The sequence below is a fragment of the Lolium rigidum genome, chromosome 6 (assembly GCF_022539505.1).
Source record: "Lolium rigidum isolate FL_2022 chromosome 6, APGP_CSIRO_Lrig_0.1, whole genome shotgun sequence".
Taxonomy (NCBI): domain Eukaryota; kingdom Viridiplantae; phylum Streptophyta; class Magnoliopsida; order Poales; family Poaceae; genus Lolium; species Lolium rigidum.
The window spans coordinates 199246219-199318307 of record NC_061513.1 but is presented as its reverse complement, the minus strand read 5'-3'; the positions used below and the strand labels follow the sequence as shown (position 1 = coordinate 199318307).

General features: G+C 45.5%; 1 protein-coding gene across 2 annotated transcripts; it reads left to right on the top strand.

Annotated features, from left to right (window-relative positions):
* Positions 1-14252: 14252 nt before the first annotated feature.
* On the top strand, positions 14253-66141 carry LOC124659185 (piezo-type mechanosensitive ion channel homolog). Of its 2 annotated transcripts, XM_047197120.1 has the most exons (21): positions 14253-14486; positions 24579-24659; positions 32174-32333; positions 32486-32631; positions 33005-33161; positions 33279-33465; positions 36090-36205; positions 37554-37638; positions 38544-38759; positions 38836-39013; positions 42317-42445; positions 42644-42817; positions 47142-47378; positions 47940-49484; positions 49589-52131; positions 52231-52626; positions 53399-53557; positions 63402-63917; positions 64003-64144; positions 64316-64460; positions 65740-66141. In XM_047197120.1, the coding sequence occupies exons 1-21, from the start codon at positions 14426-14428 to the stop codon at positions 65873-65875; spliced, it is 7509 nt and encodes a 2502-aa protein (XP_047053076.1). In that variant the 5' UTR covers positions 14253-14425; the 3' UTR covers positions 65876-66141. The 2 variants fall into 2 exon arrangements, with proteins under 2 accessions (XP_047053076.1, XP_047053077.1); XM_047197121.1 differs by lacking the exons at positions 64003-64144; positions 64316-64460; positions 65740-66141 and having other exon boundaries at positions 63402-63637; positions 63740-63855.
* The last annotated feature ends 5948 nt before the right edge of the window (positions 66142-72089 follow it).

Genomic DNA, 72089 nt, shown 5'->3' with positions numbered 1-72089 from the left:
CTTGCTCCTTCACCAAAAAGGGCAAGGGTTGAAAAGATTGTTGAACCTGCCCCTCAATTAGGCAGCTCGTCGACTCTGCTCTTTGATGATGTAAGCTTGTCGACATCTATATTTTCTTTATTTTTATCTTTTCGCATCTTCACTCTCTTTTTCATGCCGATGTTTCAACTCTGCTCTTTTGATGTTTGAACAGCCAATGATCAAAGAGCTTCTTCGCATCGGGTCCCAATTTATTGGGTACCGTGAATATGCCGCCAGAGCCGAAGGTAACGACTTTTGTACTTGCTATTTTTCCTTGACTTTTTATTCCTGTTGCTTGTCGCTATTTTTTGATCTTTCTTCTATCTTTTTTCCATATCTCGACAGAGAAACTTACAGAGGCCAACGAACGTGCCAACGCACTTGCTCAAAAACTTGAGCAAAGTGAGGCGGCTCGCAAGAAAGCCGAACTTGCTGCTAGCGAAGCCAAGACCGAGGCTGATGAAGCCAAGGCGAAGGTCGCCGGTGTCGAGGAACCGCAAAAAGGCTTAAAGATGCCGAATCTGCTTTAGACGAGCAAAAAGCCGCACAAGCCGCTCGTGAAGAAGGAATTCTCAAGCGTCCGAAAACCCAAAGCCGCCGCACTTTCAGTAATTTTGCCGATCCTTTCTATTTTTATCGAATCGTTGTTTCTTGTCTTTTCACTTATGTTTTGTTTTCTTGTCAGCCCAAACGAACCAGGGTTTTGATCCGACGAATCCCGCCAATGACCCCGTCCTTGATGCACTTTCCTATCCGGAACTTCATGGGTCCGAGATTCGTGAAGGTGTGTCGAATGCGAGCGCAAGATTGTCGGCGTTGTTCCCATACTTCTTCCCGAAGAAAGAGGAGCCTGCGACTTTCCTCAACCTCGCCAAGATGTTCAATACATCGGAGGACCTTGGACTGAAAGTGCGCCAAGAAAATATGAAGGTTGCTGTTGAAAACACTGTCGCGTTGGTTGCTGACAGTGGACAGGCTATTGACTGGATGAAAGTTGGCGACACCGAGCAGATTGAGCAATCAAGATGGCGATCGCTGATGAAGGCAGCCAAGCCCAACACGAAGAAGATCTTGGCCTATCTTGGGATTAAACCAGCTGTCGACTCCTAGTTCGTCAAGGCCGGAGGTCTAGTTGCATGCCTCTCGTTTTTCTTTTTGCTTCTTTTGCTCTTGTCGCCAAAGTAGTCATTTGGCGACACGTATTTCCTTAGCTCCACCGTAATGCCCTTGTAATTATTCCCAAGAGATTAATGAAGAACTCTATCTTTGCCTGTTATTTGATGTTGTCCTGTTTAAATTTCAGTTGATATTTGATAACTATACTCCAACTTCCACTCCTTCCAATGTTTCGCCTTCTTCCCGCGCGAAGAGAACTGTTACTGATACTGCACCTGTCGATGATACCTTGTCGCAAGAATTGGATGAGCTTCGACAACAACTTCAGTATGCGAAGAAGCAAACACTTGTGATGATGGAGCAATCTCGTAAGTCATCTGAAGCCGAAAAAGTTGCCCTTCAGCAAGCTCGCGAGGCCGTGGCTGCTAAAGAGATTGCTGCTTCCGAGGCTGAAAAGGCGGTCACTCGAGAAAATTTCATGCTCGAATTAATGAATGAAGCCAGTGCAGTATATGTCGGGTATGTTTGTCTCATCCCGTAATATCTTTCATCTTCATGCTATTGTCTCTTAGAGGTTTTCCCTTCGTTGTTTTGATAGGTGCCTTTATTGATGCCGTCGCCGAGGAAGAGAGGGTAAACGCTAGGACAAACCTCCTTGTTAATCTTTCCTTGGACCATGGTTCTTTGTTTTGGGCTACTCCAGAGAGGACCCGCCAAATTACCGCATTTCAAGATCGCACCTCTCAAACCCGTGATTTCCTTCACTTCGTACCAAAACCTTATCCATGGTTTACAATTCCATGTTTCCTCGGAATGTCCAACCAAAAACTCTTCCCGAATTGATGGAAAGGTTCAAGGATGCTCGCAGTATCCACGACTTTGTCAAAGCACAACCGGTAGCCGGTGCCGCATTTGCTCTTATCATGCTCCAGATCCGCCACTCGAAGCTTGACCTTACCTGTGTTGTCGAGAAGGTTCACCAAAAGGTAAAACGTCGGAGAGTTGGTGTTGACAGGATTAACACGAAGGTTACGCCCGTAGCCGAAGAAATGATTGAGGACCCGCTTCGGATGGATGCCGACTTTTTTGCCGATGGCCATTATGCCGATTTTCTTGGTGCTGCTCCCGAGGAGAACGCAGTTACTCTTGATGACATACCGAATCAAGACTAGTTATTTTCTTCTTGTAGATATTTCTTCTTTGTAATCCATGACTATATTGTAAAGCAACCATTATATTTCTATGTCTGTCTAGCCCCCGAGTGTTTCGGTGACTCTTTACTATATTTGTATATTTGCGAGGTTGTGAACCAAGGCATTTATATATTTGAGGCAAATATGAGCCCCCGAGCTTTTATTGAGTACTATTTTGTATTTTTATTGACTCACGAGGTATTTGAATACCAAGGTAAGGTTTTTCTTTTGTCGATGAACTATATTGGAATTCGTCTGAGCAATGACTTTGGTCATGTTGATAAAGAAGAAAGGTGATATAGCCACTATCTTTATTATATTGCAGCACCGCGAGCCCGCCTCATTAAAAACCTTCTCCGGCCCCACTCGGTGCCCCGAAAAAGGAAAAGAGTGCGTCTGAAAACTCGCGGGCGTTTCAAGACATTGAAGTTTTACAAGGACTATATTTCGACTCTAGGCGTAGAACCGCCTAAGTTGCGCCACGTTCCAGGGGTTTGGCTCCTCCACCCCCGTCTTCTTGTCCTTTATCCCGTATGCTCCTCCTCCGATTACTTCCGTGACGATGTAAGGGCCAAGCCATGGTGACTCGAGTTTTTCATGACTTTTTTGCGTGAGCCGAAGAACTAGGTCGCCCACCTGAAAAGATCTTGGCCGCAAACGTCGACTGTGGTAATTCTTCAAGTCCTGTTGATATTTGGTTACCCGAGATAGTACTTCATCTCGAGCTTCATCAAGTGCGTCGACACCATCTTCTAGCGCTTGTCTCGACGTCTCTTCGTCATACTCCGCGACGCGTGGGGAGTTGTGCTCTATCTCTATTGGCAATACTGCTTCTGCTCCATGAACCAGAAAAACGGAGTTTCCTGTGTCGCTGTATTTGGTGTTGTTCGGATGCTCCACAACACACTTGGTAGTTCTTCAGGCCAGGTATGTCGAGCTTTTTCTAGTGGTCCTAACAAGCGCTTCTTGATGCCATTGCAGATGATGCCATTGGCTTTCTCGACTTGCCCATTGGTTTGAGGATGTGCAACTGACGCAAAGTTCAGCTTGATACCCACCTCTTCGCAATAGTCTTTGAATTCATTGGATGTGAAGTTGCTGCCGTTGTCTGTGACGATGCTGTGGGGCACTCCAAATCTGAAGACGAGGCCTTTTATGAATTTTACTGCAGATGCTCCGTCTGGTGAATTTGTCGGCTTCGCTTCTATCCACTTTGTAAATTTGTCGACAGCTACTAGCATATACTCTTTTCCTCCCGGCCATGATTTGTGTAACTTGCCCACCATATCGAGTCCCCATTGTGCAAAGGGCCACGACAAAGGTATTGGTGCTAGCTCGCTGCCGGAGAGTGAGGTTTTGCGGCAAACCTTTGACACGCGTCGCAAGTTCGTACTATGTCCTTAGCGTCCTCAATTGCTGTTAACCAGTAGAATCCTGCCCGAAAAACCTTGGCTGCGATAGCTCGACTACTTGCGTGGTGGCCACATATTCCTTCGTGCACATCCTTCAGAATTATTCTTCCTTCTTCAGGTGTGACGCACCTTTGCAAGATGCCTGAAATACTTCGCTTATATAATTCTCCCTTAACCACTGTGAAAGCTTTGGAGCGTCGAATTACTCGCCTTGCCTCGACTGGATCGTCGGGTATTTCTTTCCTGAGGATGTATGATATGTATGGCTGCATCCACGGTATCTGTATTACCATGACCATGTCTTGCTCTTCTTCTTCTTCCTCTTGCTTCTCCTTGGTAGCCCCCGAGGGTTTCTTCTCCTTCTTTTTTGATTTTGTCGACTCAGTGGATCTCTCTGTTATCTCTTCCCAAAATACACCTGGTGGGACTGCAAGGCATTGCGACCCGATGTTTGCAAGAACGTCGGCTTCGTCGTTGCTCAATCTACTAATATGATTTACTTCGCATCCATCGAATAACTTCTCGAGCTCATTGTACACCTCCTTGTATGCCATCATGCTATCATTGACCGCGTCACATTGGTTCATAACTTGCTGAGCTACCAACTGTGAATCGCCAAAGATTTTTAATCGAGTTGCTCCGCAGGCTTTCGCCATCTTCATCCCGTGTATGAGAGCCTCATATTCCGCTTCATTGTTAGATGCGTTAGGGAACGTCATCCGAAGGATGTACTTCAACTTGTCGCCTTCAGGTGATATGAGTACTACTCCTGCGCCAGCCCCTTCTAGTCTCTTGGACCCATCAAAGTTCATAGTCCAGGTTCTCGATAAACTGAGGTCCCGTATTTTGCAACTCCATCCACTCGCGATGAAGTCCGGCAGTATTTGCGACTTTATTGCTTTTCTTTTTCGTACGTGATGTCCCGAGGGGAAAGTTCTATTCCCCAAAGGGAGACACGACCCGTAGCTTCCGGGTTGTTCAAGATATTTGACAAGGGAGCTTCGTTGACCACTGTGATCGGGTGTGCCGAAAAATAGTGGCGTAATTTTCGTGCTGTCGTGAACACTCCATATGCTAGCTTTTGGTACTGAGGGGACCGTTGTTTTGAGGGCGACAAGACTTCGCTCACGAAGTATACTGGCCGCTGCACTCCATGGATTTTCCCTTCTTCTTCTCTTTCGACAACTAACACCGTGCTAACCACTTGGGGTGTGGCTGCAATATACAACAGGAGAGGTTCCTTTTCCTTTGGAGCCACCAGGATTGGTGGTGTCGAGATTTTTCGCTTCGGATCCTCGAAAGCTCTATCGGCCTCTTCGTTCCACTCGGAATTTATCTCCTTGTTTTATCAGCGCATAAAATGGTAACGCTTTTTCTCCTAACCTCGGCGACGAATCCGCTCAAAGCCGCGACTCGCCCAGTTAGTCGCCGTATTTCTTTCAACTTCGTTGGCTTCCTCATTGTTACTATGGCTTGTATTTTGTCGGGATTTGCTTCAATCCCTCTTGCTGAAACTAGAAACCCCGTAAGTTCTCCCGTCGGGACGCCAAAAGAACACTTCGTCGGGTTCAGCTTGAGGCAGAATTTGTCGAGGTTGTCAAAAGTTTCTTTGAGATCCTCGATCAGCGTTGCCCCCTTTTTTGACGTTATGACGACATCATCAATGTATACTTGCACGTTTTTCCCGATCTGTGTTGCTAAACACTTCTGCATCATCCTCTCGATATGTTGCTCCCGCATTTTTTAGACCAAAGGGCATTGTCTTGTAGCAAAACACGCCGTAAGGTGTAATAAACGCTGTTTTGGCTTCATCATCTTCTTTTAATCTGATCTCGGTTATAACCAGAGTATGCATCCAAAAAGGAAAGACGTTCACAACCTGCCGTGGAGTCGATGATTTGATCGATCCTTGGGAGGGGAAAGTGATCCTTAGGGCAATGTTTGTTGAGACACGTAAAGTCGACGCACATGCGAAGGACTCGTCGTGTTTTTCTTCGGCACCATCACCGGGTTAGCTACCCATGTGGCTTCGTAGATATCTCTCTCGATAAAACCAGCTTCCTCTAGTCGATTTATTTCTGATAGCATGGCTTTGCGGTTTGGTTCCGAAAACGCCGCAAAGGTTGTCCGATTGGTTTCGCTGTTGGATCCAAATTTAGGTGGTGCTCGGCAAGTTCCCCGGGTACTCCCGGCATGTCACCTGGACACCATGCGAAGATTTTCCAGCTTCTCACGGAGGAACTCGACGAGCGCGCTTTCCTATGCGATATCCATGTTGTTTGCAATGGATGTCGTCTTTTTTGGATCCGTCGGGTGAATCTGCACCTCCTTAGAATTTTTCTCTCGTGTTGAAAGTTGATTCTTTGTTTGGCCTTCCAACGTCCGGCGCACGTCGTAATCAGTCATGCTTTTCGACGCCAAGTATTCAGCTTGCATCCCGAAGGTTTCGATAACCGATGGAAATCCTTGTCGCACTTATCGCCTAAGGCGAAACTCCCTTTGACCGTGATTGGTCCCTTGGGTCCAGTGCAATCTCCATAACAGGTATGTATAGTGTGGTACTGCCATAAATCTAGCATATGCTCGGTCGTCCCAACAAGGCGTGGTATCGCGATGGAAAATCCACGACTTCAAACTCCAGCTTTCGATTCTATAATTTTCTCGGTTCCAAACCGAACGTCGAGGTTGATCTTTCCCAATGGGTAACTTGGTTTTTCCGGTGTGATGCCGTGGAACCTTGTGTCCGTTGGCTTCAGGTTTGCTAAGGATATGTTCATCTTCCTCAATGTATCCGCATACATAAGGTTTAAGCCGCTGCCACCATCTATGAATACTCGAGAAACGTCAAATCCTCGCGATAACCGCCGTGCAATAAGTGCTGACCGCCCGGTCGAGGAACTTGCTGCGGATGATCTCGCTATTGTGAAGCCGATATCTTGTCCTCGACCAATTAAGGTACTCAACTCGTTGGTGGAGGCATTTTCTCTCGCCATAAACACCTGTCGTGAGATTACTTTTTGAGCTCTATTGGACGGCCTTCCCTTCGAATCATCGACACTCGCTCCGTTGGAGTTAGGATCAACATAGGGTGGTGGTGCAAGTGCTGCCGCTATTCCGAGCCGGTGTCGATTGTCCTCTCGTAATCGCGGGAGGTGGCGGTAGATGAACTTCGCTCCTAGGCTCCCGAGGGTTTCTCTCGTGCTGCTCGAGCGTGAGCATTTTCTCGCGTATCCGAACATTGCTCGAAAATTTCGACAGTCTTTCTGCAGTGCCCCGACTCGTCTTTTCCCGTTGCTGTCGAGGAAGAAGTGCATCCGGCACGGTCCGTTCAAGCATTTCCTCGGGGACACGAAAGGTCTTGGAAACCTCGGCCCACTATTTTGTCTATTGCGGGAGTCGTCTCTCGTTGTCGCTTCTCTCGCTCATTACTTCTCCGATAATCATCTCTATTATTTCCTCCTCGCGCTGGCTCGGAATCCAGCCGAAATTTGCCCCTGGAGCGTCGTAGTTCCGGTACCGCCGAGGAAATCGTCGCCTCGATTGATAATTTCGACCACGGTCTTCCTCTGGCGACCTGTGTCGTTTATTGTGGACAGCGTCTTCTCCGTCTGCCCATCTATTTGCTATCTCCATCAACGCGGATACTGTTTTTCGATTGGTCCTTCCCAAGTCCTCGACAAAATCTCCACGCCTAATTCCTGCGACAAACGCATCTATTGCTCTCTCGTCAGATATATTTTTTGCCGAGTTTTTTATGATGTTCCACCTTTGGATATATTTTCTCATTGACTCATCTGGCTATGAAGGCAGTGTAGATCACCGATATGTTGGTATGAAGCCGGAGCAAGCAAAGAGTTCAACCCTGATTATGTCAAGGAAAAGCAACAAATAATTGACATTATCAGAGATAGGTTGAAAATAGCCCAAAGTCGGCAAAAGAGTTACGCCGATCAGAAGAGGAGAACTTGGGAGCCACGAGTTGGAGACATGGTATATCTTAAGGTAAGCCCGATGAAAGGACTTCAGAGATTCGGAGTAAAAGGAAAGTTGAGCCCTAGATACATCGGACCTTTCAAGATATTGAGTCAGAACCGAGGTTTAGCCTTTGAATTGGATCTACCGGGAAGGCTAGCACAAGTTCACAATGTATTCCATGTGTCTCAACTCAGGAAATGCTTAAAGACCCCAGATGAGCCAATATCACATGCTGAGCTAGAGTTACAACCAGATTTGACTTACATCGAGAAGCCAGCCAAGATTCTCGAGGAGAGCTGGAAACAACTCGAAATAAAGCTATCAAGTACCGCAAGATTCAATGGAAGCATCATCCCGAGAGGGAAGCCACCTGGGAAAAGGAAGAAGACTCGAGGAAAACATACCCCGAACTCGTTCGGGTATTACAACCACAACTTCGGGACGAAGTTTTCTTTAAGGGGAAAGGCTGTAATGTCCCAGGTTTAGAGACGATCGAGGGGTAGATTTTAGAAAGGGATGTGCATTGCATAGTAAATTCCGGGGAAATTTCACGCTTTTAAACAAAAAACCGCATCGAAGGGGACAAGTTTCTCTCTCGACACCTTACGGGGTTAGGGTTTCGAGAGTGCGACAAACTTGCAACTCACCTAACTAAATTAGGGTTTTGAGAAGAGAGGAGAGTATTGCATTACAACTTAAGTTGCATGATTGAATTCAAACACAAGAACTTTTGAATTTCAAATTTAAACATCATATGAATATCTCATAATTCAAAATTGAGGTAATTCATTAAACAAATATGAATAATCAAGAATATAAACATTACATTTATTTAGTAAAGCTCATTAGGGAAACTTTGAGCTTTATTAATAATCACACAAGATACATTGTCTTTACAATATCCAGAATTGAAATATAAAATATTACAACACATTACAAGAATTGAATAAATAGAAAAATAGAAAATGAAAATTACAAAGATATTGTAAATGGCTAAACTAGATAAGAAAATCTTCATGATTTTCTTGGACATCACTTGATTGAACTTCTTGATCATTTCCTTAAACCCGCATAGTAAGACAACAAATACAAGTAAATAGGGATTATGCCAAGTGGTAAAAACCACTTGGCAAGGTTAGCAAATATGATCAAATTGAGAGGATAACTCAAACACTGCCGGGGTGTCAAGCCAAAGGACCAAGTCCCAACCTGTGAAGCACACAGGCAACTCACAGGGATAGCTGCATGTCTCACAACACACACAGACCAGGGGAGAGTCACCTAAGTGACATGGTTGTGCTGTCGACCATAGATGCAAAGGCAGGTCATATAAATACTTTTCACAGCCAAAACCCTAGTCACTTGTTCAGTCATCGACAAGCAGCAGTGGTAAGTTCACCAAGAACACCAAGAACACTTAGAACAGGAAGAATAACAAGTCACCAGAAACCATCCAGGGACAGTTTCACCAAGAACTGTCAGCTGTGAGCAAGTACCAGATGGAGTAAAGCATCACAAGCTTGCAAGGAGGAGCAGGGCAAGTAAACCAAGCATCACAGAAGCAATCCTCTACACCAACACTTAATTCTAGGAGCTGGAGTGAGGTATACCACACAAGAGCCTGAGCAAGATCATATCTTGCTCATACTTAAGCATGCTTGCATCACAAGAGCACGTAAGGGTAGAAAACCCCGGGTGTATCATCATTTGGTTACTAAACCAATTGGTGCCAGCAAGTACAACCAAGGCTAAAAGGAAAATAAACCAGGGAACACTGGTTGTGACAACATAGTGTCAAAACCAGAGAAATCCAGCATGGATTTACTCCTTGCAGCCATTCGGAATCACAAAGCACCTATTGACCTAGCTAAACCATCAGATTGACAGGCAACATGTGCCTATCCTAATTATCAACATCAAGGCTACTGGAAATTCACTAAGTAACTAGCCAGTGAGCATCTATCCATCACGGAAAGCCACCAAATAGGGGAGCCATCCCGGGCAGCACATGAATACTGCCAGGATCACCTCAACCACTTAACCAATTCCAACAAAGAAGCCATGCACGAGATATCATTACCCGTAAGGGTTCAAATGAAGCTAGGGTCCCCAATATATGATTGGCATCCCTCTAGCTTAACTAAATTCATTCATATGATCATCATCTGCAGAGCAGTTCACATCATTTATCTACTTAATGAATCAAAGCTACACGTATAAATGAAACGAGAAGTAAGCTATGCACCAGGCCATGCGAGATGATCCAATGGATCATTGCGGATAGTAGCAGGGGCTTGAGCAAACACCAAGGAGTACAAACACAAGCCACCGTGTTACACCGACATCGGGAGAGCATCGGCTAGACACAAGAATGAAACAACGAGCCATTCACCAAGCAACTGATGATCATAAGATCATCAGGACTTGACCAAGCACGCTAGAACCAAGCCTAACATCAACACTTTAACCATATAAATTAAATGGCCACAGAACAGGAACAATGGCATAGCAGACAATCAAATATATGACAAATAATTGTATGCAGTAACACATCATCAAGAGAGGGTATTGTCTAGACCAAAAGCATGCTCAAGGGAGCATGACCATGAATTATAGCACACTGAAGAGCACCCAGGTGCACTGGTTCTTGCAAACTTGCAAGAGTTGCACACTGCAATCAAGCCAGAGCAGTATATATGAACACATTTGATGTCAGGTAAGCATAGAAACAAGAACAGAGGCACAGGGAAGAAATCTAGCAAGTAAAGCAAGCTTTCACAGGCACATAGCTTAGCAATCTTGCGCAGTAGCACACGCATAAGCGCAGCAGCATAGCATAGCAGGAGCAGGCAAACATGGCGCTGCAGAAGAACACAACAGCTCTTGCGCAGGCAAGCACAGCACAGCAGCAGGTCTAGAGGAGGAAGAAAGTCAGGCACAGGAGGGGAGCAGGAAAGGAGGCGCATTTACCCGGAGTCGAGGAGAACAGCGCAGCCATGGCGGCCACGGCGGCCACGGCGGCACACGCCGGAGCGCGGCGGCGCCAGGCCAAGCCAGGCCATGGCAGCACCACAGCACCACGGCCAGGCACAGCAACACCGCAGCATCAGGGGCGCCGGCAGGCGGCGCATCGCCATGAATCCTTGCGGCCAGGGTTGCAGGCGAGTTGGGGCCGCATGGTGGCGTGGATGAAATCCAGATCGACGCGGACCACCGTGTCCGCCGTCGAAAGGCGGATCAGATCCACCTGATCTCGCCGGTGGCGGCGGCCTGAGTTGGCCGGAGAAATTCCGAGAAGGGGGCGGCGACGAGGAAATCGCCAGAGAGGCGAAGGGGATTAGGGTTAGGTCGAGCGGCGCGGGAAGAGGGAGTGAGCAAGCGACCGCTCGGGTCGGTTGGACCCGAGCTGGTCTAGCCCAACCACTGGGCTCCACTGACAGGTGGGCCCAGGGCCAATATAGACAGTTCACAATTTCATTTAAAACAAGAAAACTTGGAAATTTAATAGAAAATTGATAAGAGCTCTAAAAAAATAATTAAAAATATGAAAATCAATCAGCATAAAATTCTCTATCTAAATAAAATATCAAAGAGAATTTTTGAAGATAATTAAGAATAAGTCTTAATTTGAGGATTTAAATAATGATTTAAATCACACATATTATTTTCAACAATAAAAATAAGTCCATTAATGCAATTGGACTTTAAAAACACCTTGACAATATTTCAAGGTTGTATTTATCATAAATAGAGTATCTCCAAATCTATCTTAGTATTAACCTCTCATAAAATAACAACGACATCGGAAGGGGGGAACAAACCCTAAAACTGGAATCATGCATAATTGCTTCTTTAACCATTGCCCTTATCGGACAATGATGCTATTTTTCGAGACGAGAGGACAAGGGTCAGTCCACACCTTCCAACCGCAAAACTTTGCGGTGTTCGAGCAAGTTCATCACTTGCTCATGTCATTTGAGTATTTCTATCAAATTACTTGCAAAGTATTATGGTTATCACTATTGCATAAAAACCAAAACCACTACTTTCATAACTATGAATATGACTATGTGGTGGGCAATGGAACCATGGATTGTGTTGATATGGTGGAGGTTCCATTGCACGGGTTTATATCCATCTAGGATTAAACAACAAATGTCGCCAGTGATTCTTGTGCCGTAATACCCGTGTTAACCATAAGATCCGGAGTGGGACGGAGTAGTCAAAAGTGTTTCCACCTCTCGTTCATCAACGGATGCGCTTTACCGTAGACACTTGTATCCGTCGGGGCAAGCGGTTGGCTGGGGAGGCCTTAAGTCCCCACGGCATAGTTCGTAGACACTTGTCGCTCGAAGTGCAAGCGGTTGGTCGGGGAAGCCTTAAGTCCCCACGGTATTGCGGTCTATGATGGGTTGCGGCTACCGGCGAAGGAGTTTGGTTCGATCCCAAACCGTCGTCGTGGTCGGGGTCCACCCGTGAGTGGGAATAATGGGACCGGCGAGGACCCAGGGTCGGGGCATGCAACAAAGGGTGGGTGTTCGAGGTAGCGGAGGAACATGATTGGCTAGACCTTATACCGGGCCTCACACCGAAGGAAGTGTGGACGGGAAAGCTGCCCGGTTGGCACCAAGGTTAAGATCTCTTATGGGTAAAGCAACACACCTCTGCGAGTGTAAAGAACCGTGACCTGTCACTCCCTGTTCGGGATAAGGAACTGCGAACGCGGCCGGAAAGGAGCTCCATGAAGTTCTAGTAAACCGGTGAAGGCCGACGGACATAGCTCTTTGGAATAAAAGCAATCTCTTGAAGAAATGTTTACCAAAACTTGCATTGGTATTAGACTTTCCGGTCTAATATCGTAGCTAGTGCATTAAACACCTCTTATCTATAATGAACTTGTTGAGTACGCTCGTACTCATACCACTCTTAAATCCCATGCTTAGATTGTCCGAATCGTCCGGAGGAGGACTACGACAACAATGAAGGAGCCGAGATCATCGGCTACGAGGAACCGGACCTCTCGGGAGGAGTTGAAGGCGTAGACTACCTCATCGTCTACGGATCCGGAGAGGCTTCCGGAGGAGAACAAGCCTAGGGATATTCGCTAGTAGTAGTAACCGAGCAGCCTGAACTCTTAGTATTTAGCTGCTCGATGAAATAAATGTTTAGTTTAATGAAACTCTGGTATTGTAAGTTAAGTTGGGTTCACCTCGAACCCGGGAGTATTCCTCTTAGGACCCAAGAGGAGCTCCAAGACGACATGTGTATGTTAATTGTAATAATATGTGAATGAGTTATGGACCCTGCTATGTTCTGTTGTACTACTCTGAGGGATGTAATATTTGCGGAATGGTACTTCGTGAATGTTATATCAACGACTGGCATACTACAACATGCAGTGGTATGCAGGGTCACCACAGCGGGGCTAGATCCGAGCAAACAAAGAGGGGAAACGGGATCGGGAAGCTGCTGGCTCGAAGGGGAAGGAGGAGACGGTGCGCCTCCTACCCTAGCCGGGACTGGGGAAGGAGCTTCGGACGAAACGGGATCGTGGCCTTGCGTCTTGGCCACGATGGGAAATTGCGTTGTGGACTTTTCTGGCTTGGCTTGGGGGTTGTGACTTCTCTTTTCTTTTTTTTTTCCTCAGAAAAAGACTTCTCTTTTCTTTTTATAAGATATATATCTTTCCATCCGTGACACTGACACCAGCAAGAGCATTCAATAAATATTAACATGTTAGAGTAACATGGAATAATTTCCTATTACAAACAGCAACATCATATGTGTTTATAATCACGGACAGAATTCCAAAAATTTCTGAATTTAAATGCTTAAATATTTGTTACCCTGCTTGTGCATGTGAGCATTGTTCCCCGTTCTTGCATGCCATGAGGAGGACGTATTCGTATTGGAAACACCGAAGCACGATTTTCTAAATTTCTTGATCTCGATGATTGACGAAATAATTTAACGTCAATGAAAAACTACATATTTGATTACCTAAATGTCCAAGTCTTTAGTGCCTTTCCCTACCTTTGATTACTACACGGAAATTTTGTTTTCCATCAAATTTGAATTGTGTATTTCAAGTGCAAATTTGAATAGATTTCTATGACATCAATAATAACAACAACTCAATTTAGGTGTCTTTCTGACAATTATTTTTTCTCCCATGGCAACGCATGGACCATGTTTCCCCAACAAACACTATAACAACATCTTTTAGTAAATCAACAAGATGCTGCCTAAAATTTTAATTGAAAATAAATCCGTCGCAGCGCGCGGACATATTTCCTAGTATAAACTTTTCTTTTTGAAACTTAATTATGAATAAAAATTAAAAAATATAAAATAATACTTACAAATTATTATAAACTCTAGGATTTCCTTCACGCGAAGCCCCGCCTGGCCCGACCTGACAGATGGCCAGGTATATCTCTGAGTCGTGCGTTTGTTTTGTGTTAAAAAGAAAAAGAAAAAAACGTCCAATTTAAAACCGACGAGAGGGAGAGTAAAAAGAAGGGAGAGGGAGAGAAGAAAAAAAACCCACACCTAGTAAGATCTCCTCGCTACCCTAATCGTCCTAAATCCTATTCTCTTTCCCCGCGCGCAAGACAGTTCGATCCGATTTGTTTCGCCTCTGAGATGCTGCCGGTGTCGGAATAGTCGAAGCGAAAGGGGAGGAGCTGCTGCCGCCGCCGTCTCGCGATGGCGTGTCGAGCGGGTGGGTGCGCCGGCCGCTGCCTGCTGCCGCCGCTGCTCCTGACAGGTGCGGTTCATCCTCCGATCCGTACCCTTTTGAAATGCGGATTAGCATCCAAATGCTGCCGCGTGTTGCTCTTTAGTTGGGTTTTCGCGGATCCTTTAGGTTGCGCTCGCGGGCAAGTGATCATAAGTCGTTTGCTGCAGCATGGTTCTAACCGTGATGAATTTTATTACATCTACGTATCGTATACCTGGTTGTTTTTTTGAAGGTTTTTAACCACAATTTGTTCGTGTAAAATACTACAATTCCCACTTCATAATGATAATCATATGCCTTTCAATTGGACAATTGGGAGAATGTTAGGGGCTGTTTGGATTGCGCCCAATCTAGCCCTACCAAAATATTGGCATGACCAAATACAGGGCATAGTACCTGGCAAAAATTTGGCAAACCCATTGGCTTCCATTTGGTTTCAAGCCAAATGACTAGCCAAATATTTGGCACGTTTGATTGGCTGTTGTTTGGTTTGGTTCCAGATCTTATAACTTGCATGCCAACAAACAAGAGAACATATATTTATAAAGTACAGGATACAGATATGAAAATAGAGGAATTAACTAACAGCTGCAATCTTCACAATGACACGGTTCAGTACATCAAATTGCCCATATATTTTTTCGTAAATCAGATGAATCCAAGCGACATCCTCATTGTCATCATTACCATCATCAACATTGACAGTGGTTTGGTCAATTGCAAGTGAGCCATCAGCTTGGGATTGGTCGGTGAACAATTCTTCCAATTGATGGAAGAACCTAATGGGTCTAGTAAGATAGTTGATTGCAGTTTTCTGTCACACAAGGTTAGGCAGCACAGGGGTGAGATATTGTGTAATAAGCACAAAACATGAGAAGTTGCACATATAAAGAATCTTTTTTCAGGCCATGACATAAACGCTTACAATGAGATGTTGCTTTTCTTACTCGGAAAGTGTAAATTTGCAAGTGCTAGCCTCAAAGCCATTGCCACTATTGTCCATGGCCAGTCGCACCCAGCTCCACTTCTCCTTGCGCGAATGATAATGTCGATCCACTTGGTTTTGAGTGGCTCCAAGAAAAAACTTGCCATTTAGAGCATCGGCACACTGCAAGTGGTGTTGTTTCTTGAACTTGAAAGTTGCTGGTTTGTCCCGATGAAGATCAATATACCAGTCCAGCATAAACTTGTGGCTTCATCAGTCCAGGTTATGTAATTATCATGAGAGTTGTAGTCCTTCTCACTCTTGACAACGAGCTTATTCTTCCCCACGATCTGAAGATTGGTACTACAAACTTAATCTGAGATTTTAAAGGTATGAAAGGCCTCTGAATAAGAATCTTAAAGCGACTCTTTAGAGCCGCAACTGCTCGTTTAACTGTGGTCCTAATTGATGAATGCCTGTGGTTGAATGGGGTAGTAGACTCACGTGATCCAGCAAACCCATTTAGGTGGTAGTGCGCAGCATGATAAGGAGGCAATATTCCTGGTCTTGCAGCATACCCAGCATCAGCCAAGAAAAATTTCCCTACAGCCATGTTACATTAATGGTGAGCTAAGGTCAAATTGACACGAGAGTGACAAACAGGTATGTTATGTTGTATATGTACCTTCAGGTATTTTTAGACCTGCTGGATGTGTGAGGGCATCTTTTAGCACAAGGGAATCATGGGCAGAGCCCTCCCATCCTGCTAGAACATACGTGAACCGGAGGTCGAAGTCGACAACTGCTAGCACATTTTGGGAGGGGTATGACTTTCGGCCCCTAAATTTATCCACCATGTGGTCAGGAACACAAGCTTTAACATGAGTGCCATCTAGTGCCCCTATACATCCCTACGAATACGAAAAAGAGTAGTGTATGTCAAGCTTGGGAAACGTCAATCTTGTATAATAAATACTAAAGTCTAGTCTAAGAGTTACCTCAAAGTATGGGTAGAATCTGTCCGGGCTGCTAGTGATTTTTGTGTGTGTGTATCCATTGATCTAATATAAATTAGATCATGTGCTAACTCCCCGATTGTACGCAGGATGATATTGAAATATCTGCTCACTGTTTCACTAGATTGCCAAAACCAGAATCCAACGGATGAATTTGTGTGATGTTGACCCACCATGTATAGGAACATCGCAACTAAACATGAAATATGTCAATTAACAACTCCTTCTGCCTTAGCCTATTGCATAGCTTGTAAAACTACAGCTCTAGACATCCTCAGTTGCTTGATGCATGGTGCAGCTGATGTGTTAATAAGCCTAATTAGCACATTAGTCCTGTAGAGGTCTCTATCAACTAGTGGACCATACTTTTGACCTCTACCTCTATTTTTGTACCATCTCTGTTTCTATACCACAGAGGCAAGAGAAGGACAATGACAGAGTCCTCCGCCTCAACATGTTGTAAGCATAATATCTTTGCTGGTCCATGTCCATCTGTGTCAAATAAGTACACTGATATAAATGAACTATCTGGACACATTATTAAAAATCCCTACTTGCTGGGAGATCCATGTTACAAAATCAGAACAGCTTACCTCTAATAATAGGGATTGAGAACTTACAAAAAAACACCAAAATGGATCAGATCTAGCAGGACAAAGAAATAAGTATCAATCAAGTTCATATAACTAATGTGATGGGATACACATCCGATGTTTTCTTACCGGAGACAAATAACAAGGATTTGATAAGCAATAGATCAGATCTAGCAAGTAGCACTTACGTGCAGCATATCTCCAACTAAACGGCCCAAGATTGAAGTAAATCGGCCATAGAAAAAAGAGGATTGGGGCGGGGTTCGATGGGATCTGAGCACTGACCTTCTTGGCGTGCGTTGATTGGGAGAATGGGTCAGGAGGTGGAGCAACGCCGGCGGCTGCCGGAGCAGCTCGTATTGACGCGGGAACCCGGCGTCTAGGAGATAGCTGCGGCCTACAGATCGTGCCCTCCTCTGGTTTTTGGGGGCGCGCGCAGGTGAGAGAAGGGGAAAGTGAAGGGGATAGGTGGAAAAGAAGGGCGAACCCTTTTATACCTCGGCGGCCTGCTTGCGCCAGATTTGGCTGCCAATCTTTTGGCGGTTGATTTCCGCGCTGCGGTTTCGGCTGCGATTTGGCGAAAAGTAGATGTTGGCGCGCCCAAGCTAGGCGGGGCGAGCCAAAATTGGTAGTGAACCAAACTGTAGCCCAATAGGTGGGGCACGACCAATATTTTGGTAAGGCTATAATTGGTACCCATCCAAACACACCCTTACCGACAAAGCAAAAGTTAGTAAAATTCCAATCTAGTCCATTCTCGAGGTCCTTTTACACTTACTACTTATATAATATGAAACAAACTACTGCTTGTAACGGAAAACAAAGTTTATTGCCACACTCTCGGTTTGCAGAATTAGTAGTTAGAACTTTTTTTTCGAGAAAATGCAAAGGACTCCTTTGCGTTTCATTTCATTGGATAGATAGAAGTTGTTACTTGCCTCCTAAGAGGTTCACATGTGTTATTACTTATTACATGAATTTTGAATTAGTGCACATCCCAAGTGGTGGGCAAAACATCCCTGAGCCCCTTGGCGCCTGCCGTAGCCCACGACCTCGCCTCGTCCTTGATGTTGGCGCATAGCGCGCGGACGGATGGTGAGGCGCCGTCGAAGACGTAGGCGTTGCGATGCTTCCAGATCATCCAGGGCACAAGCAACGCCACGAAGTTTAATCCTTTCTGCATTGACTTGGGGGTGCCTTGCTTGGCCGCGAGCCACCAATCGAACAGGCGCTCCTTGTTGTGTGGTGCGTTGCAGGTCATGCACAGCCAGGCCAGGATCTTGTGCCATGTTTCCCGGGAGAAGGGGTAGGTGATGAACAAGTGCTAGATGGTTCCGTCCGTTGATTGCAGAGGAGACATCTCAGGTGATGCTGCAACTCGCGTCTGGCAAGCCTCGCCGCCGTCCATCACCTATCCATATTGGCAAGCAAGTGGAAGAACTTGACCTTGTTGGGGGCCCAACTCTTCCAAACGAGCTTCCAAGAGTCGCAGGTGGTGGATCCCTGGAAGGAAAGCCAGGCAGGCCGATTTGGCTGTGTACTTGCCGAGGCATGCCATTTCCAGAGCAGCTTATCCTCGTTCAGGCTTAGCTGCATGTGCTCAACCGCCCACCATAGTTGAATGTACTGCCCCACCTCGTGGACGCCAAGGGTGCCGTGGATGTCCCTGGCCCAGGTGGTCGGCGAGGCCCTCGGCCACCGTTCTGATCTTGCGCCGCCGCTTGGGAATGCAGCCGTAGAGTTGCTGCGCAAGCTCGCGGACGGATTGGCCGTTGATCCAGCGGTCCTCCTAGAATCTAGCGGTGTGCCCATTGCCAATGGCCATGGAGGTGGAGGCGAAGGATAGGGCTTTCTCCTCGGCGCTGAACTGGAGGTCAAGGTCGCTCCAGGCCTTGTTGCTGTCGGTTCTGCTAAACCATTGCCACCGCAAGCTTAGCGCGAGGCCTGTGCGCTCGAGGTCCTGGATTCCAAGGCCACCAAGCGAGGTTGGCCGGCAAACACGCTTCCAGTTCATGTGGCAGCTGCCACCGTTGGCGGCGGCTCGTCCTTCCCAGAAGAACCCTTTCTCGATCTTCTCCATCTTCTTTAGGATCGTCTTTGGCGGCGCGAGAACGAGCAGTTGGTGTAGCAGGATCGCCCCTAGGACGGATTTGACCAGGGCAAGCCGGCCAGGTTTCTGCATAAGCCTCGATTTCCAACTTGTAGTCTCCCTGCCATCTTATCGACAAGGGGTTGCAGCTAAGCCGCGGTGGGTCTCCTGATCTTGAGAGGGATGCCCAAGTAGGAAACAGGGAAGGCCATCACCTGGCAGCCCAGATGCTGGATGGCCGCGGCCACATCGCCCTCGTTGTCGCAGCGTATCATGGTGGCCAAGCTTTTGGCGTAGTTGACGGCGAGCCCAGCCCGAACAGCTCGAGAATCCCCTTGACGGCTGTGGTGTCCTCGATCGAGGGGTGGCAGAACAAAATTACGTCGTCCACGTAAAGCGATGCGGAGGGGATCGTGCGTCTCGGGTGCAGCTGGTGCAGGATGCCGGCGTCGATGGCGCACTTGATCAATCTGCCGAGCACATCCACCGCAAGCATGAACAGCTACGGGGATAGCGGGTCGCCTTGACGCAGGCCTCGACGGTGCCAAATTGGCGGTCCAGGGTCGCCGTTCCGCGTCACCCCTGTGCTCGCAGAGGAGATGAGGATGGCAAGCCAACCCAGGAACCGCTCGGAGAAGCCATAGTGCCGCAACACCTCGAAGAGGAAGGGCCAGGATAGTGAGTCGAAGGCGCGCGTGATGTCGAGCTTGAGCATGATCCGCGAGGCTCCCAACTGGTGCAATTGTCGGGCAAATTGTCTGAGTTGTTGTGTAGGCTCCGACCGGCGATGAAGGCATTCTACACGGGGCTGACGAGGTTGTTGAGCTTTAGGCCCAGGCGCAGCGACAACAGCTTGGCGAAGACCTTGGCCACTAGGTGAATGGGGCTGATAGGCCGGTAGTCATTCAGGCCGGCCGCATCGGCACGCTTGGGGAGCAAGGTTAGGAGGGCTTGATTGAGCTTCTCGAATCCTCTGCCTCCTAGCTCGTATAGCTGTTGGAAAACAACAACGAGATCGTCCTTAACTATGCTCCAGCAAGCGCGGATGAACTCCGCGGTGAATCCATTGGGCCCCGGTGCCTTGTGGGTAGGAAGGCGTTTGATCGTGCTCCAGATCTCGTCGGCGCCTAAAGGTAAGTCCAGGTCGCCAAAGGTCGGAGCTGGGCTCGACGAGGTTGGTGAGGTCCTACCATGGTCGCGGGGCACGTCCATTCCAAGGAGGTTGTAGAAGTGCTGGAAGGCCGCATCCGCCATGTCGCGGTGATCGGTTAGCACACGGTTGTCGACCACCAGGTTGTGCACGCGATTTTTCTGACGCCGGTAGGTGCATTGCCGGTGGAAGAAAGAGGTGTTAGCGTCGCCATCTCTGGGCGCCGCGATGCGAGCACGATGCCGGGCGATCGTTCGCTCCAGAGAGGCGAGCCCCTGGTAGGACACCTCGATTTGCTTACGCAACCAACACTCGTCATTGGATAGGAGTCGGTCCTATTGTGCCTTGTCGAAACGGAGAAGGTCTCGTGATAATGCCAGTTTGTGGCGTGATAATGCCAGTTTGTGGCGCACGTTCCCGATAGTCTTTGCGCTCCAGCTCGTTAGCGCACGCGCCGTAGCCTGCAGGCGCAAACGGAGCCGCACGAAGGGGTCCTCGTCGTGGACGGAGTTCCAGGCCCGCTCGACAATGTCGTGGAAACCATCCTGCCGCGTCCAGTATTCCTCGAGACGACGGAAGCCAGGCACCGCAGATGGCACTCGCCGTAGATCTCCCAGTCAGTGGTGCAAAGCACGCGGTCAAGGTGGACTAGGGTGGGTGGGTTCTGCTCGTTGGACCAGGTGTAGCGGCGTCCGTTGAGGTGCACTTCCTTGAGCGCAAGGTCATTAATGGTGCGGCAGAACCTGCCCATCATCCTCCTGTTGAGGAGGTTGTTCTTGTCCTCATCCTTGTAAATGGGATTGAAATCGCCGCAGATCATCCAGGTCCGTCGCACTCGTCGTGGACATCACACAACTCTTGGAGGAACAGCTGTACACGGTGATCCACCAGGGTGTCGAAGCGCCGGGTGTGTTGACCTTGGCGGTTAGTGTATTGATGGAGAGCAAGGGGTCGGAGATCACGTCCCTGCCTTTCCAGGCCAAGAGGATGCCGCCGCGCGTGCCCTCCGTGGAGGAATAGATCCACTCCATCTTCGTCTCTTGGAAGCAAACGATCGATGCTCCAGAGGTAGCAATCATCGTATGTATAGCGTTCCGCCGAGCGCGCGCATTCAAGCCTCTCATGTTCCAGATAATGATCTTAAGACCGTAATCCATGGAAAGGGGTTTGACAGAGGTGCGAGAGCAAGGCTAAACCCCTACAGGGCTGCCATATAGCTGTGCTGGCAGGGAGTGGTCGAACAGCGCCACGATCGCTGCGAGGACAGGGCGCAGGATCGGGGCTGCGAACACATCCTCGTACGCCTTCATCTCGGCTGCAGTGATGGTTTGATTGGCGCCGATGATCTGCATGGTGCGCAAGTGCGGGTGCGCCTCTCGGCCGTGGGTGGCGCACCGTCCTTGGAGAGCGTCATCGCCGATCGTCCGCGTGTAGGGTTGAAGTTGAGGGGTGGGAAGAACGGTGGAGAGATGTTTCATCGCGGCGGCCAGGAAGTCGCCCATCGTCCAGTTGCCATGTCCAGTTGCCATGTGCTTGCCCCGACAAGAGATCAGCTTCGGTCGGCGGCTCCTGATCTTCCTGCGAGTCGGGGACCTCGCTTTGCATGGACTCAGGGTGGTCCAGATTCCGAGGCGACAGCAGTCCCATCTAGCAGATGGCGAAGGAGGGGGTCACATTCGCGCCAGGCTCGGCACCGTTGGCGTGGGGAGTGGGCAAGCTTTCCTCCAGTGGGGGCGTGCCAGCTGCATCCAAGACCTGGTCGTCGGTTCGTAGGGAGGGCCCGATCGGGGGTGGGGGGGCTGCAGCTTTGATCCTCCATATCTTGGCCGGTAGAGACTTTAGCGAACCTCGTCTTTTTCCCTTTTTCGGACGACGCCGGTTGTTTGAACGCCGGCGCCCCCCTCCCCCCCAAGGGTCAATCGTACAGGCGGAGGCGTGTCCTGCCGGCGGCGCATCCACGACCGCGTGACGGCGCATCCACGACCGCGTGACGGCGCATCCACGACCGCGTGACGGCGCATCCACGACCGCGCGACGGCGGGAGGTAGGCGACTCGGTGTCAGACGCGATGCCGTCGGTTTGGCCATGGCGTGGCGCTAGCCAGGCATCGGCATTCGCGACCATGCCATCGGCCCCGTCCATGCCATTGGCCTGTCCATCGGGGAGGTCGCCAGTGCGCCGTCGCTTGCGGCTCCTGCGATGCGGCCTGCGGCGCCCAGGGCTGGCGTTGTCGCCATCGTTGCCCCTGGGGGCGCCTCCGCCACGGCTTGCGTCGTGGCCATCGCCATACATAGCGTCGACGTCGATGGCGGCGCGCATTATCCTGACAGAGATGGGGTAGGTCAGCGTGCGCACGGTCGGGGACGAGGCCGCACCTTTGGGCAGGGATGAGTTCGATGATCTCTAGGGTGGAGGAGCACTTGATCTCGTGCGGGTCGTGGGAGCGGCCGGAGGGGTGGAAGGTGGCGAGGTCGTCGCGTGTACGGGTGGCGGGGTAGAGCTTTTCGATCCAGCAGTTGGCCCCGAGGATGTGCTCCGCCATGGAGAGGTGCCACGCTTGGGGTGGCATGCCGTCGATCTCAAGGTGAACGTGGTACTCGAAATGGCCGGAGCCTGCGTGAGCGAGCTTGCACCATGGGTGGACCGAGAGGCAAAATCCGGGCCCGTTGATGAAGTGGTCGCCGGCCATGCGGTCCAGAGCTTCCTTGGAGTGGAAGATGATGAGGAAATCCTCCAGGTGGTGGAGTTGTACCGTGAACTCGCCGTCGCGCAGCTCGAACGAGTCGTACATGACGTTCTCTACCTCCTTCGCCGGGACCGCCGGCCTGGTGCCACTGATGGAGGCGACCATGGCGCGGCGTAGGACCTCCTCGGCTCTCTCCATCTCCACCGTTCGCGACAGGATGACGCACGATAGCATGGCATCCGCGGCTGCCGCGGCGCATGTGGTGTGCGCGACGGGACAAAACGCGGAGGAAGATCACGCGCGGGGCGCGGAGCCGTCCTTGGCGCGACTGCGACCGTCGGCATGGCACGCGTAGCAGGCACCTGGCCATCGGCGTCGCGGGGGTTCTCGCACTACCATGATTCGTGGCTAGGGAGCAAGCACTTGCGGCAGCGCACCTTGTTGGTGCAGTCGCGGATGACGTGGCCGGGGTTCAGGCAGCGGAGGCAGCGGAAGCAGAGGCCAGCTGTCTCCTCTGGCGAGGGGCTGCGACGCGCCCTTGGCGGCGGCGGTGGGGTGGCGTGGCGCTCCCGGCGCTTCCTATCCTTGCGGCGGGGCAGCTGGAATCCCTCGCTGTCAACGGTGCGTTGGACCTGGTGGATCTCCGAGCGTGGGCCGACGCGTTCCTTGGCCGGGATGCGAGCGGCGACGGTGGCGGTGGCCGGCGGCGGGGGTGGTGGTGGCGTGTGCGCGATGTCGCTGTAGGAGCGCCCGCTGGAAGACTCATCGTCGCAACCAGACCACCGGCGTTCGCTCGACGAGCGGTGGCCGCCCGGCGGAGGAGTAGGAGGCGGAGGGGGACATCGTGAGGGCTGGGCGCGGGGGGTGGGGAGAGAACGGCGGCGGGAGGTGGCTAGGCTAGGGGAGAACGGAGCGGAGCGGAGGGCTCATCCATCTATGGTTTGAAAATCATACTATGGTTTCAGTAGTTAGAATTTTTCATGACTGAGAAACAACAGGCTGGCTTATGTATTGCTAGGTAGTGAGGGGTGGCTCCAAACCATCATATAGGCTTTGTTTTGGTTTTACACACCTGCTTCTCGATGTTTGGATGTAATAACTACTTGAATCAATTTTCGAGCATTGACAGGGATTTCTTGCTAGAATAACCGGTTATCTTTATCGAACAAAGTTCTAAGGGTGTGTTTGTTTTTCGCTCAAGATCGCCCTACCAAAATTTGGTTAGCGCAAATTTTAGTTGAGCCTTTCCTTGCCCAGAAGTTGGCCAACATTGGCTAAGAAAATACACTAGAGTCGGTAGTGGAGTATTGGCATGCCAAAAAGTTGGCAACTATCCATTCAAGAACCAACGTTTTGTTCATGACCAAAAAATTGGTAGGGTACATTTTTGTCACAGTCCAAACGTACCCTAAGTACCATGATACCTTGGACCTACGTACCCTCATATATATAACTCTTAACCCGACTGCTTGACTCACACATGGATCTGTATGGGCCTATGAGGACACTAAGCTACTCTTATCTCAGGCACTAACTCATACTACAAAACACATTGGCATAACAATCACATGTTGTCTTTCTCAAAGCTCTAAAATCTGAATTAGCATTAAACATGTTTCATGTTGATCTAATAGTTCAGTATGTACCCTTTTTTTTGCAGCTTCTCTACTTGACTGGAGCTTGATTTCTCTTCTTAATATGATTATCTTCTTTGCTGTCCGCTTTGTTGATCCAAGGAGAGGTATGTCAGCTCTTTTTGTGCATTAGCAAGTATTGTCACTACTTGTCTTTAAAGCTAAACTACACTTTGTTTGGATCCATATGCTGTTTGAAGAAGTATGCTAATCACAAAAGTTGGTAATCCGTTCCTTATAATTGTGACCTCTTGTTGAATCAAGTTACTCTAGAATTGTGCTGTTGAAGACTTAATGGTCATTTGTTAACTTCACCATTAGTGTCTTTCTATGCTTTTAATTTGCTGTGAATAGCTAGTATTGTGGTTTATTGGTGTTCATAATAAAAAATTCATTTGCAAAGGGTGTAATTTTAAGCATTTTATTAATTTTTTTTCTTGGCATGAGACTTTCCTTTTGAGTGAATGTTGGCACTTTATTGATATGCAACATCAATACACAGAGTCTCCTTGATACAGTCCTGAGCAGAATGAAATACACAAATACTATTAGAATTAACACAAGACTTGGCTAACACATGTGCTGCAACATTCATCGCTCGCCTAACATGACGAAACTCCACCGAAGAGAAGCCACTTGCTGCATGTTTGATACGTGCCACCACCGAGCCAACATATGATCGGTCGACGGTGAAGGACTTGACTCGCTGAACCGGCGAAAGGCAATCTGAAGCAAAGATCACAGCTTTGTACCCTAATCGCGTGCAAGGGAGACTGCACAGCGGAAGGTCATAGGTTCAGCTAGTTCAGGTGTTTGGAGTTTGGACTTCCAAAATTGGCTCGCTGGAGGCAGCCAAGCGTACACCATTGTTTGTACCCGAGCCACAACACCAAACCCCCATCTTGAAATGCTCTGAAAAGATTGCTGCATCAGAGTTAATAAGCACCTTTGCATCTTTTTTCTTGAAGGGGATCTTCACCATGGTTTTGAAGGCGTCGCTTAGGCGACGCTTAGGCGTCAGAGCGCCTGGGAACGGCAAGGCGTCGTGCCCGCCTTATAATCTTGACTAAGGCGTCTGATTTGGACATCTGAGGCGTTCCAGGTCGCTTAGGAGGGTTAGGCGTCGCTCTGGTTGAGTTTGGACGCCATGGACGTGGCTGGGCAGGTCGAGCGGGAAACAGAAATTGGGCGGGATGGGAGGGAAAGAGAGCGGAAGGCACCAGTGCAAGAAATCGATTGAGAAAGCGAGAGGAGCTCTCTCCTCTCACGCGGGAAACTGAGTGTCGGAGGGGGAAACAGAAATTGGGCGGGATGGGAGTGAAATTGGGGGTTGGATGGGAGCGAATGAGAGGGGAAAGAGAGAGGGGAGCGCACCACTGCCAGGAATCGATTGAGAAAGAGACAACGGAGCTTTCTCCTTCGCTGGTCTGCCCCTCTCCGGCCACTGGCGCAGCCTTTTCCCAAGGTTGACTAAGGCGTCGCCTCGCTTTGCCCTTTGAGCGCCTTGCAGCCCCCCCGGATCGCCTCCTGACACCAACATCTTCAGTTAACCAACGGTCAAGATCGCCCGGTGAAGGATCCAACGGTTGTCGAGCGTCCGAGTTTAAACTGCGTTAATTCCCGCGTTAAGCGTGTTTATGAATTGTAATAGCTGTACTTTGAAAACTAAGCGTGGTCCTGCTCTATGGTATAAAGAGCAGGAGAGGGAGGAAGGGTGGCACGCTATGAATACACCCTAAATTTCGTACCTGTTGTCTCCTCCCTTCCCATGGTTGTGCCGCCGGAGCGCTAGCTTCCTTCTCCTTCCCCTTAACGCGTCAGTGAGCTCGAGGATCAGCAGACGGCTCTCGGACCACGGGCTAGCAGCGGCGAAGCTCTCCCTCCCACCCTCAAACACCGCACCGGCGGCGTCCTCCTCCTCCTGTATCCGTGGCGGACAGGCCCAGATCCAGGGCTTCCTCCCGATCTCGCAACTCGTCGCGTGAGAGAAGCAACGATGACGCACCTGTCATCGGATCGGCCTCTACAACAGATGCCGAGCTCGCCGCGCTACGTGCACAAAATCGTCAAGAGCGTGACGCGCGATCTGTGGGACGGCGCCTCCGTAGCTAGCAAGCGGAATCAACCGGCTCCATCAACATGCTCACAAACCAGATGGGGAACATGGTGGTGCTGATGGAGAGGATGCAGACCAGCATCGACCAGCTCACGCAGCCAGAAGGTATGATTCAACCCGATACAGGCCAAGCTCCCACCTTTCTGACTCCTCCATCACGAGCAAGCTCCCACCTTTCACCCATCCCAGAGGTCTCCACGCCTCAAACCACACCGCCGACACCAAATCCTCCCCCTTTCCCACCCAACTTAGGACGCCTAACACCAGCCCAACCGCCTCTTCCGCCTAGCATGAACGATGCTTGACAGAAGGCCGTGGTCACCGAAACTGAGCCTTTGGCGTCCACCAGTACTGCATTGTCGTCGCGCTTAACCGTGGTGCAGCGCACAAATCCTACAACCCACCCACACCACTACCTACCATAGAACCAACACCCAAGCTCCACACAAAACCATACACCACCACTAAACCCCACCACCACCCACAGCCCCCAGACCAACAACTTTAACCAATCCCAACAGCCAACTTACCATCAGCCACCACACCAAGCCCAGAACTTTCCACAAAATCGTTTTTCTTCACAACAGGGTATAAATGGATCACATACCTTTCAGCAGCACAACAATAGTGACTTGCATTTGAGAACATCCCATGTGGAGCTGCCCATATTCACATGAGACTCAATAGTGAGTTGCATTTGAGAACACCCCATGTGGAGCTGCCCATATTCACATGAGACTCACCTCATGCATGGTTATTGGAGTGTGAAGATGTCTTCAACATGGTGGAAATTCCTCTGACAAGTCGAGTAAAATGGGGGTTGGCACATATCAGGGGACAGGCTAAAACGTGGATCAGTAGCGCTGGCTTGCCGCTGCAAACATTGTCCTGGCAGGAACTCAACCAAGCGTTTTCCTGACGCAATAGCTAATGACCCTATGGACCAGCTTCAGTTGCTTAAGCAGAATACATTGATCAGTATGAGCAGTGGATGACACAAATGAAAAGAGAGCGAAGTTACTTACCGCAGGATTTCTTTGTGGACAGATTCACAAGTGGAGTATCAAACCAGACATTGCTGTCAGCTTATTGGTATGCAAGAAAATATGAACAAGCATACTTAGATGTGAAGGAAACAACTCATGTTGCTCCTCGAGTATATCCACAACAACAAAACCAGCGACCTCAGCTGCCAAGAGACAGCCGCAACAGGCCACCAAATAACAACAGAGGCCCAGATTATGTTGGTACTGCAATGAAAATTTCTTTCTTGGACATAGATGCCCACAGATGCAGAGAACCTTGAATATGATAGAATTGCAGGGATATGATGAAGAAGAGGAACACCAGGGACGCCTATTGATTGACCCACCACCACCAGCCATACAAGTACTGGTGCTTCCTGAGCCAGCTTAGTGGCAATGTGCATTTCTGCAGCAGCTTATAGTGGAAGTCCTAGTGATTCTACAATTTCCCTCCTCAATTTCAGTAAAGCACATGCTGTTGCCTTAGCTGATACAGGCATGTTGCCTTAGCTAATACAAGCAGTACACCTACATTCATGGATCTAGCTTTTGCTCAGAAGCACAAGATTCCTTTAACAACAACTGAAGAAAGAACAGTCAAAGTGGCAGGTGGTGGCATTCTAGCTTCTGGTTTTATAGCATACAATTGCCCATTCACTGTCCAAGGCACCAAGTTTGTGACAAACTTTTGAATCCTGGAGTTACACGGAGCTGATATAATACTAGGAGTAAATTGGTTTAAACAGCACAATCCAATCACATTTGATTTTGTTGGGAGAGAACTTACTATTGGTGTTCATGGGAAATTATTGGCATTCAAAGATCATCTCCTCCCTGCAGATAAACTGCTCATTTCTTCTGACCAATGCAGTAAACTGCTTGGGGCAACATGATACTTGTTGTGCTATACACAAATGGAGGAAGTTCATGAGGACAACAACACTGATGTACGGAATTGCTCCTACAATTCAAGGATATATTTGAAACACCAAAAGGGTTACCACCTCCTCGTGAATAGGATCACCACATTCCCTTGCTGCCTGGAAAGAAACCACCCAATATCAGACCATATAGAATGTCTCACAGTCAAAAAATTTGCTGTGGAACAAATTGTTCAGGAAATGTTGAAAAATAAGGAAATTTGACTGAGTACCAGCCCTTATTCAACTCCTATTTTGCTGGTCAAGAAGGATAAATCTTGGAGATTATGTACTGATTTCAGGGGTCTCAATGAACAAACAATCAAGAACAAATTTCCAATCCCTGTCATTGAAGATCTTTTGGATGAATTAAATGGAGCACAGCTATTCTCCAAATTTGACCTTAGATCTGGATATCATCAAATCAGAATGCATGAGGCTGACATTCAGAAAACTGTCTTTTCCACTCACTTGGATATTATGAGTACTTAGTCATGCCATTTGGATTGTGCAATGCACCTGCCACATCCAGCAGCTGGTGAATACTACTTTCTCCCCATACCTCAGAAAATCTGTATTGGTTTTCTTTGATGATGTACTGGTATATAGCAAGAACAAAGAAGAGCATATCCAGCATCTATAGATTGTCCTACAAGTATTCAGGGAACACAAACTCAAGGCAAAGCTAGCAAAATGTAATTTTGAGCATCCTCAAGTGGAATACCTAGGGCACATAGTTTCTAGTAATGGGGTTGCCACCGATCCATCAAAAATCCAAGACATTATCAACTGGAAAACTCCCAAGACAAAGACAATTAAACAGTTGAGAGGATTTTTGGGCTTGGCTGGTTAATATAGGCGTTTCATTCCACATTATGCCTTGATCTGCCAACCTCTGCATAATACAGCTATGTCATTATATGAGAAGGAAGCTCTAGCTATACTAGAAGCCATGAGGAAATGGAGACATTATTTCCTAGGCAATAAACTATTGATTAAAACTGACCAATGCAGCCTCAAGTATCTAGCAAGCCAAAGACTATTGGAAGGAGTTCAACACAAGCTCATGCTGAAACTCTTTAAATTTGATTATTCTATCCAGGAAATACCAACCAGTGGATATAGAGGAGGAACAAGAAAACTGTCAAGCACTAGCTGTAGCAATTCCATCGTGGACCAATGACATCATAACTTCTTATATTGGTGATGAGGCTTGCACCAAATTGCTCCAGGAGGTAACAATTGACTCCAACAGCCATGCACATTATTCAGTACAATCTGGCATTCTCAGATACAAGGGAAGACTATATATTGGTGCCTCTACCGACCTCCCTCAGATAGAAAGTCTTTGATTCATTCCACTCTTCAGTATTTGGGGGACATTCTAGCACAAGGGTTACATATCACAAGCTCAAGCATATTTTTTATTGGCCCAAGATGAAACAATATGTCACTGATCAAATTGCAGCTTGTCCAGTATGTCAGATATCAAAAACTGAGAAACTATAGTACCCAGGACTCCGGGAACCTCTCAACATTCCCAAGAGAAAATGGTTTGAAATTAGTATGGACTTTGTTGAAGGGCTGCCTCCCTCTAAAGGAAAAAATGTGATCCTAGTGGTGGTTGACAGGCTCACTAATATGCCCACTTCCACTCTCTCATCCATACACTGTCCAATGTTCATCAACAATATTATCAAACTTCATGGCCCACCAACAGTCATCACCACAGTCAGGGACAATATCTTCCTCAGCAAACTTTGGAAGGAAATTTTTTCTGCCTTGAAAATCTCATTGCATTTCTCCACAGCCTATCACCCTGAGTCTGATGGCCAGACAGAAAGAGTTAACCAGTGTATGGAGCAATACCTGAGGTGCATGGCATTCCAACAACCAAAGAAATGGAGTGAATATCTGCCTGCTGCTGAATTCTGGTACAACTGCCATCAAGATGTCACCATTTGAGGCACTGTATGAGTATGCTCCTCCTCTCCTAACTGAATTACCACCAACTTCTACATTGTCCTCTGCAGCCCAGGAAACATTGCATGACAAGGAAAAGATGATCCAAACCTTGCAACACAACCTAGCAAGAGCACATAAAACAATGAAGAAATATGCTGACCAGAAGAGGACTCCAAGATCATTCCAGCTGGGAGATATGGTGTATCTCAAAAATCAAAATGATACCTCAGAGGGAACCTGCTTTGGGACAGGGAAATCCTCTGAAACTGGCATCCAAATGGTATGGACCGTTCAAGATAATTCAAACAGTTGGCAAGCGTGCTTGCAAGTTACACTTGCCAGAGGGCGCATCTCAAGAAGCACATTGCTCCTAAAGCAGTACCGTCAGCCCATCTACCACTGGTAACTCCATCAGGTATGATAAAATTTGCACCTGTGTCCATCCTGCAACGTCGACAAGTTCAAAGAAATGCAGGGGACTACGATGTCGCTGTGCCCCAATGGTTAATATAGTGTGAAGGCATGACAGAAGCAGAAGCAACCTGAGAAGATGCTGAATTCATCGCCAAGACGTTCCCAGCATTCAAGCCCTGAGGCCTTGTCTCGGGGGGGGGGTTTGCATTGTCAGGATCGCCTCCTGACACCAGGTGACAAGCCACAACATCTTCAGTTAACCAACGGTCAAGATCGCCTGGTGAAGGATCCAACGGCTGTCGAGCGTCTGGGTTTAAATAGCTGTACTTTGAAAACTAAGCGTGGTCCTGCTCTATGGTATAAAGAGCAGGAGAGGGAGGAAGGGTGGCACGCTATGAATAAACCCTAAATTTCCCATGGCTGCGCCGCCGGAGCACTAGCTTCCTTCTCCTTCCCCTTAACGCGTCAGTGAGCTCGGGGATCCTGATACCCCTGCCCCAATGCCTTAAACCACCTTAACGCCTTGAAAACCATGATCTTCCCATCTTCACTATTTGGAGTCATTCTGTTGGCCCCTTTGCTTCTTGTCCCGTTCTTTTTCTTGGGAATGTGTGGCCTATTTCCGCATGGTTTGATTGTGGAAGTCGTCAAAACACCGTCGCCCTGCATTCTTGGAGTTTGCTGTGATGCTCCTCTCTATCACTCTTGACTTGACAGTTTCTTTAAGATTGATGCTATGATGGTACTATATGTTTTTGCACCTTTGGGCTTTGCAATACAACAAGATTTGCTCATAATTTCTCGTTCTCTCTATGCCATGCCATACAAATGTTGCATGTCTGTGCTGGTGGCTTGGCGCAATTTAGTCTATGCACTAGAAAAAACTGCTTATGTTAGGCCATTTGCCTAGTTTTTTCCTGTATGCCATTATGGCTACTTACTGAAATGCAAATATAATGTGAATATTTGGAAAAGCTTGAAATGTTAGATACAATTATGATTAACAGCTCTACTACTGAATTCCAAAATGATACCAAGTCTGGTTGCAGTTTTCACATGAGAATTTGGTCCTCCTATTTGTATTCCTTATTAAGATCTACCCGTACATTGTTTATTTCTGCACTGATGTTGTACCCATACATTGTTTATTTATGCACTGATGTTCTATCCTTATCTGGTAGGTTTTCACACTTGGAGGCTGTACCTGTTATACTGGTGTACAATTATTTACTCAGCACTTGCCACTTTAGGGCAAGTTACATTTCATATAATATGGGGAATTGAGGGAAATGAATGGATTGTGGCACATTCTTGGTGGGCGAAGCTGGTTGGTTTTGCAAGGTATTTAAATGAATGCATTTGTTCGTGTTGATTTTTGTTGTGTGGATATTCATTTATATGCTATATCCATGAGTACAACTGTCTGTATATGCCTCCTCTGCAGGCAATACCTGAAAAATATAGATTGCAATTAATCATGACAGTTGATGCAGGGACCAGCCTTGGGAATCACCATCTGTTATCTATTTTCTTATCGTGCAGCTATCTGCTGCTGTCATTGCTTTGGTAGAAATCTTTGGAAGCAGGATCCATCAAGATTCATGTTGGCTGAATTTCTCCTTTGGGATTGAGCAAATAGGTCAGCATATGGTGTACTGTACATCAATTTAGACTATGCCTGAAGAAGTAATAGTAATATTCTTAGACTGTTGTAGGAGATTTTGAACTTTTTTGTGTAGTACATTCATTCGTACCAGATGCCACTAGGAAATGATGGTCCTTGATTTGTTATTTTAATAATATGTTCTGCTTGCAACGTTTTAGTCCATATATGCCTCTTTGGGATGGAAACAACCGATCTGTTTATCTTACCATATGTCTGTACAGAAGAATTGTAGAAACGCCGATCTGTTTATCTTACCATATGTCTGTACAGAAGAATTGTAGAAATGTCAGTTCAGTACTTAAATTGTACAGTACTATCTAATAGGTATATGCATTTTCTTGTGCAGGTTACCACTTGCGGGTTGCGTGCTGTTTGTTGCTGCCTGCTGTCCAATTAGTTGTCAGTATTAGTCACCCTTCTTGGATTTCATTACCATTCTTTATATTTAGCTGCATTGGTCTTGTCGATTGGTCCTTAACAAGCAACTTTCTTGGTCTTTTCCGGTAAGCTATATCTTTAGATTTTCTTCTTTCCTGTAAACAAGTAGTATATTATTATAGTGACAACAATGCATATATTTGTTGATAATTGTTAAATTGTGTTTGCAACATATTCTGTAGATGGTGGAGGTTACTTGAAATATATTCGGTGTTCAGCATTCTTTTGCTTTATATCTACCAACTGCGTGTCAAGTTCCCCTATGTTGTGGTAGCATTTGCTGACTTTATTGGTCTATTCAAAGTATCGTCAAAATCAGAATGGCCCGAGCTATGTTCTGGAATTTCTCTCCTGGTTTATTACGTTATGGTAAGCAGCCAAGAATCTCAAATGTATATGCTGATCACACACAAATATTTTGCATCCATATGGTAAAAATGATATTTTGTTGGTAGTGATGCTGATTATCTTTGTTCCTATTTGCTCATTCTTGATGTTTGAACCTTACTTGCTTAGCATCCCTCATTCCATGCGCAGAATTCTAGAGAATGGAACTGTAGAAATTCTCGGAGAAGCTGTCAAATAACAAACTTGTGCTGTTGTTGCACTATTAAGTTCATTCGTGCTTTATGGAGAAATATGTGTGCAATTAGTTTTAATAATTTCTCATCCACACATCCAGGAGTCTACGGAGTGAAAAAAATACTCCCTCCGTCCCAAAATGTAAGGGCCTAAGGATTAGTCAAAAGTCAACGTTTTTAAAGTTTGACCAAGTTTATACACAAAAGTATGAACATTTACAATACCGAATCAATATCAATATATTCACCGTAAAGTATAATTTTTTAACGTGTTCATTCAATATTTTAGATGTAAATATTTTTTCCTAAATATTTGGTCAAAGTTAGTAACATTTGACTTTTGTCTAATTCTTAGACGCCTTACATTTTGGGACGGAGGGAGTATGTAACTCTGGAGTAAGAGGACTAGTGATTTACATACGGGAGAGCTTAAAGGAAGAATGGGAATACCATCTTTTGTAAATCATTGTAGACACATGTTTGGTTTGATTAGAAATGAAGTGTTGTTTCATACGATTGATGGCACAGGTTAGTGAAGACTCTACCATCAGATTGAAGTGGCAACTTCACAGGGTATGAGTGAACTACAGCCTATCTAATGTAAGATCACCCACAAAACAGCCGCACAAAAGAATACAACACCACACACAACATGCAAAAGCTTGGATCTTCATCCACCGAAACATTCGTTGATCGAGGTAGAGCGGAAGTGGAGGAGGAAGACGTCACACCATCGGAGGAAGGCTTTCATCACCATCGATCGTAGAAAGACTGCTTCAGAGTGCATCCCATCTATGGTCAAGAGGGCCCCTACACTCTCGCCCAAGCACGCCGCCGCGGGGAAGCCTGCCACTCCGAAATCCACAATGTCGCCGCCCAAGTACCACACCCACGTGACCAAAGGCTACCAAGGCAACGCCTTCATGAAGGGAGCGACGCCAAGGCGCTGCCCCGCTCGATAGACCGGACATGAGTTTTCACCTGGAGCCAATGGTGGAGGGGCTTGATTCACAATGACGCCTCCAAGGAGGGAAGCGGCGCTCAAGAGCGTCGACATCACTAGCACCGACCACTTAGGCCAAGGCTTTCGCCCGAGTTGAGACCACCATCCATGTAATCCCCAGCCACATCTCGCACAACAGAGAGGTGACACCGAAGCAGATCGGGGTAGCCAATGCCAAGATCGGAGGGAGCACGAGGACTCCAACACCACGAATGCCTCCCACGCAGCCCATCCTGCTGCCCGCACATCCGAGATTGCCGATCAGCACCCACACGGTGGCACCCGCTGCCAGGAGCTGCCGTGTCCACCATAAGGAGCCGCCGCTCAAGAATCCAGGAGCCAACCAAACCCACCCCCCTCTAGAGAACGAGCCGCACGCGTGCACTCGGCTACTCCACTGGACGCACCTCTGGCACCTGCATCCCCGCCACCAACTCTCCAGATCTCACCCAGTCCAGATAGGCCTACACCTAGAAGGCAACTCAGAGGGCAAGGTCCATGGCAGCTGACTGACCCCCGGTCAGATCTGGCCGCGGACTGACCCAGTCGGATCCCGCGGCATGCCGTTGTATTCACGTCCATGCCATCGAGTGGGCGACCCAACTCGCGTGGGCCATTGAAGGAGGCACCTTTACAGGACCAACCAAGATCCCCAGCGCCGCCAGGAAGTACAGAACGGAGCTCGAATCCGAGCAATTTGAGAGATGAGAGGAAGGAAGATGCAGGGCGAAGGCGGAAGAGGCCCGGCGACGGCGAGGACGAGCTCAGAGGAGGAGGTGCTAGCGGGAGGAACCCTAGTCGCCCCCGTGTCGACCAAACGCAGACAACGTGGGGGCGTTGCGAAGCCGTTGTCTAACGAACTAGGACCTACATGTTCTGATCGTGGGATGGCACTAGATGATTGGATAGTGGGATCGACCATGTTTGCTTGTAATAACAGAATAAAAGGAAAGAAGTAAACTGAAATGCTGTGAAATTTCATGCAGCGCAAAACTCTCTCTCTCTCTCTCTCATCGTGTGAGCTGAGTGAGATTGGAGACTTTCTTTGTTCTCTACTCGCTGCTCTTGCAATGATATCTACCTTGGCTTGGGGCGATGCCCGAAGGTGCCATACCGATGCTCCGGTGGCCTCAAATATCAAAGGCGGATACCTTACGCTGGAGTCTAAGGCGAGTATGACGCCTTGTCATTGGAGGGCGTCCCAATGCATAGTCAACACCTTAAAGACCTATGGAACGAACGTATTGAAATAACATGTTATACAATGTTCCACATTATATGTTACATTGTGTTAGTCCTCTTAATTAAGAATCAGTTACACTCAGCCATCACTTAGCAGGGTTTTTGGCTTTTCACATTTCAGTTGACAAAAGATCTTTGCCTTCTAATGCTCTTTCCTCTCATTGTAGCTGTCATCAGCCAAGCGGGACATACAAGAAATGGATTCTGCAATGTCTCTAGAAAATGACAGCTTAATAGAGGACCTTCTCCCTTCTAGGAATGGATTTTTGGTTCGCCAATCTCGGTATGCAGATCTTTTTGTGCTTTACAGTAGTTGAATTTTCCACTTCTTTTTTTCTGACCTGTGAAACTACAAAGACATGACTGCTGCAGACTTATCTGCTGGATATCTGTATATTGTAATTTATTAAATTAGCTCGCTAACACCACATGTGGTGAAATTATGCTACAATGGAGCTCAGTTACTAAATGACATGGCGACCACAGTTTATTATGGGAAATGACACTGTTGTGGTGTATTCTGTTATATCAGTTAAATGTCTTCTCAATGCCCCCCCGAGAACATCAACTTCATTTCATTTGTATTTTCGTAATAAACAGATATTGTGAAGTGACTGTGCTTTTGGTCCCTCTGTTTTGCTTACAGGCTTGTTCCCATCGACCTGTCTTCCATTGAAAGCAACTGTTGTCTCTTTACTTCAAACGCGATCAGTGTTACTCGCTGTGGTTGTTTAGCTTGACACATAAGTAATTTTGGCACGTGTGGTGAAGATTGTCCACATAAAGATGCTAAGTGCCAATAATATATTACAAACTGTCGGTTTCTGGTTAAGGGAGTTGCTACTAAACCTAAAACCCATGTGACTTAAATCTGCCCAGAAAGAAATTACTGCTCATTCCGGCAGGCTTGGTGAAGCACATTTTTTTAGAGCCTCATGTAATTGAAGTACATTGATTGTGAAACTGAGAATGAATGGTGAACTAGATCGAGAGAAGCAAGATATGTTGATTGATTATGTTGGGGTTGTTAGAACCTGAGGATAGGATAGCCTCCGACCCTGATCTAAGGTCGTAAAGGTGCTCGATGGGAGGCCGATGTCTGTAGCCTCGGTGCCCCATAGCTGCTGTTTGATACGAACTAGAAGGAGGCTGGGACGTAGATTGGGTTTGAGTTTATTTCATTGCTTAATTTCGGAATAACTAGTCCAGGCATAATATAGCCAGGATTACATCTGACTTGCGGGAAAAGAACTCCTAACTAACTCTTGGCCTAGCAGAATACGTAATCAAACTGACTAACTTATTTAAACTGCCTAACTAATCTTAACTCTGCAGCTGCTGGATTGTTGTCATGACATAACAGGGGTAGACACTAACAATTCCTTTTGCATGTGCCCTTCACTCTTCCTCTGCTCACAGATAGGCCAATAACAATTTTCTCTTTTATTAATCGTTTCCTTCATTTTTATGGTCAATATACTTTTGCACATTGCAAAATGTACTAATTGGGTTTCACTTTTTTTTTGTACCAAGCTGGATAACTATTGCAATGTTTCTTAGTAACCACAGAAATTTATCTAGATTTATCATTTCACTTGTATTGTCTTGCTAAATGACTTTATCTACTTCAGATCTGGCAGAAGGCATGCTAATGTATTACTGGGAGGACCAATTTTCAGAACATTTAGCATTAACTTCTTCACTTATGGCTTCCCGGTATTCTTTTGCATGCCCTTTTTTGCCCATTCACGCTATGCTTTTCCTTTTCCATCTTATTTAAATTTCAAATTCTTATATTTGTTGGGGTATGCTATTCCTCGTCGCCCCACACAAATGTGCAGAACAGAATTGCCTTTGATTTCTCCTAGGACAAGAACATGATTTTTTATTTGTGAATGACAAGAGCATGATTCATAGGCGCAGCTATGAACATGATATAATTTCCATGCACATGTTTCGTGAATCATGAGCTTTCTCATGGTAATCACATGTACATGCAAGTGCTTGAAGATGACTTGAGAGAAATAAATGTTTTTTTTGTGCCATTTAGGATAGCATGGGTGCTTGATAACTACATAAAATAATACAAAATAAATCATCTAAGCACGTAAAGGGAAGACCTTGCATTGGTTGATGAAAGCTTTACATGGGTGCTGGATGATGTGGCTGTATCCTCTCTTGAGCATCCACATATACACAGCTTGCATTCTACATGCCCTTCATTTCAACCCCCTCTGTTCCATTCATGGTCATAAGCTACAAATATTGTTCAACAATCATAAGCCAGGCCCTGTGAATCAACAGTAAAAGCTGTGGCTGACTAATATCAGTTGCATGAAAAGTATAAATTATTTTTTGCTGTAGTATGTTATGCAGGATTGGCTCAAGTCTGCCTACTAATTATGCCAAGACCGAATGATGAGCGGCTTATCAAATGATAGCACTCTTAGATGCAGTATTGGAGATGTTTTATAGATATTCTAGCTCGTGTTTCTGAATTTAACCGTTTTGTCAATTGCTCATTGTGCCCGAGAGAAACTGAAAGAACATCTTATTCAGGAATTCCCAATACGTAACCATTTCCCATCAAATAAATAAATAGTGATCGACGATTATTGCAGGTTTTGCTTCTTGCACTTTCCTTATGGAGTTTCAACTTCACTAGTATTTGTGCTTTTGGTCTCCTTGGATATGTTGGATACATATTATATGCTTTTCCTTCGTTGTTCCAAATGCATCGGCTGAATGGGTCACTCCTAGTGTTTATTCTGCTATGGGCAGCAAGCACATATGTCTTCAATGTGGCGTTCACATTCTTCAACAAAAGATTTCAGAAGGTAGCAGATTAGCTATCCAAGTTCTATTATTATTATTATCAAAGTTGATGAAAATTTAATTAGGTCAATATTGCAGGATATGATGATATGGGAGACTATTGGGCTCTGGCACTATTCTATACCTGGACTATTTCTACTTGCACAATTCTGCCTTGGTGTTTTTGTAGCACTTTGTAATCTTGTAAACAATTCTGTTTTTCATTACCTTACCTCTGAGGAGGGGCCATCATCTAGTGACGATCACATTCTTGATGGTAAGTGATTGTCACTATTATCACTTTCAATTTACTTTCGTTGCAGCCTGGCTGCCAGTTGAGTAAAAAAATGCGATATAATGTACTCCCTGGGATCCAAATTAATTTACTCAACTTTGTAGACGCGTTTGTTGACTAGATACATCTATATCTAAACGAAGTTGAGTGAAGTAGCACAATGTTGTGGAGGAACAACTCCACTGTGTTGCTACAACGTGGACAGCACAATTGTTGAAGGAACCGCTCAACGTGCTGCATGAGCCTTCACTACTTAGCTCTATTCATAACTAGAGTATTCTAGAGAACAACACTACATAAGCTAGGAAAAGAAATACACACAACCTAGTTACAACTCATAGCTAGAATACTCTAGAAACCACTACAACACATATGACTATAGTACGAAACTACCTAGAATATAATAAAGTGTGTAGAAGCTGGTACTAGATTTTAGTTTGGTTCTATTTTATTTTCTCTTCTGTCCCTCATCATTGTGTCAACTAGATGACACCCCGCACGTTGTTGCAGGAAAAATATTAAAATTATTATTTCATTGCGTAAATGAATCCTCCCAATTAATTGGAATTTTTTGAAATAAATTGTTTATGACTGTGATTGCCCGCACAAAAAGGGCTTTTGTCATAGAAAAACATAAATGTACGAATTCTTATGGGTGAAATAAAGAAGAAAACTAATAAGATACATGACAGTAATGGGTAGAACTTAGGTGACACCTATGAAATGATATCAGTACATGCCAGGAATGATATGAAGCATATATTTTGAGGAAGAAAAAAAATAGGTGGAGTAAAGGATTGTACACTTCAAACGAACCTCACATACTTCCATAATCGTGTGCAGATTTCTCTAGGTAACTATATTGAGATAATAGAAAATAGGAATATGTAGATCTTTACAGACTGTTCATGAGGGTGTGCAGAGAACTGTGTTGAGACAATACAAAGTTGGGATGTGTAGATCATTAGAAATTGTTATCTCGGTTGTCTCATTTCTTTCTATTCCAGTGAAATCACTATACCCTGTTTGTTTTGCAACAATACTGATCTGAAAAAACAATCAGTGCAACAGTCTCCAGCATTAAATTTTAGATGTTTCAAGTATTGCCTTGCGCCATAAAATATCAGAGATTAAGCATTTCGAGAAAAGCTTCAATTCAATCATCACATCAATAAATTTTAGATATTGCTCTGAAGACTGCAGCATGTGTCCCACTCCAATCTGTCACTGGTAGAAAGGGCAACCACATAGGAATTTGGTAAGGTCTTTAAGATAACTCGAGGTGTGAAACATGGTGGAAATTTGAGCAGATAACTTGCACTAACAAACGAAGACTGATGAAGAGAAAGTCCAAGCTCATTAATGCATATGAACCAGAATGCAGGAACATAAATCTAAGGTGAAAGTTCATCCAAATTCTGCTAGCCAATAGTGATATCCATTCAGATGACATGTTGCCAACCCGAACTGAAGGAAAGAGAAAATAAAAACCTTGGAGATGTGTCCAGCAATACAGGATTAAAACACATGTAAAGTTACTTGAATCCTGCCAAAAAAGAAGTGTAGGAGAACAGTTACATCCATGGATGATGGCAGTGCCTCCCTCATGTGCTTCAGTAATATGGTTGATAAAAATATATGGAGCGGATCAGATTCATGAATAGCATCTTATCTCACAAAAGGAATGCAATTTCTCATCTGGATGGTTGGTGCCTGAAACAAACAACAGTATGAATGTCTCTCCTTTATACAACAGACCCACATGTAGAAGATAAGAAATCCATCGACACAGCGTTGCTGCTCCTCCTGATGACCATTCTGACGCTTCAGATGTAGCCTGATGTGGCTGATTAGGTAGATCAGTAGATGGAAAACACGATGCAGAAGACACCGGCTGCCGTGCAGTGAGCGAAACACTGGCCGGGTGGTGTTGGTTGGAAAAGCGGTGGGTGTCCAGAGGAACATGGGAAAGGGAGGGATGATGCAGAACCTTAGAAGCCAACTCGTTGCCTTGCAGGAGTACCCGTCGAACCACGGCAGGGGGAATAAAATAGTGGCGAGTGGATGTGTCTTGAGTGGAGCAGGCGTTACTGGTGTGAGCGTTGATCTTGGCAGCATAGTTGGTGGGAATAGGAAGTGATAGGCCGGTGGAAAGAGGATGACTTAGTTCTGCATGTTCAGAGAATGAATGAAAGTTGCATGGGATGTTGCCCGTGTTAACTATAGAGCACGGTGACTTGACCGAATAGTGGAACAAACCCGTTCTATTTATTGGACACATGATGATGTGGCAAGTTAGTGCACACATGATGATGTGGCATAGCTGCATGTTAAGAGAAATAGGATAGTGGGGATCATCTTCTTTGTTATATAGGATTAATAATATGAATCGGAGGGAATATTTGTTGAGAAGAGCAATGATGAGCACTCCAAAATTAACTGCCACAGCACACTGAAAAGAGATCAGACACTGTACATTTTTTTTTTGACAAATGAGTAAAAGACTAAATCACTAAATGGAATCCTTGCTGATCTCTTTACTAACTGAAACTACCCTTGCTATTTGAGACAAACAACTCATATTTTCCGTAGTTGCTGCTTTATTCAACAAGTGTTATGTGGAGGTGCATAGAAACACAGCAATACTTGTGGTTGTTGGGAATGCTACAGATTTTTCTTAAATTTTATACTGCGTCGGTCCCGAAAAGGATGTACAAATTTAGACATCTGTGACATCCTTTTTGGGACGGATCTTATAAAGCAAAACCCCCACTAACATCCATTAATGATAGTCTATCTCAACATGCAAGCTATCCGCATCATCTCATTATTTTAGCCACCCAATTGTTCATGTAATTGCACTAATATTCATTAATTATAGTTCTATCTTTACATGCAATCTATCCACATCATCCATTCTTTTAGACATCCTATTGTCAACATCATCATTTTTTAGCCATCAAATAAAAAACTGTCCTTAACTTTAGCATCTCGATTATTGGGACCAATTGAATCTTAGACAACGTCATGTTTTATGCATGTTATAACCTTTAATTTACACAATAGAGATCTTGAAGAGACTCCTGCTGCAGCGCTCGGGGTATGCTTCTAGTTTTTCCATAAATTTAGTGCCTTTATCAAGTTCTACAGAATCTAATTTTTGAAATTTTGTTCAAAATAGGCTATGTCACAGCCTTGGTGTCCTGTTTATAATATTGCAAACACCACTTGACTGTATGACCATGTTGACTTAGTTCTGATCTATTCTTGGCTTATTTTTTGCAGACAAGGAAGATGCAATGGTTTTGATCGTGGCAACACTAGCATGGGGTCTACGCAAACTTTCCCGCACAATAACTTTAATGTTACTGTTTCTTCTTGTGATGAAACCTGGATTTATTAATGCTGTTTACAGTATGGTGCAACATTCCTTCTCTCTGTTATCTTTCTTAATTTCAAACTTGCACTTATTAACTTGTCCTATAAAATGGGGCTTATGTCCTCTTCCTACAGTCATGGAACTTGTAAATCCTTTTTTAGCACCTGCATGTTAACTTTTTGCCTTATTGGTACCCTCAATCTGAGCCATGGCTAACATTTATTTTGTGCCAGTGTGCTTTTTCCTGGTATTTCTGGTGAATCATTCGATCAACAGGAGACTGCGCCAATTCTTGGTGTTATTCTGCGAGCTGCACTTTTCAATACTGTACATTCTTCAGCTTGATCTAGTCTCCAATGCTCTTGAGCGCAGTGGTTCACTAATGATGGAGGTACTCTCACAGCTAGGTGCGCACTCTGTTTCATTTCTTCATTTCTCTATGAAGGTAACCTTTTTTTTTCTGCCAAACCGATGACAACCCATTGCTTAAGGCGTACTCTTAGGTGTTCGGATTGTGTACAGCATACCTTAGGTGTTTGGATTGTGCACAGCATACCTTAGGCGACACATGTTCTTTTCTGCACAAGGTCCAATAGTAAACTACCTAACCAGAGATTGGGGATTTTTATTCCATATTGCATCTGTTCCAAAATATAAGGCATACAAATTTCGGCCTAAGTCAAAGTTTTCCAATTCTGATCAAGTTTATATAGATAAATCTGTATCCACAGTACAAAACATATACGCTATGAAGACATACTTCATGATAGATCTATTGATATTGATTTGGTATTGTAGACACTGTTGGTTTTTAACCTATTGATTTAGTCAAACTTAGAGAACTTGGACTTAGGTTGAAACTTGTCCCTCCTCCCCCCCCCCCCTCCCCTCCAGACTAGCTGAACCTCAAAGTTGTTATCATCACATGTTTGAATGGATGTAAATTCCACACTGCACAATTTTATGGTTCAAGTTACAAATTTCTATTCTTAGTTTTAGCAGCACTCATCATTTTGTATATGTGAGCAGATAAATACTCGTTATCAAACTGCTGTTGTTGTATAGGTTATTTTGTCTTATAGACGGAAGGCTCGAAATGAGCTCGGCTTTGGATTAACAAAGCCATCAACCTGCTAGGAGTTAACAACTTACACATACGCTGGAACACCAGCTACACACAACACACACACTTCAGAACGACATTGCCAAAGGTGTAAAAACCAATCAAATCTAAATTTAGCGCAAAACAAAAGAAGATTGCTTGATCCGATTGGAGGCGTCTTGACTTCTATTGCATGGAGACGACGCCAGAGATGTCGAAAACAAACAGACCTCCACCGCACCATCAACGCCACCACCGAGATACGGCGCCGAGGAAGTACCTAGCAGGACTTGTGAATCCAAAGGAGGGGGGCTTGCAGCAACGCCTCCAAGAAGGTGAACGGCGTTCAAAGATGTCGTCGATGCCAGCAGAGATCTGGCATGTCCCATGGGTGGACATGAGAAAATCAGTACCAAACAACCAAATAGATAGATACACGTTTCCTGGTGTATGAATTAGATTCACCAAACAAGGTTCACAGAGGGGACACAATCCATAGAGGAGAATCAAGGTTGGGAAGAGCACAGACTTTCGGATAGGGAAGGAGACGAGCTGACACAGGAGATGGAGCTTGTTCTGTTCTGATTGATGCCTCCTCGGGTTGACCTCCAGTGTCCCTTTATCCTCACCTCTCCATGTCTTGATGTGTTGGGCTGAGCTCATGCCTGCAACCCATCACCCAAGTGTGGCCCAGGAAGTACATCAGGTGTTACACTACCACCCTGGCAAAACGCAGGTCGCAGCTATTTGTAGCTCCCACGTTGGCATTGAGGTCGACTGGCCTTCACATGTACTGGAACATCTGACTCATAGATTGCGAGTATAATTGTATTCCGAGGTGCTGACAAGTCATTCATGCATACGGTCTGTCTGTCTCATCGTGCACCATGTTGAAGTGTATAAGTAGATTGCCTAGCCTTTTCCATCAGTTCGGACTTTTGGTTGCGTTGGCTACTGCATGAAGCTTAACACACCAATCCTCTGCAGCCTCCCTGATTGTTCAATATGGTTCAGCTGATGTTGAGAAGAACCTGCCAGGATTGGTACATGTGCATCCACGACCTTGGCACAATGCAGAACACGCATGATAGCTATCCAGTACAGACTTTGAAGTTCATAAGCAGTCAAACAATCAAGCCATTGTGTTCATTGAAGTGGCAGCAGAAGCTCAGGAAGTACCACCAACACAATAGTGTGATGCTCATGGTCCACTATCAGCACAATATCCTCTCCACGATGCTTGATGTACTTATCCCTCACATGTTGAGCACCCGTTAGTTTCCAAGTGTAGGTTGTATTAATGCAGCTTATCACTTACAAGTGGTAAGTCAACTCTCCCTCGAAGCACCAAGATTTCTTAGAATCCTCAAGCAACTCAACAATTCCCAAGAGACTGTTGAACATTTTGCTCTGAAATGTGGGAGAACAGTTCAAATCCTTGCGCTTTTAGGGATTAAGCACAGCTTGCAAACGTGTGACGACATTGGCCGGAGATTCTTCCCTTTGTGCTGCATACTCAGAATATCTCTTGACACGAAGCTGCGTGACTGGCCTGAACATGGTTGTTCAGGAGGACGCGGTGGTGGCGGCGGCGGCAATGAGTGGTGGTACTTGCGCTTGGAGTCCACCGTACCGGCGACGAGTGATTGGCACTCCGGAGACCCACTTGATGATGCTACTGGGTTTCGTTTTGCTCTGTGAAACCTCACACATTGCAACGAACACCTTCAATTCCAGTTGTGGCTGCACCTTCTGTTGACATAGGAGTGGCCACGTCAGCGTCTTCAACAAGAGGAGTGGCAGCAGCCACGTCCATGACAGTTGCAATGACCACGGACTGCATCTCTATCTACCATAGTAGTTGGCGTCACTGAATGATGGACATGGAGGTTAGAGATTGTCGTGGATGACAGTGACATTTCAGCGGATACCTTCTGGGCGCCCGCCGATGCAGTTCCCTTGGAGGGTATGATCAGCGAAACAACAAGGGCGTCGGCAACAGACTAGGCATGAAGCAGCAAGTAATTGACTTCATCAAGCAATGCCCAGCTTGCCAAGTAAACAAGCCTGAACACTGCAAATTTCTTGGACTACTTCAACCGCTACCAATTCCTGATTTTGCATAGACCCACATCAGTATGGATTTTGTAGAGGGTTTGCTAGTTTCTGAAAACAAGGACATCATTTTGGTGGTAGTGGACAGATTCACAAAATATGCCCACTTCATCTCCATGAAGTATCCAATAAATGTTAATTCGGTTACCAAAGCTTCCACTGAACACATATTCAAGCTCCATGGCTTACCTACAGTGATAGTATCGGATAGGGATGGAATATTTACAAGCACACTCTGGCAAGATTTATTCAAAGCATTGGGAGTCAAATTACACTTCAGTACTTCCTATCTAGGGCTGTCAAAAATATTTGAGCTCGACAAACCATTCGGGTTCGATTCGCTATAAGCTTGATTCGAATTCGGCTCAAGAGCTAGACAAGCCGAACTCAAACCCAATCCCAGCTCGCGAGCTGGACGAGCTCGAGCTCAAACAGTTCGTCAAAGCTCGTTTGTACATATTGAACACATGGTCCACATTGTTTTCCAGGAAATACCCATGTAAAACATGTGCACAGTCATCATTTCTTCTCGCAGCCCAATCTCATTGGCAACTCACCTCACGTACTTCTACCCATCCTCTTCCCGCAAAGAGAAAAACGAGCCCATCCCTTGAAACAAAGAAATATTTGCAGCCTGGTACGGCCCAGCACTAGCATGTGCCTGTGTGTGATCTGCAGCAAACATGGCGTGTGCTGATTTAGTCACACCTCGATCGCAGAAGGAGAGTGTAGGCGGAAGTACTGCTATAAATAGGGTCGTGGAAGGACTCTACGCGTTGGCTTTTAGCGCGAGCAATCACATGCGCTGGTCAAGTAATATTTTGTTTGGAATAATAACTAACAAACTTTCGAGAGCTCGTGAACCTGAGCTCGAGCTATTTTGCTGGCTCGAGCTGCAACTCGAGCTCGAGCCGAGCCTGCCTATGCTCGCTCGAGTTCGGCTCGTTGACAGCCCTATTCCTATCATTCACAGACAGATGGCCAGACTAGCTCTACCAATGCCTTGAAAATTATCTCAAAAATATTGCATTCTTACTGCCAATGTGATGGCACAATTGACTAGCTCTAGCAGAAGTGTGGCCCAAAAGTACGTCAGGTGTTACAAGATCGAGGTCCTGCTAAGCTTTCACCAAAACTCCAATGCACCAACCCTAAATCTGGACCTTGGCACAGACCAATCACAACGTTCACCACAAGCATTAAGTTGAAAGGGGGCTCCCTGCTGCCACCATCAGCCGCACGAGGCTACGGTTTAGCGTGGCCCGTGTCGCCCTCGCGAGAGCGCTGCGGGGCCAAGCATTTTCCCTCAGACTGTGTTCTTTGCCTAGTTGACTTACTGTTCCGTTTGACTAATTCATTAATTCTCCTGTTCTAATCTTGCGACATACGCATTATTAGTGAATTCTGAACAGTGGAAGTACAGATTGACATATTGAATGGTTTCTTGAATTCAAAGTGGAAGCACACCCTCTTTTATATACTATAACGTCACTGCTTTTTCGTATGTTTTGCAGGCCTCTCAAGTAATGCTAAAACAAAAGACTTAATTGAGATTGGCTCGATTATATGCTTCTGTGCTGTCCATAGCCATGGGTTTAAAATGCTTTTTGCTCTATCTGCTGTTCTCCGGCATACACCTTGTCCACCTGTTGGGTTCAGTATCCTAAAGGCTGGTCTGAATAAGTCAGTACTCTTGTCAGTTTATAGCTCACAAAATTCACGAGATGGTCAAGTTTGCCGCAATTCTCATGGTATGATCTTGCCATCATGGACATTTATACTAACAACATCATGTTTGGCACTCCTTGTACTTGTTAAATGAACTGGAATATGCTGCTTAATGCTACTAGGATTTATATTTTTCACATGCCATGCTCCATTTTGTAAAAATACATGGTAAGAGCTCTTTCCTGCTGACAAATTGTAAAATGTGTATTAGGTACAGGTCTAATGTCTGTGCTGAAAGAGTTGCATGGGGATATGGCTAATGCAGGATTACTATGCTTCTTTGATCTTTTATACTCCCTCCATCCCATGAAGTTTGTCTGAGATTTGTCAAAATTTGGATGTATCCAGATGCTATTTAGTATCTAGATCCATGCAAATTTTGACATGGGACGGAGGGAGTAAACTGATTCATGGTGTGCCAAATGCCCAAAGTTCATTAAGGGACACCAGAAATTTCAATTTATTTGCTTAGTAGAAAATCTGAAACTTGGCTACTTTGATGACTCCAGATATCCACTCTATTGCTAATGAGTTGTTGACTGAATCTATGTTTACTATGTCAACCTCTATTTTCTATTTTGCAGAAAAAAAGATTGCGTCATATCTCAGTAAAATCAGCCAGAAATTTCTCTCTGTGTATCGTTCATATGGAACTTATGTTGCTTTTCTCACAATTCTCTTGACTCTATACTTGGTGACTCCCAATTATATATCATTTGGTTACCTTTTCTTCCTTCTACTTTGGATAATTGGAAGGCAGCTCGTCGAAAAGACTAAAAGACGACTTTGGTTTCCATTGAAAGTATATGCTGCTCTGGTGTTTATCTTCACTTACAGCCTGAGCATTTCTCCGCTCTTTGCACACTTGGTCTCAAAGTTGGTTAACCTATATCCTGATCTTGGATTTGACCCTGAAGCCTCTCTGCTGGAAAATGTTTGGCAATCATTGGCTATTCTAATAGTGATGCAACTTTACAGTTATGAAAGAAGGCAAAACAGTGACAAGAACTTGGGTGTTTCTGATGCTTCTGTATCTGGGGTTCTAGGGTTCTTAAGAAGGTTGCTAATTTGGCACAGCGAGAAGTTATTATCAATTAGTGTGTTCTATGCTTGCCTATCATCAATCAGTCTTTCTGGCCTAGTTTATCTGTTTGGTCTCATTGTCTTTTCTACCTTACCAAAAGTTTCCCGAATTCCTTCAAAGGTTTACTTAGTCTACACTGGTTTGCTTGCTTTATCTGAATACCTCTTCCAAATGTTATGCAAACCTGCTCAAATGTGTCCTAGTCAGCGCTTGCATGGACTGTCTGCCTTTCTAGGTTTGAAACATTACAGTTCTGGGTTTTGGGGTGTTGAGCATGGGCTTAGAGGAAAAGTTTTGGTGATTGTGGCTTGCACCATTCAGTATAATGTGTTCCATTGGTTGGACTTGATGCCAACATCTATAGTACATGAGGGTAAGTGGGAAGAGCCTTGCCAGCTGTTTTTCTCTTTCGGTCAATCTGCTAGTCCTATGAACAGTAGGGAGGAGAGCCATTTCTCGAATAGGTTTGCCTTCTTGTTTTCTAAAGTCCAGGGTCTTATGCATAGCAGCTCAAGTTCATCCCTTAATTCAGGGAACACTTATAAGACACCAGAAACTGTCCAGAATGTGACCAAGGGCTCAGACGAGGAGAAAAGGTACTCATTTGCGAAGATGTGGGGAATGTCAAAAGAAAGCCACAAGTGGGATAAGAAAAGGATTATCTCTCTGAAAAGAGAAAGATTTGAGACCCAGAAGATGACATTTAAGAGCTACATGACATTCTGGATGGAGAATCTTTTTAGACTGCGAGGTCTGGAAATTAACATGATTGTGTTACTATTGGCAAGCTTTACATTGTTAAATGCTGTATCAATGTTTTACATCATGTGCCTTGTCGCATGTATTCTTATGAACAGAGATCTAATCCAGAAACTGTGGCCCCTTTTTGTGTTCCTCTTTGCTTCTGTCTTAATACTCGAGTATTTTGCCCTTTGGAAAGATGGAATACTCTGGTTAAAGGGCGGCGATGATATTGAAGTCCGTTGCCACGAATGCTGGAAAAATTCACGGATTTTCTTTGACTATTGCTCAAAGTGCTGGCTAGGTATGTCGGTCACTTAATATCCGGAATTTCTGCAATCCAATGTTTTATTACTTTTCAGCTTAAATCAGATCATTTACAAAATATATGTACATTATTTGATGCAGGGCTAATAGCTGATGATCCTCGAATGCTGGTTAGCTACTATGTTGTGTTCATTTTTTCTTCATTCAAGCTGCGCTGTGACCACTTCTCTGGTTTCTCGGACTCAGATACATATCGTCAGATGCGGTCCCAAAGAAAAAATGCATTTGTTTGGAGGGACCTCTCATTGGAAACAAAAAGTTTCTGGACATTTCTTGATTATGTGCGACTTTATGCTTACTGCCATTTATTGGATATAGTTTTGGCACTGATTGCTATTACTGGTACTTTGGAGTATGATTTTCTACACCTTGGTTATCTCGGGTTCGCTCTGGTTTTCTTCCGAATGAGACTCGAAATTCTGAAGAAGAAGAATAAGATTTTCAAGTATCTGCGGATGTATAATTTCACTCTTATAGTTTTGTCACTTGCATATCAATCTCCTTATGTTGGGCAGTTTAGCTCTGGCAAGTGTGATCAAATAGATTACCTGTATGAAATTATTGGATTCTACAAGTATGATTATGGTTTTAAGATAACATCACGATCGGCTTTTGTTGAGATAGTGATCTTCTTATTGGTGGCAGTGCAATCATATATCTTTAGTTCTGGTGAGTTTGATTATGTATCAAGGTACCTTGAAGCAGAGCAAATCGGTGCAATGGTCCGTGAGCAAGAGAAAAAGGCTTTGAAGAAAACTGAACAGCTGCAGCATCTTCGTAGGTCTGAGGAGCAAAAACGTCAACGTAACATGCAAGTAGAAAGGATGAAATCTGAGATGTACAATTTGCAAAGTCAGCTTAATACCATGAATTCCTTCACCCCAATCAATAAGGCTTCCCACAATCAAGGCCTACGGCGCAGGAGAGCTACTAGGTTGCACAGCAATACTGATGCCCCATTGCTATATAATGAGAATGGTTCACCAAATAAGGAATATAAGATTGGTAGCATGGAATCATCTCAGTCGTTCGAATTTTCTGTAGCAGATACAAAGGAGAACATGACAGATTTGTTGTGCGCAGGCTCATCTGATACTCTGCGATCACCAACCAGGGGGAGAAGTGAAGAATTTATGCTGGATGATAATGCTAGAAACTCCCTTGGCTCAACATCTGAGATTATTGAGCTTGATGAGAGTGATATCAAATTGCATCCTAACTTGCTCAAAGAGAAAGAAAGAAGGCAACCTAGGGAAAACCCACTTAAATCTGCCGTGCAATTAATTGGTGATGGTGTTTCCCAAGTTCAGTCATTCGGAAACCAGGCAGTTACAAACATTGTGAGCTTCTTGAACATTGATCCAGAAGACTCCAATGAGAATCCTGCAGAAGGTGGCATTTATGATGTAGTAGAAAACCAGAGGGAAACACAAGATGACCAGTTGCCGGGAACACATTCAGTTAGCATGGGAACTGCAACAGAATCCTCGTCAAACATGCCAATTGGTGTGATCTTTCGGTATATATGGTATCAGATGCGAAGTAATTATGATTATGTTTGTTATTGCTGTTTTGTTCTAGTTTTTCTGTGGAATTTTAGTTTGCTCTCCATGTTCTACCTTGGAGCACTTTTCCTGTATGCTCTTTGTGTCAACTATGGGCCAAGTTACTTGTTTTGGGTCATTGTCCTGATATACACCGAGCTCAACATTCTATCACAGTATATATATCAGATAATTATCCAGCACTGTGGTTTGAATATACATTTGCCTCTTCTCCAGAGATTTGGTTTCCCCGACGATAAAATAAAGTCATCCTTTGTGGTCAGCATATTACCTCTGTTTTTGGTATATATATCTACTCTCTTACAGAGCTCAATAACAGCAAAAGATGGTGAATGGGTTCCTGTAACAGAATTCAGTTTTCTTAGTGCAAGAATAGACATTGAAGAGAAGTATTATGTACCATACAACTGGAAAGATAGGTTAAAAAGTTTGCACATGCCTGTGATGAATCTTGCAAGGATGATTGGGAGAGCCTTATCTAGATATTGGATGTCACTAACACAGGGAGCCGAATCTCCTCCATATTTTGTACAAGTTACAATGGAAGTGAACCATTGGCCAGAAGATGGAATCCAACCGGAGAGGATCGAGTCAGCAATAAATAAGGTGCTTGTAACAGCCCATGAAGAAAGATGTCAATCTAATTCGCCTTCATCATGCCATTCTTCTAGCCAAGTTCGGATTCAAAGTATTGAACAGAGCAAAGAAAATTCTAGTATGGCTCTTGCTGTACTTGAAGTTGTTTATGCTGCTCCAATAGAATGCCAGTCAGCAGAATGGCACAAATCACTTACTCCGGCGGCTGATGTTGAAAGGGAGATCCATGACTCACAAAAGGCAGGCCTTTTTGAAGAAATAAGTTTCCTTTACCCAATTGTCTCAGTGATTGGTGGTGGTAAAAGAGAGATAGATCTTTATGCATATTATTTTGGTGCTGACATGGCATGTTTCTTTCTTGTTGTCATGTTCTATCAGTCTATTCTAAAAAACAAGAGTGAGTTTTTGGAAGTTTATCAGCTAGAAGACCAATTCCCTAAAGAGTTTGTTTTCGTCCTAATGGTGAGCTCGTCTTTCAGTTTACATGGTTATTATTGCAATTGAACTCTGTTGTACTTTCCCCTGCTTAGATTTCTAATGCATGCTATTTTAATTTTGCAGGTTCTCTTTTTCTTGATTGTGGTTGACCGCATTATATACTTATGGTCATTTGCCACGGGAAAAGTTGTTTTCTATCTTTTTAATCTTGTCCTCTTCACATACTCGGTTACTGAGTATGCTTGGGGAATGGAGCTAGCCCACAGGGATGTTGGAGGATTTGTTCTACGTGCCATCTACCTTACAAAATCAATTTCCCTCGCACTGCAGGCTCTGCAGATCAGATATGGCATCCCCAACAAAAGTAACTTGTATCGGCAATTTTTGACTAGCAAAGTAACACAAGTAAACTACTTGGGTTTCCGGCTATACCGTGCTTTACCGTTCTTGTATGAACTTCGATGTGTCCTTGATTGGTCTTGCACGACAACATCGTTAACAATGTATGATTGGCTTAAGGTAATATCAGATCTTGATCTGTTTACGCAAGCATGAGGTTAATCATGGCATAAATTTATTAGCATATAGGTTCTCAAGTAAACTTGGTACTGTAATTTCTTATGACTGGTACTATACTTTTTTGTTGGATCATTGATCACCTGTACCAGTACAACTAAACACCACTATTTCTTACTTTTGTTAACCCATTTGATCCTATATGATGATTCTACTTTTACCGTGTTGAACTGTAGCATTTCATAAAATGCAAGGGAAAGGCTGCCTAGAAATACCCTTCCCCAGACCCCACAATGTGTTGGAGCTTCCAGCACTGGGTATACCCTTTTTTGTCGGAAGTAGTTGAACATGTTTGACATTGGTGATCTGCATTGAACGGTTTAATTTGGTTCATCGGGATTGTTTCAGTTTCGAATTTTGTAGACTTCTGTAATGAACTTGCACTTGGAGCCCTTCTTGGCAGTTAGCCAGCCTATTTGCAGTCTCAGAATACAAGATTAGTCCAAACTTGCTTACCTGATTCCTCTTATTTAAGCTTCAGTGGAAGGTCGACTTGGTCTGTCTCAAATAAAATATGAAATTAGCAGTTTTAAGTATATTATTTTTTTGCATGCGATGAACTTTATAGGAATCTGTTATGTACAACGTTGATGATATTATTTATGCACAATAATACATCTGTTCACTATATTCTTGTATTTAGCTTTTGCACTAAGGTATTAATTGCTGTAATAGAGCAAATTTCAGCATTTAATATTTTTGTTCCTTTGCACAGTTGGAGGACATATATGCAAGCTTGTTCCTTGTGAAATGTGATACAATTTTAAATAGGGCAAATCATCAACACGGGGATAAGCAAACAAAAATGACAAAATTCTGTGGTGGGATATGCCTATTCTTTGTACTTATTTGTGTTATTTGGGCTCCAATGTTGGTACGTGAATGCAATACCTTTCCAGAATAGTTACACTAATGTGTACTTTCTTCACTGTATATACAGTAGTGCTGTGCACCTTTAAGTTTCAGTTGTACGAAAAAACTACTGCATCTTTTATTGAGTGTGGATTGCGTGCTCAGGGGGGCGAGCATCTGCTAGAACATGCAAGACTTCACAATTTTATCCAAAATATCTCCGTTGTGACATGTAAATGAAAAAAAAAGAGTAAACAGTACGGACAGCATTATGTGGGTGCACCCCTGTGCCGTCCTACACTCAATAGTTACACTAATGTGTACTTCTCTTCACTGTATATGCACAAGTGCTATGCGCCTTTAGGTTTCCCTTGTACCAAAGAAATTGCATCTTGAGTGTAGATAGCGTTCTCAGGGGTGCGAGCGTCTGCTAGAACATGCAAGACTGCACAATTTTATCCAAAATATCTCCGTCGTGACATGTACAGGAAAAAAGAGGTAGAAAGTTCCCTACTCCCTCCGTCCCATAAAAGATGTCTTGGATTTTTGTTTATCATGCACCTAGGCCATTTAGTTAGCATGTGAATGCTGGTTACCTTTTCTTTAGCATGCCTACCTAGGCCATTTAGTTAGCATGTGTACCCCTGTTATACATGGCCTTATGATTCTTTTTTCTAGTTACAAATTAGCACCGTCCTTGTGGATCCTCCCCTTGTGATGTGACCTAGGGTCAAGGGGTTGGTCCAATCTCACGAAATTGACCCAAGAGGAGGAGGGGAAAGAGGAACACACGAAGAACACGACGAACTCGATGAACACGAAGACCACAAACGCACACCAACCCGATACAAATCGATTGAACTCCCGTGGCTCGATTGACCACGGTGATACAATCACCCGGAAGAGACCGCGAGGTAGAATTCCGGTTGAGAGATCGGTGATGGAGATGAACACAGATGTGAGAGAGGGACTGGGTTGCATTAGAATCTTACACACAAGTATCCAAATCTCAACAAGAGAGGCCTTGATTACATAGGAAAGATTATCCCAGAGGTTTTGAGCTAAGCTCTAAGGAATAATCCAAGTCTATGTCTAACACTAGCAAATGGGGATACGTGAGCACATATAGCCCAGATTTCAGTCAAGGGTAGTTAAGTAAAAGTGTTACTTAAGTTACAGCCACTCAAATGAGTATCAACGGTACAGATCTGCGCTCAAAATACACTGAGCGGTAGTCTCGGCGGTAGTACCGGTGAGGGTACCGGAGAAATAGGCATTCGGGTGAGACACCTACTGTAAGCGCGGCGCTCGAGCCGTACCTGCGCCGGTACCAAGGGCGGGGGTACCGGCTAGCACCCGGCGGTAGTACCGGCCCTTGATGGCCGGTAGTACCGGTCCTGACTCGATCCTGGGAGGCGACGTGGCGGCCTAGTGATGGCTGTCCTCCAGCCGGTGGCACCGCCCCTCCCTCGGCCGGTAGCAATTGGCCTGCTGCCGGCCACCTTCCCTTCTCTTCTCCTTTTCTCTTCTCTTCCCTTCTTCCTTGCACAATGGGGGTTCATTCTCTACGGCTCCTTGTCGAAATTTGTACCTAATGACACATAGAACATCGGCATGAGGTCACATTCCATCCAAGGTTGTGTCGAGGTCGAGTATAGAGAGGATTGAATTCACCTTGTCATGCATAGCTCTTACTCGGGCTCGAGTCATCGGTCCACTTGGGGGACTACTTGGCCTTAGTGTAGTGTCGTCCTTTGGCGGGGCTACATCATCTCCCCTCCCCCCCTTGGGAAAGAGTCATCCTTGACTCTAGTTCCTCCTCATCTGCATGATAGGGTGAGAGATCCGAGATGTTGAATGTGTTGCTCACCAAATACTTTGACGTTGGTATGTCGATGACGTAGGCGTTGTTGTTGATGCGCTTGAGCACCTTGAAGGGACCATCTCCTCTTGGCTTGAGCTTGGAGTTTCATGTGGAAACCTTTCCTTCTGGAGGTGTATTCAAACGAGGTTGCCTTCTTCGAATAAACTTTCTTTCTTGTTGGCGTTGAGTCTTGTGGCTTGGCGAAGTACATGTTATTGTATTGTTGCCCTTGTATCTTCATGGAGTTTTTTCATGTTGAGGGCGCGCTTGTCGAAGTCCATGTTGGTTCTCTCATGAAGTGCGTCTCTATCTGAGACGATGCTTGCGGGTATCCCATGTAGACGAACGACTTCCCTAAAAAACAAAGTAGCAACGTGTGAAGCATTGTCAGCCTTATTGCATGGTATAAAGTGAGCCATCTTAGAGAAACGATCAGCAACAGAGTCATGACCATATCTAGTGCGTGGTAAGCCTAGTACGAAATCCATGCTAATATCGGACCAAGGAGCATATGGAATTGGTAAAGGGGTGTAAAGGCCATAGGGGTTTGTGGTAGACTTAGTTTGTAAGCACGTGGTGCAACGGTTGCATAGTCGTTCGACGTCTCGCTTCATCTTGGGCCAATAGTAATTGGTGGAGAGCATGGCAAGAGTCTTGTCGCGTCTAAAGTGTCCCATTACTCCACCTCCATGTGACTCTTGCAAAAGCAACTTTCGAAGTGAAGACTCGGGTATGCAAATTTTGTTAGCTTTGAACAAGAAACCATCATGCAAATAGAAATCATCAAATCCTTTTTCAATGGAACACTTGGCAAAAATGGGGCCAAAAAATGTGTCCCTGGGGTAAAGTTCCTTTATCTCATCAAGACCCAACACATGAAAATCCAAGCGAGTAAGCAAAAGATTGTTCTCACGGGAAAGAGCATCCGCGACTACATTGTCCTTTCCCTTTTTGTATTTGATTACATAAGGGAAAGACTCAATAAACTCAACCCGTTTAGCATGCCTTTTGTTCAAATTGGCTTGACTTTTCAAATATTTCAAAGACTCATGGTCGGAGTGAATAACAAATTCTTTTGGCCAAAGATAATGTTGCCAAACTTCAAGGACACGAACTAATGCCCAAAGTTCCTTGTCATATATAGGATAGTTTAGATGAGCACCGTCTAACTTTTCGCTATAATATGCTACGGGTTTTTCATCTTGCATAAGTACACCACCAATGCCAAGTCCACTTGCATCACACTCAATCTCAAAGTTTTTGCAAAATTTGGTAAAACAAGGAGTGGTGCCTCGGTAAGTCTCCTTTTCAATTCATCAAATGCATTTTGTTGTGCCTTATCCCAAACAAAGGGAACATTCTTCTTAGTTCATTTAAGGGGCAAGCAATGGTGCTAAAGTCTTTCACAAAGCGACGATAGACCAATTATGAATAGCCTCAACTTTCGAAGAATCAACTTCAAATGCCATTGGAGGAAACAACGAATCCAAGGAAGATCAACTTTTTTTATGCAAAAGTGCATTTAGGAAGATTGGCATAGAGTTTCTCATTGCGTAAGATGCATAAGACTTCTCTCACATGTTGAACATGGTCCTCGAGATTCTTACTATAAATGAGAATATCATCAAAATACACAACAACACTCTTGCCAATAAGAGGATATGGTTCGTAAGATGCATAAAGGTAGAAGGAGCATTGGAAAGACCAAACGGCATGACAAGCCATTCATAAAGACCAAGCTTGGTCTTGAATGCCGTCTTCCATTCGTCACCAATGGCCATTTGGTGATTGCCACTACTAGACACATCAACTTTCGAAAATATTGTGGCACCACACAACTCATCAAGCATGTCATCCAAACGAGGAATGGGCTGGCGCTAACGGACGGTAATGCCATTGATGAGTCTACAATCCATACACATCCTTTGTGTTTCATCCGGTTTGGGAACAAGAATGACCGAAACCGCACATGGGCTAAGGTTTTCACGAACATATCCTTTTGCGAGAAGATCTTGAATTTGACGTTGTATCTCCTTCGTGTCTTCGGGGTTGGTGCGGTAGGCGGCATGGTTCGGTAGTGGAGCGCCGGGTATGAGATCGATGCGGTGCTTAATGCCTCGAAACTCCTTCAAAAGATACATCAAAGACAAAGGAATTGTTGTTAAGTTGTTAGTCTCCGACGGTGGTCCCTTGCATATGAGCACGTAGTGCAATATTGTGGATTGGTTGTCTTGCACTTCTCTCAACTCACTTTTGGTGGCTATGAGAACACTCTTCATCTCACTCATATTTGGCTTGTGGCGCTCACTCTCCTTTCGGTGGAGCCTTCGCATTGTCCGCGATGATTTGGCTAGGAGTCATTAGGCGAAGCTCAAACTTCTTGTCTTTGACCTTGAAGGTGTAGACATTGGAGTGACCATTATGTGTAGCCTTCTTATCATATTGCCATGGCCGGCCAAGCAACATGTGGCAAACCGTCATAGGAACCACATCACACTCGATGGTGTCTTCATAAGGACCGATCTTGAAGTTGACGGTGACGGTGTGTTGGATCTTGACCTTGCCCTTGTCACTCAACCATTGGACATGGTATGGAGTTGGATGCTTGTGGAGCGTGAGGTTGAGCTTCATACTCTCCTTCACTTAAGGTCTCTATGTCACCATTCTCCAATGTGATCATAACCTTGATATTCTTGCACTCAAAGGACTTGTGGCCTTGTGTTCCACACTTGAAGCATGTGACATTGATAGGTCTCGTTGATGCTTTTGAAGAGGCGGTTCAAGGTGCCGGTTGCTTCATGCGACTTTGGATGGTCGGTTGCTTGGATGTCGTTGAGGAAGAGGTGGGTTTCACACTTGTTGTATGAGTGCTTGTAGTGAGCTTGGAGGCGAAGTAGGACTTCGTCTTATTGTACTTGATGTCCTCATTCACTTGTCGCTCAGCCTTGGAAGCTTGGTGAACCAACTTAACAATGGTTGAATATTGTTGGAACTCGACAATCCTCTTGATTAGGTAGTTGAGGCCATTGAAGTATCGAGCAATTGTTTAGTTCTCGGACTCTTGGATGTTGGCTCGCATCATGGTCAACTCCATCTCTTATAGAATTCCTCAACGGTCTTGGTGCCTTGCTTCAATTTTTGTAGCTTGTTGAAGAGGTCGGTCATGTGGTGAGAAGGCACAAAGCGAGCATGCATCTCTTCCTTCATCTCTTCCCAAGTGTCAATGGGGGCTCACCCTTTTCTTCCCTTAAGAGTGACCACTTGCTCCCACCAAGTGTTGGCATAATCTTCAAACTCATGTGATGCCATGGCCACCTTCGCACCGGAGTAGTTGTGGATGCGGAAGATCTTGTAAACCTTGAGCGCCCATGAGAGGTAGGCTTCGGCGTCATCTTCGCCCTTGAACTTTGGCATGTTGAACTTGAGCTTGCCATACATGTTTTCTTCATCCTCCAAGTTCCGTCGGCGAGGTCGCATGCCTTCTTCTCTCGCCATTTGTTGTGGATGAGGAGGTCTTCCTCGGCCAACCGTATCATTGGGTTGGCGTTGCACTTGAACGCTTGCTTCACTTCGTGCGCGATGATGGTATTGGCGGCGATCTTGACGAGGTTGTGGAAGTTCTTAATGATGTCCATGATTACTTTCTTCATCTTGATCACGTTCGGAATTTCCTCTTCCATGATGGTTGTGCCGTGGTTGGTTTCGAAGATCACGTCTAGGTTGTTCTTGGTGACCTTAATCATGAGCATCAATATGTGGTTCGCGATGAGGCACCGGATCCATGTCGAGGATGATGTTGTCGTGGGGTTGGTCGTCACGCCCATGGTGGGCATGGCGATCATGTTGATGGTGGTCATGGAGTTGTGCTTTTTGTTGATGACACGCATGTGGTCGAACATGTCAATGAGGTTCTCCTCGCCTTGAGCTTGAGCGTGATGACTCGTGACGGTCATGGTAGTAGTAGTCTTGTGAAGAGCTTGATGATGAGGTAGATCGGTGTCGGCGGCGCTGACCCAAGTTGTTGATGGCGCGCTTGAGGCTATCCATGCGCCGCTCCATGTTCGCATCGTTGGCCGGCATTTGGCGATCCAAGTTGTCCGTAGCTTTGCGAAGGAGGGCCATGTCTTGGTTCACGACGGCAAAGATTTTGTGCTACTTTTTCATATTGCTCATCGATGCGCGTCTCGAACAAGGCGAGTTGCTCCTTGAACTCTTGGTGTTTTGCCCATAGATTGTGTTGGGTAGCCAACCTCTCGTTGTCGTGGAGGACGCCATCCTTCCTTGCTTCTTCTCCGTTCCTAGGCATGTTGTCAAGACAGGAGCTAGGTTGTGGATGTTAGTGGAAGAACACTACCTTGCAACCTTACCTTGGTATGATAGTATTGGGGCAACCAACCAACCCAAAATTTGTAACCGGTTACACACGCAAAAGCTAGCAAATATAGTGGATAGGTAAGGGTGGTGAAAAGCCAAAAGACGAAATCCAAAGTCAAGTTTGTTGTTAAGAGTGGATGAAATCCAAAAATCAAATGTCAAAGTGATGATCACTATAAAAGATGTGGAACTCACACACGAGATGTGTGGGGGGGGGGGGGGGGTGGTTAGTGCGACCAAGGAATGAGCGGAATAAAAACAACAACCAATTAGCAAAGGTGGTGCTCGTTGTCACACTAACTCAAGGAGAGGCGATAGCTAGGTTGCATAAGAGATGAAACACCAAGATTCGCACGAGGTCTCTTCTCTATCTCTCTTGCTTTCTTAAAAGCTTTTCGAACTCTTTTGTGTTGGTGGCACTTGCACTTCCCCCTTTTATTTTTTTTCACTAGCAGACTATGCTCTTCGCCTTTGCAATTGCTTTCCGCCCCGAGCTTTGCTTATAAGCTTTACTCAACACAATGCACACCCTCATGGTTAGGACCTCGTGCAATGTTTCGCAACACTCGATAAGCTTCGCTCGGTGGGATAGATCGCAAGAAGAAGAGGGGCTACAAGGTGGAATGCAAGTTATACCTAAGATGCGTAGGCGGCGATGAACACCAACTTGCGATGATGGCGGTGGAGTCAAATGTACGGTTGCAAGTCCGGGGTGCCGAGGTTGTCGTCGCTTTGCTTCGGAGCTGCGGGTTGGTATCACAAACAAGGCACTCAAACCGGGACAAACAAACACAAGTTAGAGAACAATGGGGTCAAAATAGCTTGGCGGTGGTTGCGGTGGTAGGCTGGAGGTGGTACCGGTGTGCTCGTGACGGTAGTGGTGGTGGGGCTGCGGTGGTGTTGGCCGGCGGTGGGGGGTAGCGGTGGTACTGGGGGAGGTGGCCGGTTGTGCCGGTGGTATATGGGTGGTGGTACCGGTGCGGGGGTGGTGGTGGTACCGGCCTGGCGTGGTGGTGGCATGCGGCTGCAGGAGGTAGCGGCAGCGGTGGTGCCGGCCTGGCGTGGCCGGTAGTACCGGTTGCGTCACGGCTGGTTCATCCCCACGCGGCCACGACTTGTTCTTGAGCTGTTCTTCACTAAACCCAAGGAAAATCTACCCAAATGATGGAAATGGAAGAAATTGGGGGCTAAAAAGTGGGGGAAATAGTAGATCAACACTAGGGACACGAAGACAATGGACCAAAACCACTCAAAACTCAACAAAATCGCAGATCCATCAAAAGGAAAAATTAGGGCTATTTTTTGGGGATTTTTCGAAATTTTTCTTGAGATGAAATTGGGTCGTTGGGCGGTCAAATTCGTGGGAACCAAGAGCTGCTGATACCATATGATGTGACCTAGGGTCAAGGGGTTGGCCAAAACTCACAAAATTGACCCAAAGAGGAGGGGAAAGAGGAACACACAAAGAACACGACAAACTCGATGAACACGAAGAGCACAAACGCACACCAACCCGATACAAATCGATTGAACTCCCGTGGCTTGATTGACTACGCCGATAGAATCACCCGGAAGAGACCGCGAGGTAGAATTCCGGTTGAGAGATCGGTGATGGACATGAACACATGTGTGAGAGAGAGTGGGTTGCACCAGAATCTCACACACAAGTATCCAAATCTCAACAAGAGAGGCCTTGATTACATAGGAAAGATTATCCCAGAGGTTTTGAGCTAAGCTCTAAGGAACAATCCAAGTCTATGTCTAACCCTAGCAAATGGGGATACATGAGCACATATAGACCAGATTTCTATGAAGGTAGTTTGGTAAAAGTGCTACTTAAGTTACAGCCACTCAAATGAGGATCAACGGTCCAGATCTGCGCTCAAAATACACTGAGCGGTAGTCTCGGCGGTAGTACCGGTGAGAGTACCGGAAAAATAGGCATTCGGGTGAGAAACCTACTATAAGCGCGGCGCGCGAGCGGTACCTGGGCCGGTACCAAGGGCGGTGGTACCGGCCAGCACCCGGCGGTAGTACTTGCCCTTGATGGCCGGTAGTACCGGTCCTGGCTCGGTCCCGGGAGGTGACGTGGTGGCCTGGTCATGGCTGTCCTCCGGCCGGTGGTACCGCCCCTCCCTCGGCCGGTAGCGCTTGGCCTGCTACCGGCCACCTTCCCTTCTTCTCTTCTCCTTTTCTTCCTTGCACAATGGGGGTTCATCCTCTATGGCTCCTTGTCGAAATTTGTACCTAATGATACACAGAACATCCGCATGAGGTAGCATTCCATCCAAGGTTGTGTCGAGGTCGAGTGTAGAGAGGATTGAATTCACCTTGTCATGTATAGCTCTCACTCGGGCTCGAGTCATCGGTCCACTTGACTTGGGGGACCACTTGGCCTTCGGTCCACTTGACTTGGGGGACTACTTGGCCTTCGGTCCACTTGACTTGGGGGACTACTTGGCCTTGGTGTAGTCGTCCTTGGTCATGTACTCATATTTATTTTCCCATAGCTAGTATTGTGTCATGTAGCATGTGGGCTTTATTTCATGGTCTAAGATATAAGTCATTTAGTTAGAGATACTCCCTCCTGCCCAACACTGGTTGCATATAAAGTTTGGTCAAAGTCAAACTTTGTAAAATTTGACCATGCATATTAATTAAAATATAAACATATCCAACGAAAAATTAAAATTTACAAGTGTCATGAAATATATTTTCATATTATATGCATTTGGTATAGTAGATCTTATTATCATCTATATTTTGGTCAAAGTTTGCAAAGTTTGACTTGAACGCAAAATTATGCGCAACATAATATGGGCAGGAGGGAGTAAGTGGCGTGGGTGACTGAATATCATAAAACTACCACATGCTCAAATTTACGAAATGATACCACTTTACGTTTTGGGAACCGAAATCTACCACTAGTGCATGAATTTTGCAATTCAGGCAAATGGTTGATTGAATTGACAGCGAAACTGACAGCAGGCACCATTTGTTAGCTCTGGGCAGGTAGACCATGTGCAATTTGCTGAGGTAGACTGGGTCCAACATGTCAGCCCAAGTAAAAATAATAATATCTAAAAAATAAAAATAGAAGGAAGTCGTCTCCTTCCTCCGACCTGGCCGTGAGAGGACCTGCTGCCCCCACCGCCGGCGTGTGACTACCGGCGCAGCCTCAGCCCCTTCCTCCTCCGCCGAGGCAGGGCGCTGCCGCCCTCCTACCCCCTTCTTTTTGTTCGCATTTAGGCCTTATTGACCCATATGTGAGAGGGGGTTTGGAAGTATATGTGGATTGCCCAACCTTCTCCATCAGTTCGGAATTTTGGTTTTACGGGTTGGTGCATGAAACTTAGTACTCTGAACTAAGGTTCAGAACAGCTTTCCCATATGTAAATGTAAATTTAAATGACTTATATCTGATGCTGCATACTGAGAATCTGATATACACGCATTGTACGATCGTGGATATGTTGATCATGCTTTCTGTTATTGATGCCCTCCTCTCCTTTGTGGAAATGGTTGAAATTAGCCTCAGTCAATTAAATATTTATTCATGTATCTGCACCAACTCTTATAAGCTCGTGGGTGGTCTAAAGCCGATTCTATGCATAAATTTATATTTCAGATTTACAGCAGTGGTAATCCCACAAATATTGCCAATCCCATCATTGATGTAAGTGTTAAGATTGACATAAAGGCTCTTGGTGGAAGGTTAACCTTTTTTCAAACAACTGCTTGTGAAAAGATACCTTGGAAGTATTTGAAGGCCTATAATGATGTTGATCCTCTAGATTATTTAGGGGCATACAATATTGATGACATTCAGCTAATCTGTTGCCAACCTGATGCATCTACAATGTGGTTGGTACCTCCTCCAGTTCAAAGCAGATTTGTTCAATCCCTTGAGGAGACAGAAATCTATTTTGGAAAAATGGAACTTATTTTAAATTGGGATTTTCTCAGAGCTAGACCGAAAGGGAAGGAGTTGGTGAAATATGAATCACCTGTCGAGCAGTGCCCAGGTGTAGATGATGTTAAACAAGTGCTCAATGGATCTGTGCACAGCTTCAGGATAACTGATGCTTACCCTAGGTATTTTCGGGTTACAGGATCAGGCGAAGTGCGGCGACTAGAGTCATCGGTATGCAATATTTCTGTAGCCTTTTTGTTTTCTTGTTACCATTCCTGAATGGAAGCAAAATAATTTTATCTGTTCATAAGTGCAGATAGATTCAGTAAGTGGTGAACTGCTCTTAAATAATGGCACTTATCCTTGGTGGTCATTCTACAATACAAACCCATCAGATTTGGCTGGTTGTCAAGGGCAGAATGGTCCTATGGCAATTGTCGTGTCTGAGGAGACACCTCGTATGTATCTATCATGTTTCTCAAATTACTTATTTGCTCTTGCTGCATTTGTTCACTCCCAAGCATGAGTGTTTGTGAATATATTTTATAAGTTTACAGTTGTATTAGTAAAAGTAAAGTTGATTTAGCTGTCATTGGTTTGCTGCTAACAGTTATGTGTTTACTGCTCAGAGGGCATTATTGGTGAAACACTCAGCAAATTCAGCATATGGAGTTTGTACATTACTTTTGTGTTAGCTGTTGCAAGATTTATTAGACTGCAATGCTCAGACTTGAGAATGAGGATACCTTATGAGAATCTCCCATCTTGCGACAGGTATGATAGTTATGTTATGTGAAATTTCTCATTTTTGTGTGTTTTCCTAACCAACCATAGACAGAGATTGATAGTTGCACCAACTAATATGAATATTCGGTCGGTATTTGCACATTGTTGATGTGGCATACTGATTCTTCAACATTTCAAAATCATAGCAGAAATAGTTTATTTTTTATGGACAGAAACTTGTGCCTAATCGATTGGTATGTTTTACATTCTTACAGGAAAAGCTTATAAATTCTGTACATTATAATTGTTGTGAAATATTGGGGTGGTTATGGGCGATAAGCCAACTTAAAAGTCTGAAAAATAATACAAACAAGGTTATCAATAGCTTTTCTAGGGAACATTGTAAGAAGTTTCAAGCTCATTGTTGGAAGTAATTAGCAAGAGAAGTTAGGAGAGACAAGTACTTGCATTAAGTGGAAAGTTTGTTATTATTAGGATAAATTGTGCAATTGATAAATGAGTCATTAGAAGTGGGCTTAACCTTGTGCACAGCCCTTGGATGAGAAATATGAAAATAAAATAAATGATTTCGTATAGTTGAGACTAGAAGTTCCCACCTAACAATACTTTTTTATGTTATTATATAGATATAGATCAGTCATATCTATTTTCTTCGTCATCCTAGCACCAGATATGTGCTGAAATTAAAATGGAGAAATTATTGTGATAGATTAGTTTTGTACTTGCCCTGCAGTATTTTTTTTTCGAGAACCCGCAGGAGATCTGCGCGTCATTTCATTAAGATTAAGAGGAAAACGATTACAACCGAACCATGGGCTCAAAACATCCACCCTGCAGTATTTTAAAAATTCCACAAGGAAAAACGATCACCATAGTTGGATTTTCTACCATGGTATAGTAGCAATTTCCAGCAAATCTCGTACTTAAGGTAGCAGCCACATCCTTTCCCTAGCATATGTCCAGGAAGCCACTGAAGAGACTGTAATTTGTTTCACACGGGTCTGACTCCTGTTAGTTGATCAAGGAAGGATATTGATTTGGTTAACCCTGTTAATCAATCTTACATCGCCAAATTTCATTTTGCCTGTAGCTTTTGGTTGTATGTTGTTTGTTCCCTTCACTTTAATCTGATTAGACTATTGGGCTGTAACTATTTTTTTTTGTTATTAATATTAGGAGTTAGTATTGGTTTGAATTTAAGAGGGTCGCCAAGAAAATCCTGATGCAATGCACATCTCATACCTCAAGGCAATTTTGTTTGGATAGCTAGAACTGTAATTTTTTACTGAAAGATGGTCTTTCATAGGTTGCTTGATATCTGTGAAGGCATTTATGCAGCACGGGCAGAAGGTGAGCTACAAGTGGAAGAAGTTTTATACTGGACATTGGTAAATGTTTACAGGTCCCCACACATGCTGCTTGAGTACACCAAGCCGGACTAGGACGTTCAGTTCTGCAAGAAGAGCAATTCTGCAACTTCTAATCTAAGTATTTTACCAGGAGACTGACTTGATAGGTCTTTAATTGATCCAAGATGAGCCAGCCTACTGGAGGCTATTTTTTGGCCTTTAGGTTTACGTAGAACAAGACCATGTAAATATGCCTCGTAGTTGTTCCGGCTTAATTTATATTTTATGATAGCTGTTAAATTATTAGGAAATTTTTGAACAAGTTTCTATACCTAATAATAAAGAAGCTCCGTTGTTCCGCGCCGACTGTTCTTCGTCAAGGCCCCAGGACGTGTATCAATTAATGGGCAGCCAAATCCATTGGTAACAAAAATCAGCGAAGGCCCCTGGACGTGCATCAATTAATGGGCAGCCAAATCCGTTGGTAACAAAAATCAGCGAAGCACTTGCAGTCAACCGATTTGAATCAGGCTCATCAATAGTACAACATCGTTTACAATAAATACCGCCGGTTTATGTACGTTCTAATTGGCATGAAATTTCAGCGAGGTTAATCAACGAGAAGAGCGGGAGCTCGGCCAATTGATTGGTGATGAAAGAGGGGAGCCCGGCCACGAGCTGGCAGCGGGTCGACAATGGTGCTGGCAGCGGGTCGACAACGGTGCTGGCTGCCGAAAAGAGCGGGCGAGAGAGACAGGTTGACCGGCCGTCTGGGTGGCTGCCGAGGCGAGAGCAGAGATAAGCGGCCGTCGGAGCTGCTCAGAGATGATGATGTAGTCCCATCTAAGGACGAAACTACATCAAAATCAAGTAGTCCCTTAAGTGGACCGATGACACAAGCTCAGTAAGGTGAACTCTCTCCTCTCTACCCTCAATCTCAACACACACTTGAAGGACATACTACTTCACAGCGGTGAACCTACATGGTATAGTCGCAGATCAGAAACAAAGCGACAACTACAAAAGAAAAAAGAAAAAACATAGGGACAAGTTGATCTACTTGACCTCCGTCCTGGCAGTTAGTGGATGCAACATGCTTCGGGCTCAAGAAGGCGAGGATTTTCTTCGAGTGGGGCTTGGCAGCCTTCACCAAAGTTTTCCACTTTTCCTTGGTCATCCCTTGAGTTTCCTTATGGAAGAAGTGGGGGAAGAGCCGTTTAAACGCGACACGAGCATTGAAAATATTGTTGCGTGCAAAATCACCGTTTAACTTCAGGATTGAAAGGGTGTCGAGAAGACGATCCTCAACCCCTTCATGCAAAGTAAATTCTTCACCCATCTTTCCTGCTGGAACGAAGTATGGGTCCATCAACATTCAAAGAGACAAAATCAAGATACACACGAAGAGGCAGGTGCAGGAAAAAAGCTTACTAATGAATCTCCGATTCTGGGTGTCGAACCGATCTACTATGGTGTTCTCACGCTCGATTTGCTGAGAAATCTTGTCGCTCAAAGTATTCTCAGCTTTTTGGAGTCTCTGGCGGAGATCTCCAACATCAGTAGCATCATTTTCAGCTTTCTCGCGAGCCTTCTCGCTTCGCTCCAGCTTAGATGTAAGCGTGTCAGCGCGTTCTTCGGCTTGTCGGAGAGCCTATGAAAAGAAAGTCAAAGGGCGAAGACCCAGTATCAGAAAACAAAAACATGTGTTAGGCGAGAAAAGTGAGTCACTAAAAACAAGGCGGGTTTTACCTCTCAAATCGTCGGCACGGAACCCAATAAATTGGGTTCCAAGGTTGATGAGATGCTTCATCAGAGACTGTAAAGAGAGAACGTTAGGAAGCAAGTTCAGAAGAGGCAAAACTCGTCAAACGATCAAAGACACCGGCGACAAGAGAAAAACAGACGAGTAATACAAAACAGCGAATCAAAGAAAAACGAAGACTTACATCATCCAAAGAAGGAGTCGAGGAACTCGCCGCAACAATCTCATGACTATCGCCAGCCCCAATCCTTGCTTTGTTCGGCGAGGGGGCTCGGGGACTGGCCATAGGAGTCAATGTCTCCACATTCTGTTGAGGGGGAGGCGAAGATTCCGGAGCAGAACGGTGTTCTTCAGAAAGAACCATGGTTTTGGACGTGCTCGTCGGAGCCGTACCATGAACCGCGGGTTCTTCCTTTTCTTCCTCTTTGGAGCTGTCAATATAGAAAAATGAGCATCCCGAAGAAAAAAGGAGCTAGATAAAAAAATAAAAATAAAGTGACTCACGAGCTAACGGCGCCAACATCATCGTAGGGGTCGAAGGCACCCCCCTCTTCAGGCGAAGACTCTTCGGCAACCTATTCAGTAGGCTCGGAGGTACCGAAATCTTCGACATCATTTCTCTTCCTCTTGCGCCCAGGAGAAATGGCGAGAGGAGAAGAGATGGAGCGGCCAGAGTAAGAACGTTCTGACTCAGTCTCTTTTTCGGAGGACACCGCAGATTGTTGAGATCCCGCGACTTCACTCTCATGACGAAAGGTCTCTTGCGAGTCGTCAGTGACAACGGCTCGCTCATCTACCTCTCCACCTTCAGGCAAGGGGGAGAGAAGATAGAATTTGGTGCCCCTGTACAATGCAACATCAAGACCAAGGTGAATACACAAGGAAAAATAAGGTAGCAGTCGAAAAATCGCAGAACAACTCAAAGGAAGGGTACTTACTTCGGGAAGAGCGTGGCTACCACTGTATGGCTCCACGCGACAAGAGGACAAAACCTCATGTTTCTTGCTCAAGGAGGAAAAACGTCGGATGAGCCTCTCCAAGTCTTTCACAGAGAGATCCTTGGACAAGCGATCAACATCTTTCTCGCCAGAGTACACCCAAAGGGGGTTTTTGCGAGCCTGCAGTGGATGCACCCTTATCCTAAGGAAGTAAGCAGTTATCTGAACACCCGAGAGTTCCTCTCCGTTGGTGTTGTAGAGCTGATGGATGCGCTTCATCAGGGCTTCAGTAGCCATCTTTTCTTCGGTAGTGGCCTCTACGTCCCAAGATCGGCGCCTGAGAATTTCTTCGGCAGCTTCAAATTGAGCGATGCCATACTCCTAGGAGTTGTCGTACTCATCCTATATGTACAACCATCTTTTGCGCCACCCTTGGACGGAGTCGCGGAACTTGACGTCAAAATAGTCAACGTCGGGTCGGGCGCAAATGCAAACATCACCCACATTGTAGACGGCTTTTCGGGAGTTGTTGCGCCGGAGGTAGAAAATCCGCTTCCATAGGCCCCAATGAGGATGCGTGCCGAGGAAGCACTCGCACAAAGTAATAAAAATAGAGATGTGGAGGATGGAGTTCGGGGTCAGCTGGTGTAGCTGGATCCCGTAGACAAAGAGAAGACCACGAAGGAATTCGTGGATAGGGGTGGAGAGGCCGTGAATGAGGTGGTTGTGGGCACCTCGGAGGTCAGGGCTAGACAAACCCAGATATCACATCTGGCATAAGCCTAACCTAGATCTCTAGGGCCTACAGGGTGAGATTCAGTAACACAACAGTGACTCTACGACTGAAAGCAAATATATTACAACTCTTAGCAGAGTTAAGATCCAAATTTATTACACGCAGAGGTCACTGACCACAATTCAACAAGCAACGGAAAGCAAATTATGTTATCTAGATAACAAGACTCGCAAAGGGCCTAAGAGGCCATAACATAAGGCGACGTCCCAGCCCATAAGTCTCGGGCTGCCGCCCGAGGAACTCCAAACTACTCGTCGACGTCAAGGTAGAAGCCACCATCGGTTGGAAGGACTTCCTCTGAAACAAAGCATGCAAGGCTGAGTACAGGGACTCAGCAAGACTTAGTACAACCTGTTAGCAAAGCGGGTATGCGAGGCTTTATGTGGAGCTTATTTTGCGGAAAGCCAGTTTTTCTTTGTAAACAGGAGGGAGCAGAAGCTCGTCTATTCAGATCATTTTCAAAAGAGGTAAGAGAGCGATAACAACTCTAGCTCTAAGATCATCATGTTGAATCCACAGAATCTTTATCATCACCTGAACCTATCACCTAGGATCACCCCTCGACACCCTGAGAAGGGATCCTTATCACACATTGATATCAAGTTTTACGATCAGGTTCAAGTTGTCTATGATCATCACGTCCTTTCCCAAGTCGTCCGTAACCGTGGACACGACTTTTCGAAAAGATTTACCCTGCAGGGGTGTACAACTTTACCCACACGCGCCGACCGACTCTTAGTGCCACTAGATTAACACACTTCCTTGGTGTGCCTGGCAGAGGGTGGTCGACCAAAACCTTTCCCTTACTTCTCCTATTCCATGAGTCAAACTAACCGGGGAGCTCCGTCATCGTAGGTAGCCATTCTCCGTGGCGGTCCCGGTCATTGTGTGCGGGGATCCGGATCAATGCCTCCAACATCCTTCACCCCGGCCACGCCCCGTATGATGCACTTTGAAAACCTTTTCCACCTTTCCCCATGCGTATGGCAAATGGAACTCGCAAACTAATTGACTCATGGGTAAGCTAGGTAAGTTCGGGCCAAGGGGTTCCCATGGGCCCCGTGTGGCTGTACGCTCAGTCTTGGTTCCGAAGGCGAGAACCTCAGGTCCTAGTATCGGCGAGAACGAGTCAAATCACCACATACCCATGTGGCGGCCCATCCAAGCCTTTAGCATGTTTATTAACATCATCTCTGATCTTACCACGTCATCCTGACAAACTAGGTTCATTCGTAGCTCTGATTCATCAACCGGATGGACCAGACTTCACAGCTAAGCATGTCTAAGCATATCATATATAAGGCTCTAGCGATGCGATCAAGCTCAACCTAGTTTTGCTGGGAGCGGTGGATCAGGAACTTTAGGCTACAAGGATAGATTATGCACACATAGGATAACTACAACTGCCGATAAAACATATTTGAAGCGTATGCAATATGTAATAACTAGAAGTAAAAGCATTTCGAAACCATATATGAACCAGGTTAGGGCTTGCCTTGTCCCTCGTTGTTCTGGTGCTGCTCTTCGGTGGCGTTGATCTCAGGCTCGCGTTCGGTCCCTATCGAGAAGAACCAAATACCGGAAAGGAAGAGCACAATCAAGACAGGGTACAATGCAATGCACATACCATATGATGACATGTCATATTAAAGGGGTTTGGGTAACCCTAGGTGCATCGATGGAAATTAAAGGGGTTCGGCTTCGAACCCCGACATATGCGAGGGGTCAAATTAGGGTTTCTACTAAGGCTCATATTTAATTGGTTCAAAGGTGTATGAAACATGGATAAACAACTAGGATTTGTTTTTCTGATCATTTTGATATATAATTTTATATTTTTCTGATTTAAAATGAATTAGTTATGAATTTCCAAAATTTAATTCATTTTAAAACAATTTCGAAAATTCTATAAAAATAATAAAAGTTGGACCCACATGTCATAATTTTATTCTTTTCTAAACATTTATGAAATTATTAAAATTCTGACCAGGGGACCCACATGTCATATTATTTGCTATTTAAAGAAATACAGAAATGATTTACTGAAATTACAGAAAATAGAAAAAGGCATTTATGGCGTCAGCATGACGTCATGCTGACGTCAGCCGGCCATCAGCTCGAAATTGAGCTCTGGTTGGAGCTCAATCCGCCGATTTAGGCCATGATAGGGCGTGCGGGCAGGGGCAAAAGGTGCGGGGCGACGCACTGAGCAGTTTGGTGGCGGCGCCGCCCGCTATTGGCCACCGGAGCGTGGCCGGCGGCGAGGAGCGGCGGAGGCCGGGACAGTAGCCCGTGGCGGCGGTGCTAGAGAGGGTTAGGGAGGGAACCGAGGGCATGGGGAGGTTCGGGTGCTCACCCTGAGCACGACGGTGAGGTCGACGGCGCCGGAGGAGCTTCGCCGGCGGCGAATCGGACGGTGGCCGGCCGGTCTCTGCAAGGGTAGGGTTAGGGTTTGGAGGTCACGGGAGAGCGCGGGAAGGGGAGAAGTGGGGCTAGGGTTCCTCGGGGCGGCGGCGGCGAGCTTTTGTAGGTCGCCGGGGGCGGCGGGGATGATCGGGGCCGGCCAGGCCATCGGGCGGCCGGGCTGCTGCCAGGCAGCAGCTTGGAACGGCGGGGGAGACGACGGGATTTTGCAGAAAACCCCCTGCGGGGTGAGTTGGGCTGGTGGGGGTGCGGCTGGGCCGACTTGGGCCGCGGCCAGAGAGAAAGAGAGAGGGAAAGAGAGGTGGGCTGAGCCCAGGGAAGAGAGAGGAGAGAAAGGGTTCTCCCCTATTTTTTTCTTCTTTCTCTTTTTCTGATTTTTGTTTCTCT

What these genes read in the sequence shown, in the direction of transcription:
- LOC124659185 (XM_047197120.1), top strand. Translation starts at nt 14,426, where the DNA reads ATGGCGTGTCGAGCGGGTGGGTGCGCCGGCCGCTGCCTGCTGCCGCCG. An exon ending in TGACGATCACATTCTTGATG is followed by an intron (nt 39,014 to 42,316) that starts GTAAGTGATTGT and finishes TATTTTTTGCAG; the next exon opens with ACAAGGAAGATGCAATGGTT. An exon ending in ATTTATTAATGCTGTTTACA is followed by an intron (nt 42,446 to 42,643) that starts GTATGGTGCAAC and finishes ATTTTGTGCCAG; the next exon opens with TGTGCTTTTTCCTGGTATTT.